The sequence below is a fragment of the Musa acuminata genome, chromosome BXJ2-5 (assembly GCF_036884655.1).
Source record: "Musa acuminata AAA Group cultivar baxijiao chromosome BXJ2-5, Cavendish_Baxijiao_AAA, whole genome shotgun sequence".
NCBI lineage: Eukaryota > Viridiplantae > Streptophyta > Magnoliopsida > Zingiberales > Musaceae > Musa > Musa acuminata.
Genome location: NC_088342.1, coordinates 29,415,960 through 29,488,048, shown reverse-complemented (window position 1 = coordinate 29,488,048; position 72,089 = coordinate 29,415,960). Strand labels below are relative to the sequence as shown.

The 72,089-nt window shown below is 41.1% G+C and overlaps 3 protein-coding genes across 3 annotated transcripts; 1 reads left to right on the top strand and 2 right to left on the bottom strand.

Moving 5' to 3' along the window:
* Positions 1–29,107: 29,107 nt before the first annotated feature.
* Positions 29,108–30,507, bottom strand: LOC135611744 (transcription repressor OFP13-like). The gene is made up of 2 exons (XM_065107389.1): positions 29,730–30,507; positions 29,108–29,567 (listed from the first exon to the last, which is right to left on the bottom strand). The coding sequence occupies exons 1-2, from the start codon at positions 30,385–30,387 to the stop codon at positions 29,563–29,565; spliced, it is 663 nt and encodes a 220-aa protein (XP_064963461.1). The 5' UTR covers positions 30,388–30,507; the 3' UTR covers positions 29,108–29,562.
* Positions 30,508–39,824: 9,317 nt separating this feature from the next.
* LOC135612613 (small ribosomal subunit protein uS5c-like) lies at positions 39,825–56,855 on the bottom strand. The gene is made up of 2 exons (XM_065109099.1): positions 56,156–56,855; positions 39,825–40,162 (listed from the first exon to the last, which is right to left on the bottom strand). The coding sequence occupies exons 1-2, from the start codon at positions 56,812–56,814 to the stop codon at positions 39,913–39,915; spliced, it is 909 nt and encodes a 302-aa protein (XP_064965171.1). The 5' UTR covers positions 56,815–56,855; the 3' UTR covers positions 39,825–39,912.
* An 8,667-nt stretch (positions 56,856–65,522) lies between these two features.
* LOC103985256 (uncharacterized) lies at positions 65,523–67,836 on the top strand. Its single transcript, XM_018826106.2, has 6 exons — positions 65,523–65,882; positions 66,488–66,622; positions 66,692–66,769; positions 66,830–66,895; positions 66,975–67,040; positions 67,116–67,836. The coding sequence occupies exons 1-6, from the start codon at positions 65,523–65,525 to the stop codon at positions 67,689–67,691; spliced, it is 1,281 nt and encodes a 426-aa protein (XP_018681651.2). The 3' UTR covers positions 67,692–67,836.
* The last annotated feature ends 4,253 nt before the right edge of the window (positions 67,837–72,089 follow it).

The window sequence follows — 72,089 nt, the reverse complement described above, 5'->3', positions numbered from 1 at the left end:
TAGATGTATAAGCAATCACAACAGATAATCATGGACCACAGCCTAATATGATTAGGCCCGAGCCAATGGGCCTAATCACTCACATCAAGATCTATGTGTGTAGCGGTGCATCTCCATGCCTTGTGATCGTCCATCTTGCCCTCGTCGGTTCCGTCAGCATCTCGACGCATCTCCATGCATCGCAATCGTCCGTCTCGTAGGTCCGCTATCGCTTCCACACTCCCGCTGTGCCTCCTCATGTGATTATAACTTAATCATAGGCACGTAGGCCCGACAATAAAGGAGAAATAAAAAATGGAGGCTTGCAGTCTCCAATAATAATAATCATAAGTACACACATCATACGGTCCATGATCATTCGTCCACATATCATACATTACATGTATAAATCATCATCATGTAGGATAACTAGATAATAATAAAAAATAATAATCAATTAAACCTTTTAATTAATTAATATTTTTTGAATTCAGGGACATATAGGGAATTTTTAACTTTTGAGGGGGTATTTTCGTAATTTAGATAAAAGGACAAAAATCAAATTTGTCATATTCATAGGGGCAAAATTATCTTTTTCCCCAAAAACCCTAACCCAATTTTTCCCTTTCCCCTGCTAATGTCGTTGCCGGCGCCACCCTACTGACGGCAGCTTGTGCGGCGGAGGGGCGTGGGGCACCGCCCTTGCCCACGAGCGGCGCCCCCACCTGCGGATGCCCCTGTGGGTGGCGTTGCCCCGCAGCACCCGTAGGCGGTTATGCTCACGGGCGCAACGCCCGTAGGCGTCGTTGCCATGGGTCCAACACTCGTAGGCGCCGCCCTTGCGCGTGGGGTAGTGGTCATCGTACCTGCGGCCCTGCTTGCAAGTGTTGCTATAGGGGGCCTGCTTGCACGTGGTCGGTCTTGCGGCTGCCGTTGCAGGCGGCCTGCTTACATGCAGATGGCAGCGCTGCCATCTGCGAAGATAGTAAGGGCCAGGTTGTTCGTGTGATAGATAATACCACTGTTGGGAAATCTTTGGGGGCGACATCACATGCACAACGGAAGAATAGAAAATAAAATCCCCTATTCCCAAAGAGATGTTCGTCGTTGTGCGAAGATTGGTGCACAAAAATCTACGAAATATAAAACTGCATATATAACAGATTGTGTTACCTAGGGAGATCATATATCCCTGAATCCTTGCAGATCTCTAGGAGAGGATGAAGGAGGTCAAGCGCCCTCCTCTCTAGTGGTGATCTACATAGCAGGGCTACGACGACACTTTTTAAAACTCTAGGCCTGCTCTGAGCTGGAGAGGGGTGTTAGGATCAAAAGCACTAAGAGGGGGGGGGGGGGGGCGGTGAATTAATGCAGTGGAAAACATTCGACGTTTAAAACTGCATTCGTACGATGAAATCATTTTCGACGTAAAACCGTTTTCGGAAACTTAACTTGAAAACGAGTTTGTAAATGAGTGCAGCAAAAGTAATGAGGAAGTAAAGCACATATGGAGGTTTGCAGTAAGGTAAGCAGCAAGAATAAATGTAAACAAGAGAAGACGAGAGTTTATAGTGGTTCGGTCAATCATGACCTACATCCACTCCTCCGATTCCTCTTCCGTCGAGGCTACCAGCATCCACTAACGATCTTCCTTTACTAGGCGAAGATCAACCTCCTTCTTATACCCCTCTTCTCCTTTTACCGGGTTTAGGAGACAACCCTTACAAGCACTCACTCTCCTCTCTTAAACAGAATTCTAACACTTAAGCTAGAGGAGGGAAATTCTAGAGATTATAGCAGCGTTTTCTCTCTTTTAATCTCTCTGTGCTTGTGTGTTTTACCCAGGGATGAGAGGGGTATTTATAGGCTCCAAACTGGTTTATATTTGGAGCTCAAAAATATCATCTCCCGGATTTTCGGGGTCCTAGCGGTACTACCTCCTGACTGGGGCGGTACAACCGCTTGCCAGCTCAAAGACTGAGCCTCTCCGCGGTGCCACTGCTTGATAGGGGCGGTTGCACCGCTTGGCAGAGCTCGGAGACCGAGCTCAGGCGGTTCCACCGCTTGTCAAGGGCGGTTGCACCGCCTAGTCTCGCTCGGAGACTGAGCCGAGGTGGTGCCACCGCCTGACTAGGGCGGTTGCATCGCCCAGTCTCGCTCGGAGACTGAGCCCAAGCGGTGCCACCGCCTGACCTGGGCGGTTGCACCGCCCATGTTTCCTGGGAGACCATCTCCTGGGCGGTGCCACCGTCTAGCAGGAATTCTGGTCCGAATGGGTTGATCCATTCGGCCCAATTTGGTTCTATCAAGGGCCCAATTGCCCCCATATTAAGTTAATGGGATTACCTCCCATTCCTAACTTAATCTATATGCTAACTACGACATTTCTTAAGACATTTACTACAGCTTGCTCTGGTGCATCAACCGCTTCTTCCGGCGAGCTTTCGGCGAACTTCCGGCGAACATCCGATGAACCTTTGGCGATGCTCCGACGGACTTCCGGCAAACTCCTGGACTTGTGATGATCCAATTGGCGAGTTATGATGAGCTTCTTTGGCAAGCTCCTGGACTTCTCGGATTTGTTCTCGCAGAACCTTTGACGAGCGTCCGGACTTCCGTCGAACTCTCGAACTCCCAACGTGATCATAGTCTTGACTCCGGAGCAACTCCTACTACATGTCTTACTTCCATCGTAGTTAATCCTGCATATGTAAAACAAAACTTCAATCGAGACAATTAATCCTAAGCAATTAACCAAGTTGTCCGGCATGTCATTGGTCCCTCAACGCTTCGTTCGATTCTTCGGCGCATCGTCCTCTCCTGTTGCCTATTGCCCAATCGGCCAGTTGACTCCGCAACTTCGATATCCTTGGCACAATACCCGCTCTTCTTAGCCCGGTGCCCGAGTCCACGGCCCAAAGCCTTTTGTCAATACGTCGACCGATCCACCGGCTCGACGTCCAATCTTCTGACATGTTCCTTTGGCACAACATGATTTTTCCTGCTTTAATTATCTCATCCTTATCCTGCGTCACTCAAAACGTAGATTAAATCATAAACATATATCAAGTGGTTTCATCATCAAAATACGAGATTCAACAATCTCCCCCTTTTTGATGATGACAACCACTTGATGACGTAGTTAACCTTAACTCCCGGAGTTTAAATAAACTCCCCCTATCAATATGTCATATTGATAGAAACTCTGAATAAAAAATCCAAGAAACATGTCATCATAAACTTATGTATAACATGTCATGTCATCAACATACTTCTCCCCCTTTGTCATCAATAAAAAGGAGAAGTACAACTATTCTTGTGTTTGTGATATAAGTTCAATTTATTACATGAAAAACATAATATCAAGTTTTATCATCATGCAGTTTTGAAGCTAGAAAATTTAGCAAGTGTTACATCATGCTTAGAACATTCAAGCTATCAAGTTTTAGATATGTAAGTTTTATAGCATACAAGATATCACTTTTGGTAATGTTCAAGATAGCAAGTTCTACATGAACATGCAAGCTAGCAATTTAGAGATGTTCAAGAAAGCAACTTTTGCTTCTTGAAATATGCAAGTTTTACAAGCTAGCAAATTCAAAGATATGCAAGTTGACATATTTGCTTTTCTTAAGAAAGGCACAATAGCATATTTTTGCTTTTTCTTGAGATTTCAAGCTAGCAATTCTCGGTTGATGTTCAAGATAGCAATTTCTTCTCTTTTGAGAAATGTAATTTTTGCTTTCTTCTTGAATTGTGCAATTTGCTTCTTTTGAGATAGCAACTTTTTGCTTCTCTTTAGATCACAAGCTAGCAATTCTAGCAAATTTTACATCATGCAAGGTAGCAAATTTTTGTGATGTTCAAGATAGCAATTTCTTCTCTTTTGAGAAGTGTAATTTTTGCTTTCTTCTTGAATTGTGCAATTTGCTTCTTTTGAGATAGCAACTTTTTGCTTCTCTTTAGATCACAAGCTAGCAATTCTAGCAAATTTTACATTATGCAAGGTAGCAAATTTTTGTGATGTTCAAGATGTCAAGTTCTTTTCCTTGCAATATGTAAGCTAGCAAATATTTGCTTCCTTTGCAAAGTGCATGTTTCTAAATTTTGCAAGATGAGCTAGCGATATTTCTCCCCCTTCGTCAATGTCAAAAAGAAGGGAAGACCCTTTGCGTCAATTTCTAAATCATGACAAAGGTAAGTATCAATCTTATCATTATATTTTCAAATTAAAACATGCATATTTTCAAAACCATGCATTTCATTTTTCGTGCATGATACAAATAAATCAATCATTATGAGCATATCATACATGATATTCAAGCATTAAAATTTTTAAGCATTTATCAACATGTTGATCATGATACCAAACATTCATCATTTAAAGCATTCATAATACACATCATGATATTCAAGTATTGCATGCATCATTTCAAATTCATGAATATTTCATCATTGCATGCATCATACCAAAATATAAAATCATCATTAATGCATGATTCCAAATCATCATTTATTTTACATCATGATGGTACTAAATTTATCAAATTACATCCTACCATGCATGATCGAAACTTCTTATTTGTATACATCAAAACAAATTAATGAATATTTCATGTATTCATATCATCACATAAGGAATATCAAGAAGAATTGTTAAGTGATGAGATGTATTTCATACATTCAAAGAATTTCACATAACAAAATTCAATTCATAAGCCTTAAAAGATGTCATGAAAGAATATATAAACAATCTTGATTTATAAATGAATACTCAAGTTATAATTTCAAAAAATCAAGAGAAACTGTGATTCATTTTTAACAAATCTCCTCTTAAATATATAACATAAAGAGTTCTTAGGAGATCATGAAAAAGATAGAATTAATTCAATCTTGTAAGAGAACAAGATATTAATTCATGCAAATAAAATCTTGATTTAAGCATAAGAAATCTCAATTTATAAATTTCGAAAAATCAAGATAAAGCTCATTTAAATCATCAAATCAAGATCATTTTCAAGAGATTCACAAAATTAATACAAATAGATTCATTAATTTCCCTTTTTAAAAAATCAATAAAGTCAAAAAAATAATTTTTTTAAGAAGAAACCTTTCCACTTTTTAGTTGTTTTAATTCAAGTGGTTTATTTCATACATGCATGTTCTTTTCTTTTATGCCAAATAAAAATATGCATCAACGTTTAGGATCGAAAAATAAATTTCGTCATAAAACCATCAAGATAAATAGATTCTCAAAAATGAATTGTTAGGATCAAGAAAATCCGAAAATAAAATTTAACACTTTCATATATTCGGACATGGTTTTACTATAGATTTTCAAATTCAATCATGAAGATAAAACATGCTTATGATCATGAAAATTTTTGTATCCAAAACACATAATTTTCAACATGTTATTAAGGCATGTAATAGTGTGAAATCATCATGGCAATTAAGTAATTTGATTATTGAATCAAGAAAGTCTGAAAAATAATCTTAACAATTTCATGCATTCGAGCACATTTTTATCATATGTTTTTCAAATACACTCATGAAAATAACACATGCTTATCATTATGTATAACTTAAAATCTCATGTATAAAATTGTCAATCATGGTATCAAAATATTTAATATTACATCATTATGCATTTCTTCAAATCAAATATGATTTTATTTAATCAAAATTGAGAAATAACAATGGAAATCAACGTGATACACATTATTACTTCTTAACCACATATAGCATGATTTCATTTTTCAATCAAAATCATTTTGTTTGTTTATCATAAAATATGTATTTTTCATGATTATTTTCAAAACTACTAGCATGATCATAGTTTTTGTATTTTCATTTTTTTTAAACATGTAATTTTCAAGAAAATTAATTCTATACTAAAAAAGAAAATACATTATGAAAAGCATCATATAATTTCGAAATAAATTAAGGGGGTTTTGATTACCTCATCGTTGAATGTCATTATGGCATAGTTTGTCATCTCGTCTTTCTTGATTTTCTCCTCATCTTCGAAAGAGCTCGATTCATCCCACTTTGTGTTCTTTTTCTTACGTTCAAAGCAAGTAGTTCCGTTCTTTTTGTTCTTCAATTCGCGTTTCATTAATTTTTTAAATTTCTTAGTGAGTAGTTCTTGTTCATCATCACTTGAGCTTATGCTCGAGTGGTCTTCAAATGTTCTATGTCCCAAATCCTTCCTGTTCTTTGGAAGGTGATTTTGTTCATCATGTTCATCATGTGCATTGTGCACCATTTCATATGTCATCAATGAACCAATTAGTTCTTCAAGTGAAAAAATATATAAATCTTTTGTTTCTTGTATTGCGGTTATTTTAGAATCCCACCTTTTTGGAAGGGATCTTTAGATCTTGCTTATGAGATCAAAATTCGAAAAAGATTTACTAAGAACTCTTAGATTATTAACGACATCCGTGAAACAGGTGTACATGTTGCCTATAGTCTCGCTTGGTTGCATTCGAAAAAGCTCAAAATCATGCAATAAAATGTTAACTTTCGAGTATTTAACTCTATTAGTTCCCTCGTGCGTGATTTCAAGTGTTCCTCAAATATCAAAAGTCGTTTCGCATGTAGAAATCCGATTGAACTCATTTTTGTCCAAAGCGCAAAATAAGGCCTTTATAGCATTTGCGTTTAAAGAAAAATACTTCTTCTCCAAATCCGACCATTTGTTCATCGGTTTAGAGGGAAGTTGAAAACCGTTTTCAAGTTTTCCATAAATCCAAATTCATAGAAATCAAGAAAACTCTTATTTGAGTTTTCCAATAAGTGTAGTCAAATCCGTTAAATGGTGGACGAACAACCGATAAGCCCTCTTGAAAGCCATGAAAAGCCAATTCTCTCGGGTGTAAATCCAAAATGAGAAATACCAATCTCTGATACCAATTGTTAGGATCAAGAGCACTAAGAGGGGTGGGGGGGTGAATTAGTGCAGTAGAAAACTTTCGACGTTTAAAACTGCGTTCGTACGATGAAATCATTTCTGACGTAAAACCATTTTCGAAAACTTTACTTGAAAGCAAGTTCGTAAATGAGTGCAGCAAAAGTAATGAGGAAGTAAAGCACATATGGAGGTTTGCAGTAAGGTAAGCAGCAAGAATAAATACAAACCAGAGAAGATGAGAGTTTATAGTGGTTCGGTCAATCGTGACCTACATCCACTCCTCCGATTCTTCTTCCGTCGAGGCCACCGGCATCCACTAACGATCTTCCTTTACTAGGCGAAGATCAACCTCCTTCTTACACCCCTCTTCTCCTTTTACCGGGTTTAGGAGACAACCCTTACAAGCACTCACTCTCCTCTCTTAAACAGAATTCTAACACTTAAGCTAGAGGAGGGAAATTCTAGAGATTGCAACAGCGGTTTCTCTCTTTTAATCTCTCTGTTCTTGTGTGTTTAACCTAGGGATGAGAGGGGTATTTATAGGCTCCAAACCAGTTTGAACTTGGAGCTCAAAAATGTCATCTCCCGGATTTCCGGGGTCCTGGCGGTACTACCTCATGACTGGGGCGGTACAACCACCTGGCAGCTCGGAGATTGAGCCTCTAGGCGGTGCCACCGCTTGACAAGGGCGGTTGCACCGCCTGGCAGAGCTTGGAGACCGAGCTCAGGCGGTTCCACCGCCTGTCAAGGGCGGTTGCACCGCCCAGTCTCGCTTAGAGACTGAGTCAAGGCGATGCCACCGCCTGACTGGGGCGGTTGCACCGCCTAGTCTCGCTCGGAGACTGAGCCCAAGCGGTGCCATCGCCTGACCTAGGTGGTTGCACCACCCAGCTTTCCTGGGAGACCATCTCCTAGGCGGTGCCACCACCAACCCTAGCGGTGCCACCGCCTAGTAGGAATTCTGGTCCGAATGGGTTAATCCATTCGGCCCAATTGTCCCCAGATTAAGTTAATGGGATCACCTCCCATTCCTAACTTAATCTACATGCTAACTACGATATTTCTTAAGACATTTACTACAACTTGCTCCGGTGCGTCAATCGCTTCTTCCGACGAGCTTCCGGTGAACTTCCGGTGAACATCCGACGAACCTTCGACGATGCTCCGGCGGACTTCCGACAAACTCCTGGACTTGCGATGATCCACTTGGCGAGTTCCGATGAGCTTCTTTGGCAAGCTCTTGGACTTCTCGGATTTGTTCCCGCAGAACCTCCGATGATCGTCCGGACTTCCGTCGAACTCTCGAACTCTCAACGTGATCATAGTTTTGACTCCGGAGCAACTCCTACTGCATGTCTTACTTCCATCGTAGTTAATCCTGCACATGTAAAACAAAACTTCGATCGAGACAATTAATCCTAAGCAATTAACCAAGTTGTCTGGTATGTCATTGGTCCCTCGACGCTTCGTCCGATTCTTCGGCACATCGTCCTCTCCTACGGCCTATTGCCCAATCGGTCATTTGACTCCTCAACTTTGATATCCCGAGTCCACGGCCCGAAGCCTTCTATCGATACGTCGACTGATCCACCGGCCCGATGTCCAATCTTCTGACATGTTCCTTCGACACAACATGATTTTTCTTGCTTTAATTATCTCATCCTTATCGAAGAATCCTACGTCACTCAAAACGCAGATTAAATCATAAACATATATCAAGTAGTTTCATCATCAAAATACGAGATTCAATAAGGGGGAGGAGAATTGGAGAGGCAAGCAAAGGGTTTAGCCCACGAACTATTGAATCCCTCCTATTTATAGAGGTCCTATGTCAATCTTAACCCTAATGCATTCTCCCCTATTGGGTATTGGATCTTCATCTTGCTAGTCATAGGTGCCTAGCAAGCCAATCACGTGAGTGATGGCACGTGTGACTTGATACATAATCTTTTTGCTTATTATATTTTGGCTTTGGCATATATCACTTTATAACTATTGCATATATATATATATATATATATATTGTGATGCCCTTGGATTTGTACAATGGGAATCGGATCGTGATGAGATCACGAAAATGAGATCGATTCATCTTTAAACACATATCCTAAATAATCTCGATCAGACTGGTGTGCTGTATACCCGTCCATATGATGGATGCAGCTGGTCTCATAGCTGCTCGTGTAGGGACACTAGGGATACAGTACATGTGCTCATTGGAGAATGAGTTCACTGATTGATCCGCTTATGGAATGTTGGATGGTTGATGATGCCTTATTGTCAGACAGCGATTCCGTAGTCCTAGTGGTATATCTGGTCCTTAGACTTGAGACACCAAGGATGTCCTGTATGAGTGCTCCACTTTTTCATATCATACTTATAGGTTTGGCTATCCCAGATCTAGTATAGTTAGTCATTAGGAGTGGTAGTTGACCTTACGAGGGCTATTGAGTGTCGATAGAGGATCATCCACTCTCGGCGTCATTACAGGAATATCCCAAGTGTTTTGCTCAAACAAATCCATAGCCATAGTCATTCGGGTTGAGAAAAAAAGAGTTCTCCGTAAGAATCCGATTAGAGTGAGACTCGAGTAAAAACTGTATGGGTCTGACAACACCATGCTCAATATACGGTCTCTGGGATATTAGATGGATGAGGGACTATAGGTACACGGTAACTGAGGACATACAGGTCGAATGGATTGGATTTCCCTGTATCATCTAGGGACTATGGCGTAGTGGCCTAGTGCGTCCGTAGTTGATGAGTCGAGTGAATTATTATAGAGATAATAATTCACTAAGTTAGAAGGAGTTCCGACAGGTTTGACTCACGGCCAACTCGATATTAGGCCTAGAGGGTCACACACATATGGTAGGCATTACGATGAGTATAGGTTCATATATGAGATATTCGACGGAGCCCTTGTCTTATTGGATATCCAATAAGCCCTTGAATTATTGGATCCTATGGACGAGATCCAATAAGAGCCCATAAGAGATTATTGGATAAAAATCCATTAATCTAAAAAGCTTGGGTTATTAGATGCAGATCCAATACCCACTAGGGGAGGATCCATTAGGGTTTGACAGGGGACCTCTATAAATAAGAGGGATTCATGCTGCTCCCGAGGGCAAAAACCTAGCAAGGGTGGTCGCCCGGCGAGGTAGCACCACCTGCGGGCGTTGCCTCGTGGGCAGAACCGCCCGCGGGGGCGCCCAGTTGCAGGGGCAGCACCGCTAGCGGACGTGCCGCCTGCATGCGAGGGCAGCGACCCCGCCCTTCACCACACAGCCCGCCGCCGGCAGGATGTTGGCGGTGGCGGCAGCGACATCAGTAGGGGAGGATGAGGGCATTAGGGTTTTCTGGGCAAAAGATAGTCTTGCCCCTCGGAATTTGAGAAATTCCAATTTTTTGCCTTTTGTCTAAATTATGAAAATACCCCTAGGAATTAAAAATTTTTCTATATGTCCTTGATTTCATAAAATACTAATTAATTAAAAAGTTTAATTGATTATTATTTTTATTATTATCTAGTAGTCCTAAATGATGATGATTAATTATACATATGATGTATGATGTATGGACGGATGATCATGGACCATGTGATATGTGTACTTGTGATTATTATTATTAGGGTCTATGAGCCTCCATTATATTTCTCGTTTATTGTCGGGCTTGCGTGTCTATGATTAAGTTGTAATCACATGAAGAGGCGCTGCGGGACCCACGAGACGGATGATCGCGATGCATGAAGATGCATCGAGATGTCGACGGAACCGACGAGGACGAGACGGACGATCACAGGGCATGGAGATGCATCGTTGCACACATAGATCTTGATGTGAGTGATCAGGCCTATTGGTTCGAACCTAATCACATTAGGTCGTGGTCCATGATCATTTGGTATGATTGCTTATACACATACTAGATATGTATATATATTTGCATGCGATATAGATATATATTAAATATGTATATGTGTGACATGTCATATTAGGAGACCAAATCATAGAAACATCTCTCTCGATAATATTAAGTCGGTAAACGTGAGGCAATTAGATTGACCCACGTGGCCTTCCATCGTTATAAGTAGGAACTGATTCCCGGTGTAGGTTGAGTTGGTTGAGTCCCTCGAGACTAACCTATATCGCGATTCGCTATCTTGCTTATGATATAGAGATGTCACCGGTGACCTGAGGACATGGTATGCTTGGTCGAGTCCCTCGAGGGTATATCATCAAATCAGACTCATCTTGTAACGAAGGTGTTGACTTAACCGAGCATCATGGTTGGTCGAGTCCCTCGAGACCATGATGATTCGGAGGCCGAACAGGATGAGAATCATAAGGAGTTGTAATCGGCAAGAGTTGCCTACCTTTTAGGCTTAGTGTGATTGGTTGAGTCCCTCGAGGTTACACTAAGACAATGATTGGATCCTGATCCCCACTAGAAGTCTGCTGGAGACTTCCGTTTCACATGCTGAGGGTGTCGCGTGACTCGTTAGTAAAATAGTGGGAGCATATTAAGATAGAAGTCCATATCTTGATAGTTTATTTCTTGCAAAATATGCATGTCATTCATTTATGCTGTATCTTTATTTTCAGAAAATATCGGTTTCAAATCCCTTACGTGGCATACTTGATGTCAACCGCCTCATTGGTCCAAATTATACAGATTGGCTCCGTAACTTTAGAATTGTTCTCACGGCGGAGAAAATTGTGTACGTCCTTGATACAGTGATGCTTGCGCCCGAAGAAGGGGCAAGCGAGGATGAGATCGCTCGCTACGTGAAGTACATTGATGACTCCACTTTTGCTCAGTGCTATATGTTGGGCTCTATGACTCCTGAGTTACAGAGACAACATGAAAAGATGGATGTCAGATCCATTCTCCTACATGTCTGCAAATTATTTGAGGAACAGGGAAGGACTCAGCGATATGAGATATCCAAGAGCCTCTTCCGCACTAGGATGACTGAGGGGACATCGGTTCAGAACTATGTCCTAAAGATGATTGAGTGAATAGAGAAACTCATAGGTCTAGGAATGGTCCTTGAGGATAACTTGTGTGTGGACATTGTGTTTCGGTCCCTACCAGATTCCTTTTCATAGTTCATAATGAATTTTAATATGAATAAGCTTGAGGTGACTCTCCCAGAGCTCCTCAATATGTTGAGGGAGGTAGAGAGTACTATTAAGAAAGAGAAGCCAGTTCTCTATACTAGTGAGACCAGAAAGAAAAGGAAAGCAAAAAGGTCCCTTAAGAAGGGAAAGGGCAAGGGCAGACCAAGTAAAGCAAATGTTGCTAAGAAAGACCTAGCAAAGGACAAAGGACAGTGCTTCCACTGTGGCAAAGATGGGCATTGGAAGAGGAACAGTACCTTGCAGAAAAAGCGAAACAAAAGCTTGATGAAGCTTCAGGTACATTCATGATCAGTCTCTATTTGTTAGACTCTTATGATAACATATGGGTATTGGATACCAGTAGTGCTTATCATATATATAATTCGTTGCAGGTTCTAGCAAGGCCTAGGAGACTAGAGAGAGGCAAGATGGACCTCAAGATGGGTAATGGAGCAAAAGTTACTATAGTAGCTGTTGGAGAGGTCGCCCTACATCTGCCTAGTGGAGCTTTTATTGCATTAGATGCATGTTATTTTGTTCCTTCTATTATCAAAAACATTATCTCCATTTCATGTTTGACAGTTAGTAGATATAAATTAGTTTTTGAGAACAATGGTTGTTCGATATTATTAGATGATAAGATCATCACGAAAGGAACATTGCATAATGGTTTATTTATGTTAGACACTACTCCACATATCATGAATGTAAATGTGTCCAAGAGGAAACGAGATGAGATGAACAGTGCATACCTGTGGCATTGTAGGCTAGGTCACATCCATGAAAGAAGGATTCAAAAGTTGCTAAATGATAGATATCTAGATCCATTCGACTATGTGTCATATGCAACTTGCAGACCTTGCCTTCGTAGAAACTTGACCAACTCTCCATTTAGTGGAATTGGAGAGAGAGCCACTGAGCTGTTGGAACTCATACATAGTAATGTATGTGGACCCATGTCAACTCATGCCATTGGTGATTACTCCTACTTCATTACCTTTACTGATGATTTCTCAAGATATGGATATGTGTATTTAATGAAGTACGAGGCCTTTGAGAAATTTAGAGAGTATAAGAATGAGGTGGAGAACCAGACTGGAAAGAGTATCAAAACTCTTCAATCAGATCGAGGAGGTGAGTGCTTAAGTACAGAGTTTACTCAGTTCCTCAAGGACCATGGGATATTATCCCAATGGACACCTCCTTATACACTTCAGCTCAATGGTGTCTCTGAAAGGAGAAATCATATGCTATTAGACATGGTACGGTCCATGATGAGTTTCGCTGACCTACCCATCTCATTCTAGGGAGATGCCCTAAAAACCGCAACTTACCTTCTGAACAGAGTTCCAACTAAGTTGGTAGTGTCTACACCATATGAGATATGGAAAGGGAAGAAGCCTGATCTTAAGGTTATTAAGATTTGGGGCTGCCCTGCCCACGTTAAAAGACACAACCCCGATAGGTTAGAATCGAGGACAAAGCGATGCAAATTTGTGGGATACCCCAAGGAAACTTGTGGGTATTATTTCTATCATCTAGAAGACCAAAAGGTCTTTGTAGCTAAGAGAGTAGTGTTCCTTGAGAAGGAACACATTCTTTGCGGAGATAGTGGGAGCATGATAAAGTTGAGCGAGGTTGGAGAACCAAGCTCAAGCACCACTCTACAACCCGAGTATGAACCTAATACACAAGTTTCAACTTTACATAGGTCTGATAGAGTATCACATCCTCTTGAGAGATATGTGGGACATATTAGAGGAGAGGATGTTGAGGATATTAATCCTCAGACCTACGAGGAGGCTATTATGAGTATAGACTCCGGGAAGTGGCAAGAAGCCATGAATTCTGAGATGGATTCTATGTACTCCAATAAGGTTTAGAATCTAGTTGATGTGCCCGAAGGTATTGTACCCATCGGTTGCAAGTGGATCTTTAAGAAAAAGATCAGAGTAAATAGAAAGGTAGAGACCTATAAAACAAGGCTAATGGCTAAGGGGTATCGTTAAAGACAAGGTGTTGACTACGACGAAACTTTCTCACCCGTAGCAATGCTGAAATCCATCAGAATTCTATTGGCTATTGCAGCACACTATGATTATGAGATCTGGCAGATGGATGTGAAAACTGCATTCCTCAATAGGAACCTCGAGGAGGAGGTGTATATGATGTAACCTGAGGGATTCGTGTCCAAGAACTGCCCAAATAAGGTGTGTAGGTTGCTTATATCCATTTATGGACTAAAGCAAGCTTCCCGAAGTTGAAACATAAGATTTGATGAAGCAATCAGATCTTATGACTTCGTTAAGAACGAAAATGAGTCTTGTGTGTACAGAAAGGTAAGTTGGAGAGTTATCACCTTTTTTGTGTTATATGTGGATGACATCCTGATCATTGGGATTGACGTAGGAATGTTATCCACAGTAAAGACTTGGTTATCTAGACACTTCTCCATGAAGGACTTAGGGGAAGCATCCTATATCTTGGGGATTCGAATCTATAGAGATAAATCCAAGAGGATGCTTGGCTTATCCCAATCCAGGTACATAGAAACCATTGTAAAAAGGTTTGGCATGGAAAATTCCAAGAGAGGTCTCATACCGATGAGACATGGGATATCGCTTTCTACGAGTATGTCCCCAAAGACTCTAGAAGAAAGGATGAACATGGATATAATACCTTATGCCTCAACAATAGGGTCTATCATGTGTGTCATGCTATGTACTAGGCCTGATATAGCGCATGCTCTGAGTGTCATGAGCAGGTATCAGGCGAATTCAAGCTTGGAGCATTGGAAAGCAGTAAAGTGTATCCTTAAGTACTTAAGAAAGACTAAGGATCTTTTACTAGTATATGGAGGTAATAGCCTTAAGGTTGAATGCTACACGGACTCAAGTTTTCAGTCTGATATCGATGATAGTAAGTCGAATTTAGGGTATGTGTACACCTTGAATGGAGGAGTAGTGTGCTGGAAGAGTTCCATACAAGATACTACTGCTGACTCAACCAAAGAGGCGAAGTACATTGCTGCATCAGATGCAGCAAATGAGGGAGTCTGGTTGAAGAAGTTCATCATAGATTTGGGAGTCGTGTCGAGTAGCAAGGAGCCGATCTCCTTATATTGCGACAACAACGGGGCGATTGCTCAAGCGAAGAAACCTAGGCCTCATCAGAAATCTAAGCATGTTCTGAGGAGGTTTAACCTTATGAGAGAGATCGTAACCCAAGGATATGTAGTAGTGGAAAGAGTTCCATCCGAAGATAATATTGCAGATCCACTAACAAAGTTGTTATCTTAGATTGTCTTTGAGCGTCACAGGGGTCTGATGAGGATCAGACACTTAGGTGATTGACTTTAGGTCAAGTGAGAGATTGTTAATCATATGTGCCCAGCAAGCCAATCACGTGAGTGATGGCATGTGTGACTTGATACAGAATCTTTTTGTTTATTATATTTTGGCATATATCACTTTATAACTATTGCATATATGCATATATATATTGTGATATCCTTGGATTTGTGCAATGGGAATCGGATCGTGATGCGATCACGAAAATGAGATCGATTCACATTTAAACACATATCCTAAATAATCCCGGTCATAGGTTACTCGAGAGGAACATCGTGATAACCGAACAGACTGGTGTGCTATATACCCGTCCATATGATGGATGCAGCTGGTCTCATAGCTGCTCGTGTAGGGACACTAGGGATACAGTACAGGTACTCATTGGAGAATGAGTTCACTTATTGATCCGTTTATGGAATGCTGGATGGTTGATGATGCCTTATTGTTAGACAACGATTCCGTAGTCCTAGTAGTATATCTGGTCCTTAGACTTGAGACACCAAGGATGTCCTGTATGTGTGCTCCACTTTATGATACCAAACTTATAGGTTTGGCTGTCTCAAATCTAGAACAACTGGTCATTGGGAGTGGTAGTCGACCTTACGAGAGCTATTGAATGTCGATAGAGGATCATCCACTCTTAGCGTCATAAGAGTAATATCCCATGTGTTCTTGCTCAGACAAATCCTTGGCCAGGATCATTCGGGTTAAGAAAAAAAAAGTCGTTCAAGAGAATCCGATTATGTTATATTATTTAATGTGAAATCTGTAACGTACTTTATTTGGTTTACGTACACATGGCATGCATACACCTCCATTCCTAGGTGTGCCCAATCCTTATATGCATAGGTGCACATATATGCATATATAAATTCTAACCATAGACCATTACAATAGTGCATCTATTCAAACCCTAGCCGACCCTAGATATGGTGTTCGTCTCCCATGCTATCCTGAGACCTCCCCCCTTCCCCCTCATGCAACTCCACTTCCTCTTTCTTCTATAGTCTTGTCATGGTCTCTTTTTTCCCATGTAGAGACTCTCGTTGACTCCATCAAGCCAGGGTGTCATCGATGCACGCTCCTCCTTCGTCGCTTGTTTCATCTTGGACATCGTAAAGTCCAGAGAGTTTCAAGTTTCCATTGCTTGCACCATCTAATTCTGTGAGTAGATCGATCAAGATGTGGTCTTCCTATAGGATGGTGCCGACTCGGCAACTTGGCTCCACATCTTCGATGCGGAATCCAGCAGATCTGAGGGTTGTGTCATGCTATTGTGCCTTGATATCACCACATTGCTCACGTACACATGATAGAACATTATTAAGCCTACCGTGCACTTCCCTTATTATTTCCATGATTGGAATAGAGAACTTGTGGTAGAGAGGTATGTACAGCTAACCGTGGCTTTAAGGAAATTTATGTTCTTGCGTTTCATGGTTATGTGATGTTGAGGAGGGAATATGATTGATCACAAGGTTTACATTGATGGTTGTGCAGATTTATTTGATCCCTCTCAACATGACCTATCTGCCATTATTTGAGACCATCATGTCCACACCAGTTTAAATATTTCAAGTAGCAAGTTTGTTAGCGAGGAATTTCGTTAATCTAATGTGAAGTTTTAGAAAGTTCCATTAACTCGTTTGGAGGAAAAATTATTTAATATAGAGGTGACAAATCGAATCCTTTAGGATTTAACGTATTCTCATAGATTTAGTTGGAATTGCCTAAGGCGTGAGGTACCATTACGGCAAAGACGCGAACTTAGCTTGCGTTGCCTAAGTCGCGATGTACCCTTACGGCAAAGATGTGAACTTAGCTTGCATTGTCTAAGTTGCTCTTCGCCCTTGCGATTTACATCCGCAAAGATCAGCCCACTTGTAACCTCTCGCAGGTCCCGAAGGACCTGTAAAAGAGAAAGTTGGTTAGTTCGAAGAACGAGCAACGGACAAGTCCCAACGTCTCGCGAAAATGGGAAGCTTTACAAACAATTCAGTAAGCACCTTATGTGCACAAGAGAAAAGAGGGAGAGGAGGAAAACAAGGACTTTAGAGGGTTGAACGAACAGCTGCAGGTCTACAAACAGCTGCTCACCGGGTGCCGGGCACGACAACAAGTTCCCATCAATGCAACGTGCGAACTTACGAAAGATTGTTCTACGCTCGACACTATACCGAAGCCCCATCCCCCATGGTGCCAATCGGGTGGTTCCAAGGTGCTAAGATGGTTGACGTTTTGTGTGTAGCAGCGGGCTATAGAAAACAGCCCTTGGCATGCGAAAAGGGAGTTGTTTTGGAGCTGTTTAGCTCGGTTCGATGAGCGGTCGCATTGTAGCGCTGTAACTTATTCGAACTTACATTTTTACAAGCAAAAGGACTTAAAATCATGTCAAAACATGCTGCCAAGCAGCTGTACATATAGATAAGAGCGACGAACGGTTCATTGAATGGAGTTGTTGCGGGTGCGTGATGACCACCCGTGACAGTATGGTGGTTAACCAACTACATGGAACTCAGGTTAGTGGCTCATCAACCTAAATAGGTGTTTTTAAAATAATAATTTTTATTTTTAATTAGTAAAAATCTGGGTAAGCATTTATTCCCATTGCTCGGATATAATAAAGTGTTATAGGCTTTGCTTTAAATTTGATTCTTGTTCTTTATATACTTGTATGATGATATGCTTCCATGATATGTTAGTATGATTGTTTTAATCATGAACATGCTTATTATAAATTAATGTGTGTGAAGATATACGTGGTTATAACAAGTAGTAAAGAAGAAAAGTGCAAATGTTACGTATATATTTATTTATTTTTAAGTTAGTTCTCAGTAATTCCTCTACAAGAGCTTATATCTCATTGCAGATTCCAAGGGTTGTAAACTTTCGGACCAGCGAAGGGATGGTGTTAAGGTCCACCGAGGCTGAATCAATGATGTATTGTAGTATGAGTGACACCCGATAGTGGTCTTGTAGGGGGAATTATAGGGAAAATATTCTATCAAATGATTTTCTAGGGTCACCTGTTATCAATCCTGTGAGAAATGTACTCTTGGATGGTAAACCCGTGGCCTAACGCATCGGATGACATTTAAGTCCACCAAGAATGTTGTCCATAAGGTGGGGTTTAATTCCCTCGGGTTTAGCACGTACCTGACTATCTTAAAAAGTATGTATGATATATATATAAAAAGGAAAAAGAGAAATGCAATAATACATGAATATTAGGACACAACGTATGTGATAAATTAGAGTTTTTCTATATTCTTTCGCTTATTGATTTGACTGTGGGAAATGCATATGCTATTATTATTATTATTTTGTTTATGATTTGAATAGTCATAATGAATTTAAACCCTTGCTCATCTGCTTTGTAAGGGAAGCTTGTTTACTTACTGAGTATTTTATTTAAATACTCACTTCACTCCTCCATCTCCACAGGTAATTCATCGGAGAACGTATGATTGATCTTGGATATGCATGTGATACTCCGCATGTGTCAAGAATGATTATATGATAAAGGTCTGAAAGTAATTATTTTTAAATAAAAATGTGACTTGGATATATGAAATAATTAGGTGATATTCATGTAATGTAATAATCTTTTGTTCTTTTATTAAGTTAGTCTTTGACATATAGTGTTTGTCATTTTTTATAGTTATACTGTATATTAGTTTTCCACTTGGATGACTGCATGTTAGACTGATTAAAAATAAAAATTATGGTCAAACTTGAACTAGTCTAACTCGTGGTCATCCTGTTACGGACTTAGTTGGTTTTGCCTAAGTCGTGCGGTACCCTTGCGTGTCCGTCCACAAAGGTCAGCCTCCCTGAAGCCTCTCATTGTCTCTTAGGACCAACAAAAGAGAGAACGGGTTAGAGAGAACGCCTCAATCGGGATCCACAAGCAAACATCTCTGAAAAACACTTTATAGACAATGCAAATTACAAACAGACTTTACAAGCTCTGAACAGTTGCACAACAAAGGGTAAAATGGTCCATTATAGATCGAAAATCTCTCGTACGTGTCCACATGACACAACCTTTATTTACAAGTCTAAAGATGCTACCAACCTAACTAAAAATGGGACTATTAAACCTTCGGCCGTCCCTCTACATGTTGTACAATACATGAAATACCAAAAGGCACGGACATACATAAACATTACATCAAATATCCTATTTAGAAGTTTGTCCGTGACAATCCGATGGATCATCACATCTCAGATTTCGGGGTGTGACATAATACGAGCTAACATTATCAATAGATGATGCTTTTCTAGTTTGTGCATATTGGGCATTCAATATTTTTTAACATTTGATCTGTCTGTGACTAATTTGTTATCTTTGTTATATTTTTTAACGATAATGAGTATAACTTCGCCTTCTTTGCATATTCTTGGCTTCAGTCGGGCTTTTCCATTCATGCACATTATTCCTTGCTGCTTTATTTTAGAATCTCAAAGGTGTGAAATTAGAGGAGCTCATTTGATGCTGCTTGATATTCTCCATTTCTTTCAAATTATGACAATCATCTGTAATTTAATTTCTCCCACTGTCAAAATGATATGATTGTGTGTTACTGCTACACTTTTTCTTTTTGTAGTGTTAGAACATGAAATTTTGATAAATGAACTGGGTGGAATCTTCTTCTTAAAGTTTTCCTTTTTATTTGCGGACTGATACTGATTGCTGGATTTTATCAGATTCTGGATTTAGTATTACAGACATGTGGAAGACAACAGGTATCCTTTTTTAAGTTATTGCTCATTTCATCCTTTCTGACCAGTTTCAAATGTCACTTGGAACTCAGCTCAAATTTTAGCAGGGGTAGAATGGGATGGAATCAGCGAGTTTAGTACAGATGACATTGTTACGGGTAGTGCTAGCACACCTTAGCTGCAGGTTCCATCTGGTGTTATGGGGACTGGCACACTGTAATCTAGAGATAGAAGATTCGTTTGTTGGTGGGGACAATCAGGTTCCATCAAGATCCCCAACATCACTGCCACAAAGATCAAGCTTGGTAACAATCTGATGATCGATGGTTTTGGCGGTGAGGATATTTGCAAGAGCAGTATCGATTGCCAGAAGGAACAGCTGCAGTTACTGTGTACAGTATAATAGTAAATCTTGGTGTATTATTGTTCATGCCTGATATTGAGTCCTCACTTATTAGTTCATAGGTTTCATATATGGTTGTTGGCTTCTGCCAAGTGACTGCATCATATATACACCACTGATCTTGAGTCCAATCTTGTTTGAAGAGTTTAGAGAACGAAATCTCTTGGGTTGTGTGCATTCTATGTATAGAGACTAGAAAGAGCTCTTGGACCTGTCCTTCAACGGTCCATCTTTCTGGAGGACACAAAGAAGTGTGTGCGTCAAACATGCATGCAACCGGTTGTAGCCTGTTAGGCTGCAACTATGAGTGCATTTGATCACTGTATTTAAACTATGTTATTGGTTTCCATACAATTTGCTCCTACATTTTACCAATATGATGCAAGACCCTTTGCAGTCCATTCATCTCGGTGATAAAATTTCAATGTCTGAGATTCATTGCCTCATTAAACTATATAGGTAGATGCTTTATCATGAAACTCTATCTGCATCATGGCTATTTCCAGGTAACCAAACTGGTCTTGGATACTTGTTCAGCAAGGCAGAGACTCCATCAAGCATATCTTCTACGTCATGGCTAGGTAACCAAACTTGTCTTCGACCTTGTTCAGCAAATTAATCATTGTTCAATTGTTAATCATTTGTGCAACTGAGGTATCTGAGAGGTCTAAATAATTACTAGTGCTAGAATTCATGAAGCTAATTCCATACAAAATGAATGATGTCAACGTTCTTTGACTAGTGTAGCTGAGTGGCCAAGAATACCAACTTAATATCCAAATGAAAATATCAACCAGCACAGCATAAACAATAGAGTAAAAATCAATCACACAATGATCTTTTTAACGTGAAAAATTCAATATGGAAAAAACCACGGGACCGTAGTCTATCTCAAATTTTCACTATCATATCATAGAAAAGTACCTTAGAGAGGGTAAACTGCAAATCAACACCGTTTTGGCTACCGATCGTCAAGCAGAAAACTCAGAAACCTAATCTTTCTCTCTTTATTTCTCTCTCCTCTACACGCCGCACCTAATCTTTCTCTCTCTATTTCTCTCTCCTCTTTCCTCAGCACGTCGCACGTTGCACGCTATAATCTGATCTCTTTTTTCTCACCTTCTCTCTCCTCTTTTTAATTTCTTTTATTTGTTGATTTGGGCTCAATAGGCCTAATTGTCCAAGCCCACATATGGGTTGGACCCAACAATTCTCTCCCTCCAGCTCATATGGTGGGTTATACCAAGCCCACTCTTTGCCTACATGCTTCAAGGCCTAATTGTCCAAGCCCACATATGGGTTGGACCCAACAATTCTCTCCCTCCAGCTCATAGGGTTGTACCAAGCCCACTCTTTGCCTACATGCTTCAAGCTTCTCCTTAGGCAAAGACTTCCAAGCCCACTCTTTGCCTACATGCTTCAAGGCCTAATTGTCCAAGCCCACATATGGGTTGGACCCAACAATTCTCTCCCTCCAACTCATAGGGTTGTACCAAGCCCACTCTTTGCCTACATGCTTCAAGCTTCTCCTTAGGCAAAGACTTTGTCAACATATCTGATCCATTCTCATTGGTATATACCTTTTCTAACTGTAATTCTTTCATCTCAAGCACATCACGAATCCAGTGATATCTCACATCAATATGCTTGGATCTAGAATGGTATGTTGAATTCTTGGAGAGGTAAATGACGCTCTGACTATCACAGTAAACAGTATATCCTTCCTGTTTCAAACCCAATTTCTGTAGAAAATTTTTCATCCATAAAACTTCCTTGTAGGCTTCAGTAATTGCTATGTATTCTACTTTTGTGGTTGATAGAGCAACACACTTCTATAACTTAGACTGCCAAGAGACTGCTCCTCCTACAAATATTATCAAGAATCCCGAAGTGGATTTCCTGGAATCAGTATCACTTGCCATGTCTGCATTTGTGTAGCCTTCTAACACAGGTTTATCACTGCTAAAACATAAACACAACCTAGAAGTACGTTTTAGATATTTTAATATCCATTTCACTACTGCCCAATGTTCCTTTCCAGGATTAGAGAGAAATCGGCTGACAACTCCAACTGCATGAGCTATATCTGGCATAGTACAAACCATAGCATACATCAAACTACCTACTGCAGATGAGTAAGGTACTTTGAACATTTTTTCTTTTTCTTTCTCACTTGTAGGACATTGTTTCGAACTAAGCTTAAAATGACCTGCAAGTGGGGAACAAACTGCTTTGGCTTTACTCATGTTGAATCTTTCAAGAACCTTTTCAATGTAAGTCTCCTGAGATAGCCAAATCTTCTTTTTCTTCCTATCACGAAGAATCTTCATGCCAAGTATTTGTTTCACCGATCCCAAGTCTTTCATGGCAAAAGACTTACTTAGCTCTTTTTTAAGCTTTCCAATTTTTTCAACATCATGGCCAACAATCAACATATCATCAACATATAGCAGTAAACTAATAAAATCATCATCTGAAAATTTCTTCATAAACACACAATGATCAGATGTGGTTCTATCATACCCTTGGCTCATCATAAAGGAATCAAACTTCTTGTACCACTGTCTAGCTTGTTTGAGTCCATATAAGCTTTTCTTAAGCTTACATACCAGATTTTCTTTTCCCTTGACTTTGAAACCTTCTGGTTGCTCCATGTAAATTTCTTCTTCTAAGTCACCATGAAGAAATGTTGTTTTTACATCAAGTTGCTCAACTTCTAAATTCAAGCGGGCAGCCAAACCAAGAACAACTCGGATAGAGGACATTTTCACAACCGGAGAAAATATTTCTTCAAAGTCAACACCTTTCTTCTGACTGAATCTTTTCACAACTAGTCGTGCCTTGTATCTCTGTTGTGAGCTATTATTTTCAGTCTTCAATTTATAAACACACTTATTCTTGAGAGCTTTCTTCTCTTTAGGCAACTTTACCAAGTCATAGGTGTGATTCTTAAGTAAGGATCTCATCTCTTCTTGCATGGCTTTAACCCACTCATTCTTATTCTCATGTAGAATAGCTTCTTGGTAAGTTTCTGGCTCTCCCCCGTCAGTAAGCATAACATACTCATGTGGAGGATATCTGGTAGAGGGTTGTCGCTCTCTAGTGGATCTTCTCAATGGAATCTCAACTAGTGGTGGAGGTGTTTGTTTAGTTGGTTCAGCATCATCAACTGTAGGTGTATCATCACTAGTATTCTCACCACAATCTTCTTGTTCATCTCCCCCATGATTATCATGAACTATAGGTGAAGGAACTGGACCCAAACTCCAAGGAATATAAACAGAGGTTTCTGGCTTCTCAATATTATTACCATCATCAAACAATTGGTCTTCAAGAAACACAACATCTCTGCTTCTAATAATCTTCTTGTTCACTGGATCCCATAATCTGTACCCAAACTCTTCATGACCATATCCCAAGAAGATACATGCTATTGCTTTACTATCAAGCTTGGACCTCTCATCTTTAGGAATATGAACAAATGCTTTACATCCAAATACTCTCAAATGATTATAAGATATATCTTTTCCTCTCCATACTCTCTTTGGAACATCACCTTGCAGAGGAACTGATGGAGAAAGATTTATCAGGTCAATTGTAGTTCTCATAGCCTCCCCCCAAAATGACTTCGGTAACTTGGCGTGAGAAAGCATACACATAATCCTTTCTTCAATGGTTCTGTTCATCCTTTCTGCCACACCGTTCTACTGAGGAGTTTTAGGAACTGTTTTCTCAAGCCTGATTCCATGAAACCTGCAATAATTCTCAAAAGGACCCTTGTACTCGCCACCATTATCTGATCGAATACATTTTAGTTTTCTGCAAGTTTCTCTTTCAACACTAACATGAAACTCCTTGAAAGCATCGAGTACCTGGTCTTTAGATTTCAAAGCAAAAGCCCAAACTTTTCTAGAATAGTCATCAATAAAAGTAACAAAATAAAGAGCACCTCCAAGAGTTCTAGTTTGCATAGTACAGACATCAGTATGAACTAAATCAATAACATCTGATCTTCTAGATGATGGATATGTCTGAAATACAACTCTATGTGTTTTTCCAACTAAGCAATGATCACAAGATTTAAGAGATGTACCTTGCAACTCTGGTAAGAACTGCTTTCTAGCAAGAGTTTGAAGTCCCTTCTCGTTGATATGTCCAAGTCTCTTATGCCAAAGATCTATACTTTCACCTTTTCGAATTGCATTAATCTCTCCTTTGTGTAGCTTAGCTTCCATGACATAAAAAGAATTAATCTTCTTTCCTTTTACCACAATTAGAGAACCTTTAGTGAGTTTCCATTTGCTTTCACCAAAATAACGTGCAAAACCCTCATCATCAAGTTTACCTGTAGATATCAAGTTAAGACGAATATCTGGAATATGCCTTACATCTTTGAGTATTAATTTGCTCCCAATACTGGTCTCCAAGCAAATATCTCCAATACCTACAATCTTAGATGTATCGTTGTTTCCCATTCTGACATTACCAAAATCACCAGTAGTGTAAGATCTAAAGAAATCTCCATGAGAAGTAACATGAAATGAAGCACCAGAGTCAATTACCCAATTATTGTCCTGAGCTACAAGGCTAACACAACCTTCATCACAGACAATAGTGATATTACCTTCAACAGTAATTGTATTGGTCTCTTTCTCATTTTTCTTCATTTCATTCTGTTCTTGCTTCCAAACATACACTCTTTCTTCATGTGACCTGGCCTATTACAGTGAAAACATTTGATATCTCTTCTAGACTTGGATCTTCCTCTATAACCATGTGGATTTCTGCTATGACTTCTTCCACGTCTTTCTTGTTTTTCAGTAACAAATGCCCCAAAAGAAGATTCACTCTATTCTTTCCTTCTGGCATCTTCATTTAGCAAATTGTCTTTAACCATATCTATAGTTAGAGTCCCCTCTGGCGTGGAGTTACAAATAGTCACCACATACGTTTCCTAACTTTCTGGTAAAGAGCTGAGAAGTAACAATCCCTGTATCTCATCATCTATATTTATTTTCATAGCAACCAACTTGTTTGCAAGACTCTGAAATAGGCTTATGTGCTCAACAATGTTACCACCATCTTTATACTTCAAATTTACAAGCCTTCTGAGGAGAGAAATTCTATTTCCCACTATCTTTTTCGCAAAGAGGTTTTCTAACATTTGCCAAACAACATCAGCTCTGGTTTCATCTGAAATATGCTCATGCAAGTTTATATCCATCCATCTTCTAATATAGGCAATAACTTTTCTATGTTGAACTTCTCATTCTTCATCGTCCATAATAGAAGGTTTATCTTTAACCTTGATAGGCTTATACAAATCTTTGCAATATAGCAAATCTTCCATCAGACGCCTACAAGTGGAATAATTTGATGAGTTCAATTTAATCATACCATCTGATTGCTCCATTTCAATCACACAAGAAAAACTAGCACCAAATAACCTGCTGCTCTGATACCACTTGTTGGGAAAAATCTATTAAAGCGGAATAATTATTTCCCTCTTTGTGTATCAAAATAGGTTCCTCATCAAAATACAAACTTGATATCCAAATGAAAATATCAACCAGCACAGCATAAACAATAGAGCAAAAATCAATCACACAGTGAGACCAAATCTTTTTAACGTGGAAAACCCAATGTGAAAAAAATCACGGGACCGTAGTCCACCTCAAACTTTCACTATCAATAATAATGATAACAGATTTATAGTAGGTCTTCTCTAAAATAACTAGAGGATCATAATAACATCAAGATCATAGATCTTGGCTCAAGAATAGCATATCTTCATCATATAGGATGGATCTGCTCAAAAGAGAATTCTAGGTCTCACAAAATGGATATCACAGGAAAGTACCTTAGAGAGGGTAAACTATAGATCAACACCGTTAGGATTGTAAAGTTTGCTGCAAGGATTCTCCACATAAAATTTGGGCTGAAATTGACAACGTTTGGTCACCGATCGTCAAATAGAAAACTCAGAAACTCAATCTTTCTCTCTCCTCTTTCCTCTGCACGCCATAAACAGGAATCTGATCTCTTTTTTCTAATCTTTTTTTTTCTCTTTTTAATTTCTTTCATTTGCTGATTTGGATTCAATAGGCCCAATTGTCTAAGCCCATATAGGCTGGACCCAACAAGTCCTTAGTGTTTGGCTCTGGCTAGCGTATTTAGTTTCAGTTGGATGGTGCCGAAAACATATAGAGCTGTGGTCCATAGAAGAACCACATTTGTAATTCTTATCACATAATTTTCTGGTGCATTCTAAGTTGGATGAAAGTTTCAGGGTGATGTATAGATAGCTGGTTTTTTAAGATGTCCCTGGGGTGCAGTTAGTATACCTGCAGAATCAGAGTGCACCCATGTTTTCGCCCTAATGTGATTGAAGACGGCGACAGCAACAAGAAGCTACTGTTCCCAACTGTTCATATCTGCTTCACAAATACTTTCTCATTAGCCAACTCTGTCAAGGACAAAAGTCACTAGTTTTCGGTTCCGTTTTTGGAGGCTTCAGGTATCTGAACTTTTTACACTCAGCTTACTGTGGTCTTTTGTTTCCTGTTCACAGTTTCTCTAAAAGAAACTGTGATTTCTTTGTGGCCTTCTGAACTCTGGTACATCAGTCCAATCAACTCGAATGTTAGAAACCTCGAGACCTAATTTGTCTAGCTTGGATACTCAATGCTAAATGGATAGGTGAGCAGTAAATATTCCCCATGAATAATGCAGGCGCCCTGTGCTGACATGGTCCTAAAGAAATCACGAGAGACAGCAGTGGGAAACCCGTGGTGGTCACAGACCTCATGACTGACGAGAAGCGAGAGGTTGAAACCCATGGCAGTGGCCATCAATGGACCACCTTTTGGCTTTACCAAGAACCCTGTGAGCTTGATGAAACATAGGTACTTTCACGCAAATGGCTGTTCCCTTTTATAAATGTCCATGCGTTATATCAATCTTTAAGATAAGTAGTTTCTGGACAAATGGCTTTGACTTCATATTCCTATCTTCTGAACTAATCTCATACGATTATAAGTGTACAAAACAAAAGTCCACATGCTAATCACTTGCAGCAATTGCAGAGGTGAAGATTGTAGAGCATGATGATGTTGGATGTTGTACTTATGGTTGTCAGCAAAAGGAAAGAGTTCCTGTTTTATGGTCAACTGTCCCAAGCTTGCTATTTTGTTGGTGTCTCATATTGACTTGTTCTGAAGTCACGACATATGTTCTTAATTAGTTTTGTTGTATTATGGTGCATGAAACATTCAGCAAGTCACGCACCATTGCAGCTGAACTTTCAGAGTCACTAAAGGACAGCAAAATTATTGATCACAATTTACTGGAATTAAAATTCATTTAATTGCTACAGCAAAAATGGCCAAGTTTGGAAGTTTTTGTTGATTGAGGAACCAGATCCTCTCATTGACTTAATGAAATTCTTCTGTTTTTATCCCCCATTTAGAAAGAAATGCCTGATTCTAATGCTTGGGTATCACCTTCAACTAAGTCTGAAACCTCTGAGAGAGAGAGAGAGAGAGAGAGAGAGAGATCCACCATTAGGCTAAGGCTCTTTTGGAACTAGTGTTGATGCCAATTAATCTAAAGATCAAAAGTATAGAGGGCTTAAAGCCGTTAAGCAGACACAGCAGCTACTGTGGACGTGTGGTGTGCAGCTGCATCAGACACAATGACTAAACAAGTTGCTCTGGTCTTCCCCCCCCAACCCCAATGAGCAAGTCCTCATTAAAAGTCATGCACTTCAATGCTTGTGATTAACATTAACACAATGTGTTGACACCCAAGGATGTCAGGCCTTGTTAACTTAACATCAATTTCCCTCGAAATAAAGTGTCTCTCGCTAACACATTTGGCAATTCCAACCTGCAGGAAAGGAGTGGGAGGAAAGTAACCACCAGTTGCTTGGGTTCAGAGCAGTCAGCAATGTGATGACTACATTGTTGCTCTATTTAAATAACATATCTGAGTATGGTTTTAGCCCTTCCATAACTGGCTTTCTCGAGCAGTGTAATATATATTATTAATGACGATGGTCGCCCCAACAAGTATTAATTAATTGCTCAGGAAACAAAGGGCTTTTGCATGGTTTTTGGCAGTTCACAACACGATGCAGGTTTTAGAAGCTTCTCAGTTGAAACTACAGACAAGAATCTAATTCTTATCCATCTCCTCGTCCTTCTCTAAAGTTAGACAGTGATGCATGCCATAATTAACCCATGTGCAGGCTTTGTTAGTGGATGAAGTTTAAGGCTGCTTAACCTTTTTGTCTTCTTGTGAAAGGAAAGGAGATGAGATAGATACGTCTTCCTCGTACAAGTAACAACTGTTACAAAGAGTTTTCACTAGGATTTCTTGGCTGGTTATCTTATTTGACGGCAATTATTCTGTACTAAGTTTCCTTGGGATAAAGCCTCGACGAATGAGTCTATTCAGCTTAAATCCGACTGACTATCATTTAATAAAATGATAGTCGATTATATTAGCTTAAGTACGTAGAGATAGTAGAGTTTAAATTAGAGATTGAAGATAGAGATAGTAGAGATACAAAAATTAGTGGTATCTGGGTGGGAGAAGCAGGCCAGGTGGAGTTGGGACATTCCATGTTCTTCAATTAACGAAGAAACTCAACATTAACACCTTGTAATTGAGTGATAAAAAGAATCAGACAGCTGCTCTCATTGACCTGAAAAGATGTGACCTTTCCTAGGTCCTGTTGGAGAAGGATGAGAGAGCAGCACTCCTCGTGGGTGTGGCCTGATGGAGAACACCAACCCTGCATCAGCAGTGCTTCATGGTTGTCATCATCTGCTGCAGAAGAAGTGGTGTTCCAAAGCATCCATAGGATCACTTGTCTTGCTCTACCAGAATTATTGGGTGTCATGCTAATGTCCATAATTGGTTACAACTGTGATGCCCTTCTCATCTACTATGCAAGAGGACATCCACCCGGCTGGCCTCTTCTTCTTCTTCTTCTTCTTCTTCGATGACAGAACAACTCTGAATCTGAGTCCATCGAGACAACAAGCTTCTTCTATCTTCCAATTAAACTAACAACATGAGCTTAATCAAGACATAGCAAGTGGAAGAAAAGAAGAAGAAGAAGAAGAACGAGAAGAGAGAGAGAGAGAGAGTTGATAGCTCTCTGCCTTGAAACTTCACTATCTGAAAAACTCGAACAATATACATGTCAATAAGTCAACTGGACTCACTTCTCTCCGCCTCTTTGATTGCCTCGATCTTAAAAGAATTGGAAGATGATGAGGAAGAAGACGGAGGAGGCCGAGGTGAAGCAAGGCCTAGGACCAAATCCGCAAAGGCTGCAGCTACGAAGCGATGGGTCTTCTTCCCGTTGACCTTTAGATACCAAACCAGCAGCTCCTCGAGCCGCTCCCAGTCATTCAGCCCATGAGCCGCCACCATCTCCTCCATCGACCGCCGGAAGTCGCGGTAGGGGTCCTCCGACTCCATGGCCAGCACGACGCTGCCCTCGAACGGCGACACGCCTGCCTTCGCCTCCTCCAGTATCGAGCTCGTGTCGCCGCCGGGCTCGAAGAAGAGCCGGTCCGACCGCAGCCCGCGCACCACGGTCTCCACCGAGCCACCGCCGGAGCGGTCCGACACCGTGGAGAAGCTCTCCTGCTCCGCCGACGAGCGGGTGAAGCACGACTCGGTGGACTCGACGTACACCGAGTTGACAGTCTTGTACGTGGCGTCGCCCTCCACCTCACGGAAGGAACTGGTCTTGGGGTGCTTGCAGGAAGGCCAAGGCCATGAAGAAGGAGGAGAAGGAGAAGAGGAGTGGCAAGAAGGCCTTGGCGTGTCCCTAAGCCTGAAGAAGAGAGAGCTCAAGCCTAGCTTCTTCCCCATCTGGTTTCTCAGACACAGGAGGAAGAGGAGGAGGAGGAGGCAGGTTTTGAATTCTCACATGGAGTCTGTATGGCCTGCGGCATGCATTAATTGAAGGTGAGAGGAGGTGAGGGAATCTTGAGCTCACTTCCTTATACAACCGCAGGGGTAGGGAGGAGGTGTGTGTGTGTGTGTGTGTGTGTGGTGGGGTGACTCATGCGGTCATCAACTGTAGGCTTTGGTGCTGCATTGCATCATAGAATAATACACTTGTTTAAGCTAAAGCTAACAGGCAATAATGATGATGCCACCTTAATCCATCCATCATGGTCACTTGATGATCTGCACAAAACTTGACGTATCAGACATGGCTTCTGTGTCACTGATCACATACTTCAAATCATAGGATCATAGTCCTGGACGAGAAGTGTCCCAAGGTTGATTTGCTTCGACAACTCCGAATTATGTATATGTATTATTACATATATCATGAAAGGACAGTCGTTTTTCCAGTTCCTGAAAAGCTGATCACTTTCATAAATGATTGGCAGAAAAAAAAAATAAAAGGACCATATTGAATGTGTTGGCGATCCTCTGAAATGATTTGCGTTCGGTGTCTCAAAGTACTTCCTTTGGGTGATCAAAGACTTCCAATCAATTGTTCTAATCAAACATTGAAGGCACATTAATTTTTTTGCTTGGCTTCGATTTGCATGCTAACATGAGAGAGTGAGAGAGAGAGAGAGAGAGAGAGAGAGAGAGAGAGAGAGAGAGAGCATTAATGGAAGGTCGATGGAGACATGAGATGGAATTTATTGCTTCACCTTCTCAGTAAACCACGAGCCTTTTAGCCACTACATTTCTTTCCTCTTCTCTTCTTCTGGAATACTATTCTGCGATCTGAAACACCGTGTCATGAACAGGCTCAACAAATCTCCTTCCTGCACACCATCATGAATCATTCTTGGATCAAAATATTTGGCACTTGTGTGAGAATAATAGTGAAAGTAACCATCTTCACTCCCCAAACAACTGGTGAGTGGTCATTGTAATTTCAAAATAAGAATTAAGTTCCGAGCCAATTAATTTAGTGTACGATGAAACCAAAAGTTTGGAGTTACCGTCTTCTATTTCCGATGAAGAAAGAAGCAAAAGCACCTCATCAATATGGGTTGGGTTGAGGGAGGATATCAAAGTAAGTAGTTAATCAGTGATATTTATGCATTCATCGATTTGATCAGGTTCTGTGTGTGGTATCAGTTACATGAAAGATTCATGGGTCTCAGAATCTTGTGGCATACTAAGCCACACAACGAGATAAAACTGTCTGATTCATGGTCATCATGCGACGAAGGAAACTGAATGAAATATCCATGCCATTGTTCTTTTCTTCTTTCCCTCTCTCTTTGTCTAACATATCTCGTGTTGGAAAATATCATCTTCTGGTGGGCTTCTCGGCTGAAATCCTCCTATCTGCACATGCAAAGTTGACCGCCGAGTTAAAATGTAGAAGCTTGGTATTCTGCTGCTCAACGGATTTACTTGATATACGAAGCAGACAGACTTCGTATGACTTTTCCTCATAGGATATTAGTATATGTCCTCAATTTTCCTTCGGTAAGCATACGAGTAATGCAGTGTGTCCCAGAAAACTTGTCGATTACTTGTTTCATTTCGACCTCATACTTAGAGCCAAAAAAGAATGATCGGAAATTGAAAGATGAGATGCTGACTTATCATATAGTGAATTCAGTTGATGAGGGCTAGCGATCCGATTCACCTTTCTCAAGACATTCATTATAAACTCGAGAGGTACTGAGATAGACCTATCCGAAATAGTAATGCATAAAATAATGGGTGGTCTGAGTTGGGGAAAATCTATGAAAATAGATGGATGAGAATGGACGTCAATGGGATTCTCCTTATTCGATGCTCGAGTTATCCTGATGACCCGAACCGATTCTCTTTGCTTCAGCATTGGGAGAGTTAATTATGGGTATGGCAAAATAGTACAAAATCTGTATGATTTGTGACCGTGTCTCGATGCATCTCAAGAGGATTAACATGAGAATGGTTGGTTCAAGGTGGAACGGAATAAAGGATACGCAAGGCATTGATGAGAGATGTAACATGAGAATGGCAGTGATTGTGTAGGACTCGTCGAGAATTTATGATGGGGAGTGGAAGGCATAAATTGGGCTCATTTTTCATGTACTTGTGAAGCAGCCAAGTTCTCTAACGTGATGGGACGGTAGTTCATGGCTCGCAAGAAGCAAGCTTTGGGAAGTGGCTTTGTCATGACTTTGTATATGAACAAATTTTAGTAGGTCATAATACACAGTGGAATTAAATAGAACTACAATCAAATATAACACCAAAATATACGTGGAAAACCTCTTCAATATGAAAGGTAAAAACTTGGGGCAAACTAGAGATAATCCACTATAGATCTGATTTAACCTGAGATGAAGGCATTGCTAGATGATTGAGAACAGTCTTTCTGTACTGTCCTTGTCTTCTTCCCTTTCTTTATTTTCCTTTTCTACCTTGTTCTCCTCCTTTTCTTTGGAATCCCATGGCTGCCAAAAACTACCTTCTTGTTGCCTTTTTCTGCCTTTTTTTATAGCTATCACACCCCCCCCCTAATATAAATTAGGGTTATGTTAAGATGGGGTAAGCTGTGGGCTGATAAAGCCCACCTTAGGCTGAATATGGGCTGTCAGCCCAACAACCTCCCCCTTCAGCCCATAAGAGAGGCTATCCTATGACTCCTAAATGTGAAGTCATACCGACCAACTATCAATATATCTCCTGTCTTTCTTTTGGTAAGGTCTTTGTCAACATGTCTGCTTCGTTGTCATCTGTGTGAATTTTCTAAAGCTGCAACTGGTTCTTTTTCTACTCACTTTCAACTCGTTCCTGGTAACTTTCTGGTTCACTTGTATCAGTAAGCATCACATACTCATCTGTAGAGTATCTTCTGGAAGGTTGACGTTGTCTAGAAGATCTTATCAACTGAGATTCTATGGGAAGTTGCTCTCCAACTTCTTCTTACTCAACATGTCCTGTAGGCAGATCAACATCAAGCTCTATACCATCTTTTTGCATATCTCTCTCATCACCCTGATATACTGGAGGAGTAATTGGGTCACAATCTGCTAATCCTTCTGTAGAAGTCTTGGTCGGTGTCTTTTTCTTCAAATCTTCAAAGGTTTGATCCTCAAAGAAAACTACATCTCTGCTTTTGAACACCTTCTGCTTTTCTGGATTCCAAAGCATGTAACCAAACTGATCATGTGAGTAATCAAGAAAAATATATTCTTTAGTCTTATTATCTAGTTTGGACCTCTTATTGTATCGAACATATTCAAATGCACGACAACCAAACACTCTCAAATGCCTGTAAGAAACATCTTTCCCTGACCATACATGCTCTGCAACATCACTATCTAGAGTTATACATGGCGACAAGTTGATCACATCAATTGCAGTCTTTAAAGCCTTATCCCAAAACCTTTTGGGTAGCTTGGCCTATGAAAGCATATATCTTATATTTTTCATGATGGTGCGATTTAACCTCTCTGTAATTGCATTATGTTGAGGTGTACCAAGAACTATCATCTCATGTTGGATCCCTTGTGACCTGCAATAATCATCAAATAATCCTGTGTACTCACCACCATTATCTGATCTTATGCATTTCAATTGCCTTTTTTTATCTTTCTTTCAACCCTGGCATGAAACTCTTTGAGTACATTAATCACTTGATCTTCAAAGCATAGGCCCAAACTTTCCTAGAAAAATCATTTATAAAAGTGACAAAATAAAGTGCACCACTTATACCGGAAATATCAACAAATCAACCATGAGTTTTTGTCCTCAAAGGATCATATACATTTGTATAAACACGATCTAAGTTATGCATTTTTCTAGACAAAGCAGGATTAGTAAATGAAACTCTATGTTGTTTACCAGCCAAACAATCAATACAAGGGTTTAAATGTATACCTCTGAGGTCTGGCAATATCTCTCTCTTGGAAAGAGTTTGCAGCCCCTTCTCGCTCATGTGTCCCAGTCGCCTATGCCATAACTCCATGTTGAAGTCTTTCTCTGTAACATTTAACTGCTCATCATAGCCATAACTCCATGTTGAAGTCTTTCTCTGTAACATTTAACTACTCATCATAAGCTTTAGCTTGCAACCTGTACAAAGTATGACATTTCTTTCTACTAATTATAACAAGAGAATCCTTACTAAACTTCCATTGCCCTTTGTAAAATATGCTATCATAGTCTTCATCATCTATTTTTTCAACTAAAATTAAATTCAGCCTCAAGTCAATCATATGCCTCATATCCTCAAGCACCAACTTGCAGCCAAGGTTGGTCTTTAAATAGATATTGCTAGTCATAGGTGCCCAACAAGCCAATCACGTGAGTGATGGCACGTGTGACTTGATATAGAATCTTTTTGCTTATTATATTTTGGCGTATATCACTTTATAACTATTGCATATGTGCATATATATATTGTGATGTCCTTGGATTTGTGCAATGGGAATCGGATCGTGATGAGATCACAATAATGAGATCGATTCACCTTTAAACACATATCCTAAATAATCCCGGTCATAGGTTACTCGAGAGGGACATCGTGATAACCGGATAGACTGGTGTGCTGTATACCCGTTCATATGATGGATGCAGTTGGTCTCATAGCTGCTCGTGTAGGGACACTAGGGATACAGGTGCTCATTGGAGAATGAGTTCACTAATTGATCCGCTTATGGAATGCTGGATGGTTGATGATGCCTTATTGTCAAACAGCGATTCCGTAGTCCTAGTGGTGTATCTGGTTCTTAGACTTGAGACACAAAGGATGTCCTATATGAGTGTTCCACTCTTTGATACCAGACTTATAGGTTTGGCTGTCCCAGATCTAGTACAACTGGTCATTGGGAGTGGTAGTCGACCTTACGAGGGCTATTGAGTGTCGATAGAGGATCATCCACTCTCGGCATCATGAGAGGAATATCTCATATGTTCTCGCTCAGACAAATCCCTGACTAGGGTCATTCGGGTTGAGAGAGAAAGAATTCTCCGGGAGAATCCGATTAGAGCGAGACTCGAGCAGAAACCGTATGGGTCTGACAACACCATGCTCGATATACGATCTCTGGGATATTAGATGGATGAGGGACTATAGGTACACGGTAACTGAGGACAAACAGGTCCAATGGATTGGATTCCCCTGTATCGTCTAGGGACTACGGCGTAGTGGCCTAGTACGTCCGTAGTCGATGAGTCAAGTGAATTATTACAGAGATAATAATTCACTGAGTTAGAAGGAGTTCTGACGGGTATGACTCACGGCCAGCTCGATATTGGGCCTAGAGGGTCACACACATATGGTAGGCATTGCGATGAGTAGAGGTTCAGATATGAGATATCCGATGGAGCCCTTATCTTATTCGATGCAGATCCAATACCCACTAAGGGCGGACCCATTAGGGTTTGACAAGGGATCTCTATAAATAGGAGGGATTTAGAGCCTCATAGGCTAGAGCCTTTACTTGCCTTTTCTATTCTCCTCTTCCTCTCCACCTCATAGTAGGCCTGGCGCGTTGTCGCAACCCTGCTGTGTGTGTGGATCACCGCTAGAGAGGAGGACGCTTGACCTCCTTCACCCTCTCCTAAGGATCTGCAAGGAAACAGGGATATACGATCTCCCTAGGTAACACAACCTACTCTATACGCAGTTTTAAGTTTCGTGGATTTTGCGCACCGATCTTCGCACGATGACGAACATCTTTTTGGGAATCGGAGATTTTATTTTTTTGTTCTTCCGCTGCGCATGTGATGTCATCCCCAAGATTTCCCAACAGTGGTATCAGAGCCAGGTTGTTCGTGTGAATGATTGGTTTTGAACTGCGTGTGTTGTGTTTAGGAAGAATTTTGATGTCAAAATCATTGACGCAAAAGCGAGGAAGGGCAGCAACAGTTGCTGCCCTCGATCTGCATGCCTGCAGCTACCTGCAGCGGCAGCCGCAGCCGCAGCCAGGCAGCACAGCGCCGGCGCATGCGCAAGCGCTGTGGCTGCAGCAGCCGGCCGGCGGGGCTGGCAGCCCGCGGGTAGAGGCGCCTGCGGCCGCTGAGCCCGCGGGCAGAGGCGCCGCGGGGCAGCAGCGCGGGCTGAGGCACCGCAGGGCAGCGGCGCCTGTGGCCGCTGCTCCCACGGGCAAAAACCCCGCAGGGGCGGCCGCCAGCGAGGCAGCACCGCCTGCGGGCGCTGCCTCGCGGGCAGAACCGCCCGCGGAGGCGGCGGCGCCCGCTGGGGCGCCAACCTGCAGGGGCAGCACCGCCTGCGGGCGTTGCCCCGCCGGCAGAACTGCCCGCGGAGGCGGCGACGCCCGCGGGGTCGCCCACCTGCAGCGGCAGCGCCCCGCCCCTCGCCGCACAGGCCGCCGCCAGCAGGGTGGCGGCGGCGGCAGCAGCAAAGGGTAGTAGGGCATTAGGGTTTTCTGGGCAAAAGACAGTTTTGTCCCTCGAAATTTGAGAAATTCCAGCTTCTGTCTTTTGTCTAAATTACGAAAATACCCCTATAAATTCAGAAATTTCCTACATGTCTCTGATTTCAGAAAATATTAATTAATTAAAAGGTTTAGTTGATTATTATTTTTATTATTATCTAGTAGTCCTACATGATGATGATTATTTATACATGTGATGTATGATGTGTGGACGGATGATCATGGACCGTGTGATATGTGTACTTGTGATTATTATTATTTAGGTCTGCGAGCCTCCATTATATTTCTCGTTTATTGTCGGGCCTGCGTGCCTATGATTAAGTTGTAATCACATGAGGAGGCGCAGCGGGAGTGTGGATGCGGTAGCAGGACCCATGAGACGGACGATCGTGATGCATGAAAATGCATCAAGATATCGACAGAACCGACGAGGACGAGATGGACGATCACAGGGCATGAAGATGCACCGTTGCACACATAGATCTTGATGTAAGTAATTAGACCTACTGGCTCGGGCCTAATCATATTAGGTTGTGGTTCATTATCATCTGGTATGATTGCTTATACACATACTAGATATGTATATATATTTGCATGCAATGTAGATATATATTAAATATGTATATGTGTGACATGTCATATTAGGAGACCAAATCATAGAACCATCTCTCGATAATATTAAGTCGGTAAACGTGAGGCAATTAGATTGACCCATGTGGTCTTCCATCGTTATAAGTAGGAACCGATTCCTAGTGTAGGTTGAGTTGGTCAAGTCCCTCGAGACTCACCTATATCGTGATTCGCTATCTTGCTTACGACATAGAGATGTTACCGGTGACCTGAGGGCATAGTATACGAGGAATATCCCATGTGTTCTTGCTCAGAAAAATCCCTAGTCAGGGTCATTCGGGTTGAGAGAGAAAGAGTTCTTCGAGAGAATCCATTAGAGCGAGACTCGAGTAGAAACCGTATGAGTCTGACAGCACAATGCTCGATATACGGTCTCAGGGATATTAGATGGATAAGGGACTATAGGTACATGGTAACTGAGGACAGATAGGTCCAATGGATTGGATTCCCCTGTATCGTCTGGGGACTAAGGCGTAGTGGCCTAGTACGTCCGTAGTCGATGAGTCAAGTGAATTATTATAGAGATAATAATTCACTGAGTTAAAAGGAGTTCTGACAGGTATGACTCACGGCCAGCTCGATATTGGGCCTAGAGGGTCACACACATATGGTAGGCATTGCGATGAGTAGAGGTTCGGATATGAGATATCCGACGGAGCCATTGTTTTATTGGATGCAGATCCAATACCCAAGAGGGGAGGACCCATTAGGGTTTGACAGGGGGTCTCTATAAATAGGAGGGATTCAGAGCCTCATAGGTCAAAGCTTTTGCTTGCCTCTCCTATTCTCCTCCCCCTCTCCATCTCAGAGTAGGCCTGAAGTTTTGAGGAGCGTCGTCGTAGTCTTGCTGTGTGTATCACCGCTAGAGAGGAGGACGCTTGACCTCCTTCACCCTCTCCTAAAGATCTGCGAGGAAACAGGGATATATGATCTTCCTAGGTAACACAATCTACCCTATACGCAGTTTTAAGTTTCGCGGATTTTGCGCACCAATCTTCGCACGATGACGAACATCTCTTTGGGAATCGGGGATTTTGTTTTCTTATTCTTCCGCTGCGCATGTGATGTCGCCCCCAAGACAACCCAACACTTGTTACTTGACTCATAGTACAACACCATTTGACGCAAAATTACTGAGGGAAACCATTAGTGTCTCCCAACTTTCTGGTAATGAACTAAAAAGTAACAATGCCTGCAACTCATCAAGAGATATTTTTATAGAAGATAACTAGTTAGTAATACTCTGCATTTCATTCAAATACTCAGCAATAGAAGCACCATATCTATATTTTAGGTTCACAAGTTTTCTAATCAAAAAAGCTTTGTTACATGCTGTTTTTCTTTCATAAAAATCTTCCAATTTTTTCCAAAGAGAATATGCAGATCTTTCAGTAGAAACATAGTGAAAGACACTATCATCAAGCCACTGTCGAATAAACCTAACTGTTTTTCGATCTAACCTCTTCTACCATCATTTGTCATAGTTGTGAGTTTTGCACTATCTCCTTGCAAAAATCCATATAAATCTTTGCAATATAAGAGATCTTTCATTCTTGATTTCCATATTATCCAATTATTTCCATTTAAACTAATTATGCGAGAAACATTACTGAACTCCATATTCAAATATAAAAATTAAATCACCACAACCCTACGATATCAGTTGATGGGATATAAAGAGAAATGAGCTTTTGTATATAAAAAATACTAGCAGACCATAACAGATAGCAGAATTAAATGGAACCATAATCAAATACAACACCATAATCAAATAAAACACCAAGATATATATATATATATATATATATATATATATATTAGAATTAAAAACAAGCTATAATGTCTCAACTACTTACTTACTTGGGTCGACATATAGCAATGCACCACTTACCAAAAAAGCTATTCATATTTATCATCTATTTTTTCAATTGTGCTGAATTTAAACAGTACATCATCGGCACAATCATCGAGGCTTATGCAGCTTAGTAATTTGCAGTATTAATTTCCTTTCCATGTGTCTACCACAAAGATCAACATTCATATAATGCTACCGACAAAATGCCCCAAACTGATCTAACCAGAAATGAAGGCTTTTGAGAATATTGGCTGATTTGCTTCTGCATACACCATAACCAACACAAGTATCCTGCGGTACATCGCAAGGTATTGGACTTATATCCTGTCTTTCTCATTTATCTTTCAAAAAAAAAAAAACACAAATATCCTGCAGTGAAAAATAAGGATCCTGTCGGAGATGATTGATATAAGTTGGGGGTGCAAACATATGGAAATCGTAGATAAGGGTAAATTTTGCAATTTTTTTCCAAATGAAAAGAGTCAACAGAACTGTCAAACAGATTTAGCAGAAACAGCCTTTGGGTTTGGTTCACTGCCACAATTCTTCCATTGGGATTCCACGCTCACGAGCGACATCTCGGAACTGCCTCATCCTCTGGACAGCGGCAACAGTTGCTCTTGCATTGTTAAGGGCATTTTTACTCCCTAGTTGCTTCCCCAGAGCATTCTCTACACCAGCCATCTCCAACACAATCCTGACAGCTCCACCAGCAATGACACCAGTACCAGGTGAAGCAGGTCTCAGCATGACTTTTGCTGCTCCATAATCTCCATCACATCTATAGAGGATTGGAAAGAGATAGTAATCAGATCTATGGCTACTGGATTATTGGCCAAAAGACAAGGCATATGAACCAAGATATCATAGTAAGCAGTAAAGTGTATGGTTACAGTTAATCCCATCTAACTTCTGGCAGAATATACTAGCTTGATGACTCTTCAGGTTACAATATTCTGCGCCTTTCAAAGAAATAACTCTCGAATCTCATGCTAGAAGCAAGACTGTCAGTTCACTAGTTTCATCGATGGGTTCAATGCAAGAGAAAATCAACTGTTTCGTGTACTCAAATGTTTACGTACCAGATAATCGGATACTGAAATTATTTAAAAAAGCAAGCAGGCATTCACTTACCACAAAAACAATATACTATAGAGTGGACAGCATTGATAACTCAAGCTGTGATCAAGTCGTAATATCTTATAAGCATATAACGGTCATCATTTATGGACTTTCTACCTCTCTCATGTTCCTAAGGGGTGTGGGACAAATAGTCGCTTATCCTCCTGGCTGACTTTTATTAGGCTTGGTTAGCTAGTCTTCCAAGGCAAGAGACATGAGTCCTCCCTCCTGTTTTGGGAGTAGGGGCAGGGTGGCCGTGCCATCTCTCTCCTGGTTTGGGTAGGAAGCCCTTGTAGGATGGTTGGCTAGACCTCCTCTCAAAGGACGAACGCTCCTTTGATCAGGATCTCTCTTTGAGAGTAGTCTGGCAACTTTGGCTTAAATCTGGTCTGATTAGGTCAACTTCAAGCTTAATCTAGATGCAACTTAATCACCCAACTAGAAAGGATGTTGTTGCAAAATCCTACTGCAATTGAAATTGGACCAATTGCTGCCTCAAATTCAGATCTGATCATTATAAGATAAGAATAATAATTAAGACGAGTATTATCATTATAAAGTGCTGATTAGATCAGTGTTTTCGAAAGGCACAGCGAGGCGAAGCTCGAGCGCCTCGTAACAGGGCCGGGCGAGGCATTTGAAGGAGGCACCACTCAGGCACGTGCCTGAGCCCAAGCGTTGGGTGACTCAGGTGTGTGTCTGATCAAATTGAGTTCAGGTTCAACCAATTTCACATAGTTGGCTCAACCAAACCAACAAATCACAGCACTCACCCCTAGCCCTCCCTCCCGACCAAATGTAAGGAATCAAAAAGCCTACCGTGAGATGCCTCTACCCTTCACCACCAGATTGCGAGCTTCCTTTGCCCTATGCCGCTAGAGCTTCCTCTACTCTACGCCACTAGGCCGCGAGCCTCCTCCGCCCTAGGTTGTTGAACCACAAGCATCCCCCACATTATGCCATCTTTGAATCTTTGTTTCTCCGACATGTGAGCTTACATCATTGACCAGCTTCGTTTTGCCTTACCACTATCCTCCACCCTAACCACCACCTTCCTCCGTCGATTGCCACTATCCTCCGCCCTAACCACCACCTTCCTCTGCCAGTTACTTCTCCATCTCTTCTTTCTCAGTTTGTAGGTAACAACAGCTTTGTTAAATGATCTCTTTCCTACACCTTTAATGATCTCCTATTTCCTATTTGTATTTCCTGCACTTTGTTAAATTTCCAACATCAGCTTGAGGTAAGTACACTGTTAGGGGTTAGAACATAATATACTGTTAGGTAAGAACATCACAACTTTGATATCTGCTTTTATTTCCTGCAATGTAACTTGGTACTTTATATGATTGCAGTTTGATGTGTTATTTTTATTTTTATGATCATATTTATCAATCATAATATTTTTTAAAATTTTAATATTTTGGAATATCTCGTTTCGCTCGGGTGAGCGCCTAGCGCCTCGAGTGTTTTGGCACCTTGGCACCTTGTGGTTTTGAAAACACTAGATTAGATGTTGAGACCTAGCACTGAGCCCTCCAAGTTCATTGATGAGAAGGATTAAACTGTGGTATATTAGCTATTAGGTCTTGACTTTGTAAAGTCTTCTGCATTAAGTCTTGGCTTAGCTAATGTTCTTTTTCTTTCTTGATTGGAAAAGCAGTCTAGGGATTTTCTGGATTTTGTATTGCAACATACAACATACAACTGAATTATCGTGTAATTTGCTAGACCTCTAGAGGTTGGTGCTTAAAGGGAAAGGTCTTTTATGGTCTGAGATCTATGTTGGTGAATGAAAATCCTAGTTTGGAGAAAACAAAAATTCTTTAGCAGTTTCCATTTCTTTATAACTTGCTAGTGTTTTCAATGTCAGTTCCAAGCCCCAAAGAGTATGAGGGTCATGTTAAGCTATTAATAGCCAACATAAAACTTTATTGGATCTCATTAGCATTAGTCTTAACTAATTTCATTATAGGATTACATCATCATCCAACAGTGACACTAGGCATCTTACAATTCAAGTGCCCCAAAGTACAAAGGTGAATTAGAATGGGACCACAGAATTAGATTAGTAGCTTAGAATATCCAACAAAGAAGACAAAGATCATTCATGTCCATGATGGCAACACAGTTAATGATAAGATCTCATGCCACCTACTGAAGGTCTTCTTTCTTTCATAAGGACAGAGAAAAGAAACAAGGGAATAGAAGAGAGGGTAGTATTGATAAGGACTTATAGAGTGGACAGCATTGATAAGTCAAGCTGTGATCAAGTCATAGTATCTTATAAGCTTATAATAGTCTTCATTTATGGACTTTCTGCCTCTCTCATGTTCCAAGGGGTGTGGGACTAATAGTCGGTTATCCTCCGACCAACGCCTTGTCACGGACAAAACTGTAAACGGGGTATTTGATGTAATGCTCATGTATGTCCATGTCTTTCGGTTTTGTTCATGCTGTACACAACACGTAAAGGGCTAATAGTAGGCTTAGTAACCCCATTTTCTTTGGTTTTGGTGGTCGTCCTAGGCTTGCAAACAAAGATTGTGTCATGTGGGTACTTGTGGGGATTTCGGTCTGTAGTGGACCATCATTTTGAACCCTTTGTTGTGCGACCGTTCAGAGCTTATGAAGTATGTTTGTAATTTGCATTGGCTATAAAGTGTTTACTGAAATGATTACTTGTGGATCCCGAGTGAGACGCTTTCTCCAACCCGTTTTCTCTTTTGTAGGTCCTAAGAGACCATAGGAGGTTTCGGGGAGGCTGACATTTGCGGACGGACACGCAAGGGTGCCGCACGACTTAGGCAAAAACAACAAAGTGCGTGATATACGGTATCAAAGCGGGACAAGCACTCATAGAAACACTTGGCATGCAAACGTGGGGGACCTAGTAGGGCTGCGTTGAGGGCAGCCAGCATGCGTGACCGTTTGGGGGAAAACGGGCATAGAGATGTAGGGAAAAGGAGTCGCTCAAAGGAGCAGGCATTTGAGATTGACATTCAAAGGAATGGCCAACCCTTCGTGCAAAAGGCACCACGAGGACAAGCAAGCTTGGAAGAATGCGTAGCGCACAAAGGTTGGGATAGCTGAGTTCGAGCTACGGCTGAATGTTGAAAACCATACTTGATGGTGCTTAAGGCAAGCGAGGCGCTTGGTAAAGGATGAGACCATGCAAGATGGAATAGATTGTTTAGCGACCAAAAGAATTGTGCAAAGCTCACAGAGGTGAGGGGAATTGGTAACTCGAAAAATTCGATACTCATGGAAGGGCTTTATGCGGACGATGATATGTTCGTCGCCATCCCAAGGTGACCGAAACTCGGTGCCATAAAGCATTAAAACTTTTTCTTCGACATGAGAAGGATATGTCCGTAGAAGGCTGAAGTGTGTAGCGAGTTCAGCATGTTGCTAGGCCTTGAGGGGTGCAGCGGGGGTTATATTGACGTGGAGTCACAATCTAGCAAGTGCGTTTGCGAGGGCAGAACAATGCATAGTTTGTTCAGGAAGGTGGAGTAGTCCAAGGGGATGGTGGTCTCCGAAACTTTCAAAGGGAAGGATGCGAAGAGAAAAGTTGCTCTAACGTGATAGATACCTTGGAGGGATTAGTCATGGTTCTCCAGATGGAGAATCATCTGTAACAGACCGCATATATTGAGAAGTACCTCAAAACAACAACTCAACAAAGCTCAACGAACCGAGCGAGCTGTCACGGACAAAATTCTAAACAAGATGTTTGATGTAATGCTTATGTATGTCCGTGTCTTTTCGTTTGTTCATGCTTTGCACAACATATAGAGGGACGATCGAAGGCTTAACATCCCCATTTTAGTTGGGTGGCCTTCTTGGCTTGTAAATAAAGGTTGTGTAATATGGACACTTGTGAGAGATATTCGGTCTGTAGTGGACCATTTTGACCCTTTGTTGTGCAACCATTCAGAGCTTGTAAAGTGTGTTTGTAATTTGCATTGATTATGAAGTGTTTTCGAAAATGTTTGCTTGTGGATCCCGAGTAACGCGCTTTCTCTAACTCGTTTTCTCTTTTGTAGGTCCTAAGGGACCATAGGAGGTTTCGAGGAGGTTGACCTTTGCAGACGGACACGCAAGGGTACCGCACGACTTAGGCAAAATCAACTAAGTCCGTGACAGATGGTATTAGAGCGGGAAAAACACTCATAAAAACACTTGGCATGCAAACGTGGGGGACCTAGTGAGGCTGCGTTGAGTGCAGCCAGCACACGCGACCGTTTGGGGGAAAACGAGCATGGAGATGTAGGGAAAATGAGTCGCTCAAATGAGCGGACATCTGAGATTGGCACTCAGAGGAATGACCAACCCTTCGCGCAAGAGGCACCACGAGAACAAGTAAGCTTGGAAGAATGCGTAGCGCACAAAGGTTGGGATGGCTGAGTTCGAGCTACGGCTCGACTTGACAAAAATACTTGATGGTGCTCAAGGCAAGCGAGGCGCTTGGTAAAGGATGAGACCATACAATATGGAATGGGTTGCTCAGCGACCGAAAGAGTTATGCAAAGCTCACAAAGGTGAGGGGAATTGCTAACTCGAAAAATTTGGTACTCATACAAGGGCTTATATGCAGACGATGGAATGTTCGTGGCCATCCCAAGGTGACCGAAACTCGATCCCATAGAGCATTGAAACTTTCTCTTCGACATGCGAACGATATATCCGTAGGAGGCTAAAGTGTGCAACGAGTTTAGCACATTGCTAGGCCTTGAGTGGTGTAACGGGGACTGTATTGACGTGGAGTCACAATCTAGCAAGTGCGTTTGTAGGAGGCAAAACAATGTACAGTTTGTTCAGCAAATCGGAGTAGTCCAAGGGGATGGTGGTCTCCGAAACTTTTAGAGAGAAGGAAACGAAGAGAGATATTGCTCCAATGGGATAGATATCCAGGAGGGATAAGTCTCGGCTTTCTAGAAGGAGAATCATGTGCAACAGACCGTACATGTTGAGGAGGAGTACCTCAAAAACAACAACTCCACGAAGCTCAATGGACCGAGTGAGCGGCGAGGAGTCATCGCATGATCTCGCTTGAGATAATACATTGGTGGATACATGCGAGATCAAGTGGGGGAGCGACCCAAAACAACACAAATGAAGGCACACTTGGAGTCGATATAGAGATCGAACTCAATGGAGGGCTGACCCGTAGAATGGTGGGTGCGAGGGCCACCATCAACTTAATGCAAAACGAGGAGCGGAGCACCTTGGGTGTAACTTGGCGAAGTACCCAAGCAGCATGAAGGGAGCCAGCATAAAAGATGGAACATGGAGCGAAGGCACAGAGCTTTCCTTGGACAGAGGTCAAGGACATGAACTCTTGCAAAGGTAAGAGCGGGATCATGTCGTTTAATGGGTCTTTCACTCTGATGGAGCATACTTATCTTGCATGGTGCCAAAGACTGAGGGAGCTTCTGGGCACATGCACCTTATCTCGGAGAAGCATTTGATGGAGGAACTAAGACGACTCAACTTACGGAGGCAAAGTTGAGTTCAGAAGGCCTTGGCATGGGGCAAGAGGACGCGATGGCAAGTACTCTTGAAGAATATGCCATAGTGTTGCCATTCAAGTTGCCATAAAGGAAGCGGTGCGCAGCGGAGATTGTGTTGGTAGGTGCAGAGGCCCAAGATCCAAACAATGGTGCACCATTTTCAACGAAGTCGGTGGACTTCGGGAGCTACTAAGCGACGGACTGTCCTAAAGCGGTGCTTCATCTAAGTGTGACCTAAGAGCGGGTGGATGAAGGTCGATTACCAAAGGAGCGAACACAATCAAAAGTGGAAGAGGCCCTACGATATGTTGGCAGAGGTCACATATGAAGAGATCGCAATCCGAGTTCATCCCACAATGATCAGAATGCAATAGAGATGTCACCAGGAGGCGACATGGTGCAGCGGATCGTGGTGGAATAGTTCGTGGCAATTCGATACACACAAATTGTAGCCCCGTGAGGGACTATGTCATACGGAGGTATGATCGAGAGCTACTAGGAGCTCCACTTCGGTGAAACAACACGACGGCAAGAAGGGCTATGGATTCAAGGAGTGAAGGTCATGGTATCGCAGAGGCGGGTTTTCCGTGCGTGCATCGAATTTTGCATCGGATAGAAGCCTTGCACATCAGAATATGGGGGCTGTGTACCATCGAGGGAATATTCGAATGCAAGTACCAGTGAGTCCCATGGGAGGGACTTGATCATGCAGAGGCATATCGAAGCAGCTGGAGAGTTGGACTGCTCCAGAGCTCATATTCGCTTAAGGGAGCACGGCAAGTCGGAGGACAAGGTCGAGTAAGCGAACGTTGCTACCAAGGAAGCTAAGGAGAACATAATCGGTGCAAACCCTACAACATGATGGTAAAGGCCCTACATAGGAGTCGCAGTCTGCCTTTCCATCGACCAAAGGGAGCTACTTGGAGAACATAGAGGTGTTAAAACAGGAGGTCAAAAGGGGCGAGGAAGCGACAACGAGTCCAGAGGGACTTAGCTATCCAAAATCAAGCATCAGTTAGAATGGAGGTGAACTTGGAGGAGTGCCATAACGACATCTACTGATTGTGAAGAAAAGGGATGCAGATGCGAGGCGACGAATAATAGAGCCATGGGCATGGCAGCACCATGGTACCGCAGAGGTGGGACTTCTGTGAAAGTCATTGATCCCTTACTCTCATGGAGGGAGAGTGCTTGGTCGTGAAAGAGACCGAGGAGGTGGAGCATGCAAAGGCAAACTCCAAGTACCGAGACAAGGTTGAAGGGCAAAGACCAAGGAACTTCGTGAGACCGGTGTTAACGAGCTTCTCATCAAGATAGCCGAAAGTGTAGGACTTCGGGTCGTGCAAGAGTGCACGACCAAGGAACGAAGCAGGCAGTACGCGGTGCTATACCTTTGCTACTTAGTGGAGTAGGCGACAGGGTTAATGGAGAAGACGGTACAATCTCAGAGGCGACCAAAACTATTAGAGACTTACTCCAAGTTGGGGTGAAAACTTCCTGCATTCCAGAAGTTCGATGGCATTGAGAAGGTGAATCACAATAGCTAACTCAATGCAAGGAGTGCAAACACTTTGAGTGCTTCAGAAATGTAAGCAAAGAGCAGGCGAAGGTCAGTAACCAGCTCGATGCATGGAGTACAACCCTTGAGGAGGTGGGCGAAGTCAAGTAACCATTGTCTTCTCAACTCTTAAGAGAATGGGCGAAACTGAGTACCCCAATTCTCTTATCTATCCAGCAGAGAAGCTCTGCACAAGTTCAAAGACCCTTCGAAGATAATGGAAGACAATAGTTGTCAAATCCTGACCAATGGTGATCAGTGCTACTGAGAGTAGATTATCCGCTTCATTTCCTAATAAAATGTCAATCGAAAGCGGAAGTGATGCGAATCTACTTGAAAGTGACAACTAAATGAAAGAAGAGTCGATGGGAAAATTTTGTGGAGCAAGGACCCAAAACTTCAGAAGTTTGCGAGGCGATGCTCGTTAAAGCTCCAACAAGCATCCACCCAGTTCAAGCAGCATGAGACATTTGAGAGACTGACGCATAGTAAGGATTGTCTTTTCCTTCATCTGATGGACCCGTAGAAACTAACAGGGATCAAAAGTTCGACTACTTAACAACAGCAGTAGAGAGCAGCTAGGAGCCAAGAGGTGCATTCCAGTTGAAGCAGAAGATTGAAGAAGAAGATTGAAGACTCAACAAAGGCGAGGAGTTGCAGTGTCGGCAAAGGCTTCGACGAGGACGTCGAAGGAATAAGTGGGGGAGAATGTCAAAGACAAAATTCTAAACATGATGTTTGATGTAATGCTTATGTATGTCCATGTCTTTTGGTTTGTTCATGCTTTGCACAGCATGTAGAGGGACGGTCGAAGGCTTAACAGCCCCATTTTAGTTGGATTTGGTGGCCTTCTTAGGCTTGTAAATAAAAGTTGTGTCATGTGAACACTTGTGAGAGATATTCGGTCTGTAGTGGACCATTTTGACCCTTTGTTGTGCAACCATTCAGAGCTTGTAAAGTGTGTTTGTAATTTGCATTGATTATGAAGTGTTTTCGAAAATGTTTGCTTGTGGATCCCGAGTGAGGCGCTTTCTCTAACCCGTTTTCTCTTTTGTAGGTCCTAAGGGACCATGGGAGGTTTCAGGGAGGCTGACCTTTACAGACGGACACGCAAGGGTGCCACACGACTTAGGCAAAAACAGCTAAGTCCGTGACATTACGGCGAGGAGTCGTCGCATGATCTCGCTTGAGATAATGCATTGGGGGAGGCATTACGAGATCAAGTGGGGAAGCGACCCAAAACGACATAAATGAAGGCACTCTTGGAGCCGATATATAAATCGGACTCAACAAAGGGTTGACCCGTGGAATGGTGGGCACGAGGGCCACTATCAACTTAATGCAAATCGAGGAGCGGAGCAACTTGGGTGTAACTTGGTAAAGGACCCAAGCCACATAAAGGGAGTTGGCACAGAAGATGAAACATAGAGCGGAGGCATGAAGTTTTACTTAGACAGAGATCCAGGACATGAACTCTTGTAGAGGCAAGAGCAGGATCATATTGTTCTATGGATCCCTCATTTTGATGGAGCGAACTCATCCTGCATGGTGCCAAAGACGAAGGAAGCTTCAAAGCACATGCACCTTATCTTGGAGAAGCATTTAACGGAGGAACTAAGACGACTCAACTTACGGAGGTGAAGTTGGGTTCAAAAGGCCTTGGCACGGGGTAAGAGGACACGGAGGTATGTACTCTTGAAGAATATGTCATAGTGCTGCTATTCAAGTTTTCATGAAGGAAGCGGTGTGTAGTGGAGATTATGCTGGTGGGGCTAAAGGCCTAGGATCCAAATAATGGTGCACCAATTTCAGCGAAGTCGGTGGACTTCAGGAGCTACCATGCAATGGACTATCCTAGAGCTGTGCTTCGTTTGGGTGTGACCCGAGAGCGAGTGGATGAAGGTCGATTGCCAGTGGAGCAAACACAATCGAAGATGGAAGAGGCCCTATGATGTGTTGGCAAAGGTCATACATGGAGGGATCGCTATCCGAATTCATTTCACAATGATCAGAATGCAATGAAAATGTCAACAGTTGTCGACATGGTGCAGCGATCATAATGGAATAGCTCATGGCATTGCGATACACAAGAAACTAGTTCCGCGAGGGACTATATCATACGGAGGTATGATCTGGAGCTATTGGGAGCTCGACTTCGGTGAACAACACGACGGCAAGAAAGGCTATGGATTCAAAGAGTGAATGTCATGGTATCGAAGAGGCGGATCTTCTGTGCGTGCATCGAATTTTGCATCGGATAAAAGCCTTAGTCATCAGCATATAGGGGTTATGTACCACCGAGGGAGAATTTCGAATGCAAGAACCAGTGAGTCCCATAGGGGGACTTAATCATACAAAAGTATGATCAGAGCGGTTGGAGAGTTGGACTATTCCAGAGCTCATATTCGCTTAAGGGAGCCCGACAAGTCAGAGGACAAGGCCGAGTAAGCGAACGTTGCTACCAAGAAAGCTAAGGAGAACAGAATCGGTTCAAACCCAACAAACACGATGGTAGAGGCCATGTATGGGAGTTGTAGTCTATCTTTCCATCGACCAAGGGGAACTGCACGGAGAACACAAAGGTGTTGAAGTAAGGGGTCGAAAGGGGCGAGAAAACAACGACGAGTCCAGAGGGACTTAGCTACCCAAAAACCAGTGAGTCCCATGGGGGGACTTGATCATGCAGAGGTATGATCGGAGCGGCTAGAGAGTTGGACTACTCCAGAGCTTATATTCACTTAAGGGAGCCCGGTAAGTTAGAGGACAATGTTGAGTAAGCGAATATTGCTACCAAGGAAGCTAAGGAGAATAGAATCGGTGCAAACCCTACAATATGATAGCGGAGGCCATGCATAGGAGTTGCAGTCTATCTTTTCATCGATCAAGGGTAACTGCTCGAAGAACACAGAAGTGTTGAAGCAGGAGGTCGAAAGGGGCGAGGAAGTAACGACAAGTTCAAAGGGACTTAGATACCCAAAAACCAGTGAGTCCTATGGGGGGGCTTGATCATACAGAGGTATGATCAAAGCGGTTGGAGAGTTGAACTGCTCTAGAGCTCATATTCGCTTAAGGGAGCCTGGCAAGTCAAAGGACAAGACCAAGTAGCCGAACGTTGCTACTAAGGAAGCTAAGGAGAACAGAATCGGTACAAACCCTGCAACATGATGGTGAAGGCCATGTATGGGAGTTGCAGTCTGTCTTTCCATCGACTAAGAGGAACTGCTCGAAGAACACAAAAGTGTTGAAGCAAGGGGTCAAAAGGGGCGAGAAAACAACGTCGAGTCCAGAGGGACTTAGCTACCCAAAAACTAGTGAGTCCTATGGGAGGGACTTGATCATGCAGAGGTATGATCGGAGCGGTTGGAGAGTTGGATTGCTCCAGAGCTCGCATTCGCTTAAGAGAGCCCGACAAGTAAGAGGACAAGGTCGAGTAAGTGAACGTTGCTACCAAGAAAGCTAAGGATAACATAATCGGTGCAGACCCTACAACATGATAGTGAAGGCCATGCATGGGAGTTGCGGTCTATCTTTCCATCGATCGAGGGTAACTGCTCGAAGAACATAGAGGTGTTGAAGTAGGAGGTCGAAAGGGACGAGGAAGCGACGACAAGTTCAGAGGGACTTAGATACCCAAAAACCAGTGAGTCCTATGGGGGGGCTTGATCATACAGAGGTATGATCAGAGCGACTGGAGAGTTGAACTACTCTAGAGCTCATATTCGCTTAAGGGAGTCCGATAAGTCAGAGGACAAGGCCAAGTAACCGAACGTTGCTACCAAGGAAGCTAAGGAGAACAGAATCGGTACAAACCCTGCAACATGATGGCGAAGGCCATGCATGGGAGTTGCAGTATGTCTTTCCATCGACCAAGAGGAACTGCTCGGAGAACACAAAAGTGTTGAAGCAGAGGGCCGAAAGGCGCGAGGAAACAACGACGAGTCCAGAGGGACTTAGCTATCCAAAAACTAGTGAGTCTCATGGGAGGGACTTGATCATGTAGAGGTATGATCGGAGCGGTTGGAGAGTTGGACTGTTCCAGAGCTCGTATTTGCTTAAGGGAGCCCTGCAAGTCAGAGGACAAGGTCGAGTAAGTGAACGTTGCTACCAAGAAAGCTAAGGAGAACAGAATCGGTGCAAACCCTACAATATAATGACGGAGGCAATGCATGGGAGTTGCAGTATGTCTTTCCAACGATCAAGGGGAACTGCTCGGAGAACACAGAGGTTTTGAAGTAGGAGGTCTAAAAGGGCGAGGAAGCGACGACGAGTCCAGAGGGACTTAGCTATCTAAACACTAGTGAGACCCATGGGGGAACTTGATAATCGAACAAACCTTGCAACATGATGGCGAAGTCAGAAGAAAACCAGCCATGCAACCGAACGTTGCTACCAAGGAAGCTAAGGAGAACAGAATCGGTACAAACCCTGCAACATGATGGCGAAGTCCATGCATGGGAGTTGCAGTCTGTCTTTCCATTGACCAAGAGGAACTGCTCGGAGAACATAAAAGTGTTGAAACAGAGGGTCGAAAGGGGCGAGGAAACAACAACGAGTCCAGAGGGACTTAGCTACCCAAAAACTAGCGAGTCCCATGGGAGGGACTTGATCATGCAGAGGTATGATCGGAGCTGCTGGAGAGTTGGAGTGCTCCAGAGCTCATATTCGCTTAAGGGAGCTCGGCAAGTCAGAGGACAAGGTCGAGTAAGCGAACGTTGCTACCAAGGAAGCTAAGGAGAACAGAATCGGTGCAAACCCTACAACATGATAGTAAATGCCCTACATAGGAGTCGCAGTCTGCCTTTCCATCAACCATGGGGAATTGTTCTGAGAATACAAAGGTGTTGAAGCAGGGGGTCGAAAGGGGCGAGGAAGCGACGATGAGTCCAGAGAGACTTAGCTACCCAAAAAAACTAAGTATCGGTTAGAATGGAGGTGGACTTGGAGGAATGTCATAGTGCCACAGAGGTAGATCTACCGACCACGAAGAAAGAGACGCAGATGCGAGGCGATAGATAATAGGGCCATGGGCATGGCAACGCCATGGTACCACAAAGACAGGACTTCAATGAAGTCATCGATCCCTTGTTCTCATGAAGGGAGAGCGCTTGGTCGTGAAAGGGGCCGATGAGGTGGAAAATGCAGAGGCAAACTCTAAGTACTGAGACAAGACTGAATGACAGAGGCCAAGGAACTTCGTAAGAGTGGTGTCAATGAGTTTCTCATCAAGATAGCCGAAAATGAAGGACTTCGGGTCGATACAAGAGTGCTCAACCAAGGAACGAAGTAGGCAGTACACGGTGCTGTACCTTTGCGACTCAGAGGAGTGGGCTGCAAAGATGATGGAGAAGACGGTACAATCTCAGAGGCGACCAAAACTATTAGAGACTTACTCCAAGTTGGGGCAAAAACTTTCTTTATTCCAGAAGTTCGATGGCATTGAGAAGGTGAATCACAGTAGCTAACTCAACGCAATGAGTGCAAACACTTCGAGTGCTTCAGAAGTGTGAGCAAAGAGCGGGCGAAGGCTAGTAACCAGCTCGATGCATGAAGTACAACCCTCAAGGAGGCAGGCGAAGTCAAGTAACATTTGCCTTCTTAACTCTTAAGAGAATGGGCGAAACCGAATACCCTAATTCTTTTATCTATCCAGCAGAGGAGCTCTACACATATTCAAATACCGTTCGACGAAACCTAGTGGAAGACGATAGTTGTCAAATCCTCACCAATGGTGATCAGTGCCACTGAAAGTATATTATCCGCTTCATTTCCCAACAAAATGCTAATAAAAAACGGAAGTGATGTGAACCTACTTGGAAGTGACGACTAAGTGGAAGAAGAATCGATAGACAAATTTTACAAAGGACCAAAAATTTTAAAGTCTGCGAGGCGATGCTCGTTAAAGCTTTAACAAGCATCCACCTAGTTCAAGCGACATGTGACATTTAAGAGACTAACGCATATTAAGGATGATCTTTTCCTTCATCTGAGAGATCCGCAGGAAACAACAAGGATCAACACAACTCAACCGACCCCACACCAGATTCAGAGTCAGAGTCATGGGCGAGTTGAAGCAACATGGCATATCAAAGTTCGACTACTCAACAACAGCGGCGAAATGTCGTTGAAGCCAAGAGGCGCATCGCAACTGGAGAAAAAGATTGAAGATTCAACAAAGGCGAGGAGATGCAGCGTCTGCAAAGGCTTCAACGATGACGTCGAAGGAATAAGTGGGGGATAATGTCACGGACAAAAATGTAAACGGGGTGTTTGATGTAATGCTCATGTATGTCCATGTCTTTCAGTTTTGTTCATACTTTACATAGTATGTAAAAGGCTACCAGTAGGCTTAACAGCCCCATTTTCTTTGATTTTAGTGATCGTCCTAGGTTTGCAAACAAAGGTTATGTCATGTGGGCACTTGTGGGGATTTCGGTCTATAGTGGATCATTTTGGACCCTTTGTTGTGCGATCGTTCAGGACTTGTGAAGTATGTTTGTAATTTGCATTGGCTATGAAGTGTTTACTGAAATGATTGCTTGTGGATCTCGAGTAAGACTCTTTCTCTAACCCGTTTTCTCTTTTGTAGGTCCTAAGGGACCGTAGGAGGTTTAGGAGAGGCTGACTTTTGTGGACTGACACGCAAGGGTGCCGCACGACTTAGGCAAAAACATCTAAGTACATGATAGCCTCCTCGCTGACTTTTTTAGGCTTAGTCAGCTACAGTCTTCGAATGTTAGAGACATGTGTCCTCCCTCATGTGTTGGGAGTAGGAGTTGGGTGGCTGCCTCATCTCTCTCCTGGCTTGGGTAGGAAGCCCTCATACGATGGATGGCTAGACCTCCTCTTAAAGGACGAACTCTCCTTTAATCAAGATCTCTCTCTAAGAGTAGTCTGACAACTTTGGCTTAAATCTGGTCAGATTAGGTCCACTTCGAGCTTTATCTAGATGCAACTTAATCACCCGACATTGTTGCAAAATCCTATTGCAATTGAAATTAGACCCATTGCTACCTCAAATTGAGATCTAATCACTATAAGATAAGAATGATAATTATGACGAGTATTATCATTATAAAGTGCTGATTAGATCAGTGTTTTCAAAAGGCCCTCGGCGAGGCGAAGCCCGAGCACTTCGTAACAGGGCCGAGCGAGGCATTTGAAGGAGGCACCACTCAGGTGCATGCCCGAGCCCACGCATTGGGTGACTCGGGCATGTGTCCAATCAAATTGAGTTCAAGTTCAACCAATTTCACATAGTTAGCTCAACCAAACTAACTAATAACAACACTCACCCCCAGCCATATTTATTTTATAATCATATTTATCAATCATAATATATATATTTTTAATTTTAATATTTGGGAACGTCTCGTTTCGCTTGGGAAAGCACCTATTGCCTCGAGCGTTTTGGCATCTTGTGCTTTGGAAAACACTAGATTAGATGTTGAGACCTAGCACTGAGCCCTCCAAGTTCATTGATGAGAAGGATTAAACTGCGGTATATTAGCTATTAGGTCTTGACTTTGTAAAGTCTTCTGCATTAAGTCTTGGCTTAGTGAATGTTATTTTTCTTTCTTGATTGGAAAAGCAGTCTAGGGATTTTCTGGATTTTGTATTGCAACATAAAACATACAACTGAATTATGGTGTAATTTGCTAGACCTCTAGAGGTTGGTGCTTAAAGGGAAAGGTCTCTTATGGTCTGAGATCTATGTTGGTGAATCAAAATCCTAGTTTGGAGCAAACAAAAATTCTTTAGCAGTTTCCATTTCTTTATAACTTGCTCTTGTGTTTTCAATGTCAGTTCCAAGCCCAAAAGAGTATGAGGGTCATGTTAAGCTATTAATAGCCAACATAAAACTTTATCGGATCTCATTAACATTAGTCTTAACTAATTTCATTATAGGATTAGATCATCATCCAACAGTGACATTAGGCATCTTACAATTCAAGTGCCCTAAAGTACAAAGGTGAATTAGAATGGGACCATAGAATTAGATTAGTAGCTTAGAATATAGGAACACACTAAGGGAAAATGTTATAATTGGTAAATAAAACAATTACGAGGAAATAAAAAAGAAAATAGACGGCGGATACAGAAAAATCAATACTCCAATATCATATTATCTGTTTCACATAAACCACTATACATAATTGAAGCATACAAAACTCATTTTAATGGAGTGATCAGAAGTATGCAACAGAAAGCAGCTTATCATCTGCCTCTACCACATTGAGCTGGGCCTCTAGGTTTTGAAAAATGTGTCAGATTGAGTATTGTAACACTTCTTCATCACAGGAATAGTGTGATTCCTGAGCATCAGCATCCATGAAACTTGCACTCTAAATTATCAAGCACATTTCGGCATTGGCAAAAAATATGATTTCATCACGGTAAACTAAAGATTTAGCTTATTTATAACTTCTCCGATTCCTCTCAATAAATCAACCATAAAGACAAACATCTTATAGGGAAAGCAGAACAACAAGAGATTTGAAGCAAGCATTAACAAAAACTTATGAATCAAGAGCCCAACTTTGCATTTGAAGGAAAAATGACAGAGAAACGGATGGATTACCTGTGAGGGAAGGTCAAGTATTTGGTCATGGGCACCGACACGATGTTCCTACGGGCGTTCCCTGCGGACTTGGCGATAGCGTCGACCACCTCCTTGGCCTTCCCGACCCCGACGCCAACCTGCCCCTTCTTGTCCCCCACCACCACGATGGCACGAAAAGAAAGCTTCTTGCCGCCCTTGACGACCTTGGTGACCCTCCTCACCTGGACGACCCGCTCCTCGAACCCATCGTTGGGCCTGTCCCGCTTCTTCCGGCCGAGGAGGCCGCTGGATTTCTTGACCTTTCCGTCCATGACGTAGATGTCGTTCCCGAGCACGGACTCGCCGCTGTAGGCGGCGCCGTAGATCTCCTCGTAGGCGGCGGCGACCTCCTCCTCGGACTCGGGGGGAAGCTCGTCGAAGGAGGGTGGGGCAACGTAGCCTTCCGGCGGGGCCGGGGGGTCGAAGGGGATGTCGTCGTTGGGGTCGACGTTGTCGAAGAAGGAGGTGTCGATGTCGGCCGTGGCGGCCAATTTGGGGAGGGTTCGGGCGCGGAAGGAGGAGGAGGAAGGGAGCAGGGTGGCACAGAGGGGCTTGAGGCAGAGGCCGCCGCGGTGAAGAGGAGGGCGGAGGGAGAGGGAGGAGAGAGCGGCGGTGATGGCCGCTGTCGCTAAAGCCATCCTCTCGCTGCTGTTTTGGCTTCGAAGGTGTGAGAGTGAGGGAGGGATTCAAAGGCTTATCTCTATTGCTGAGTAGGAACCAAATTGGGGCCCACACTGAGAATCATTTTGATGTTGGGACCCACATTATATTTTTTGGATTTTAAGTAATTATGGAAGAAATTTTTTTTTAGGTTTTTATTATGACTTGATAAAGTCTCGGCAGAATTACTTATTATATGTACAGTTAAATGATCGAAGGTTAGATATATAGGCTATGATTAGTCTCAAATACGACATTTATATGCGTTTACATGCAATTAAAAATGTAATTGAAGTACTAACTTGATGCAACATATATCGTCCGAAGATAAAATCTGCAATTAGACATAATATCTACCTGTCATATAATTATATCAATTTTATATTATGTTCCTTTACGGCTTAATATTTGTAATGTGCATCAATTTTTGTTGATCACGTATATATGTTCAACATAATTATGCCAATTTTAATTTTAACCTAGTTTGATTTTATAATTTTCTCTATAAATATAGGTAGAAAGTGTTAAACAACATTAATTAAAAAAAAGTTTATATACAAATAAATATAAGTCGATCGTAACACATAACGAAATTAAATGAAAATCACAATTAAATAGGATACCAAGATTTCGTGTAAAACCCGTCCAACGTGAAAGATAAAAACCATGAGGCAAGTAAGGGAAAATCTACTATAAAAATAATGAATGTACAAATCTCAAAATCTCTTGCCCAAAACCCAAGCAACAATCACAAAAAAATAATTAGGATACAAGGATTATGCTACTGTGCACAATATCTAAAATCTCCTGAAGTGATCGCAGTAAAAATTTACTATAAATCTGATCTAACCTGAGATGAGAACACTACATGGATGATTAAAAACAACCTTTGCGTTATCCTTATCTTTTTCCCTTTCTTTTTTCTCTTATTTTTTTGCCCTCAACTATCATTGCTGCTTCTCTCTTTTTCATAACCACTAATACCCCCTTGTTCTTCCCTAACTGAGTTAGGGTTTAGATTAAATGAGAACAGAGAAGTCTAAAGTGGGATGTGGATAATTAAAACTCACGATGGGTTGAATAATTGGCCATCTACCCAACAACCTTCCCCTTCAGCCCACAAGGGAGGTTGTCTCATGATTCCTCAATGTGAAGCCATGTCGATCAGCTATCAGCATATCTCATGTCTTTCTTTTAGTAAGATCTTTGTTAATATGTTTGCTTTGTTGTCATTTGTGTGAATTTTCTAAAATTGCAACTGTTTTTCTTCAAGTATATTTCGAATCTAGTGATATCTAACATTTATTTGCTTTGACTTGGAATAAAAAGTTGGATTTTTACAAAAATGGATGGCGCTATGGCTGTCACAATACACCACATAGTTTTCTTGTTTCAGCCTCAATTCTTATAAGAATTCTTTCATGTATAATATTTCTTTGCAAACCTTTATAGCAGTGATATATTCTTCCTCTGTAGTGGAGAGAGCAATGCACATTTGTAATCTAGATTATCGTGACAAAACTCCCCTTGCAAAAGTGAGTACAAAACCCGTCAACATATGTGCATTTGTGTAACCCGTCAACATATGTGGTCCACCTCCAAAGCTTAAACAAATATTAGAACCTTTCTAGTATCTTCTCGATGTATTTCTCTTGTGACAATCAAATCTTTTTTTTTTCTATAACAAAAAATATGCATGCCTAATATTTGCTTTGCTAGCCTCATGTCCTTCATTGTAAAGGACTAACTTAGTTCCTTCTTTAACTTGTCAATTATAGATATATCTTTCTCAAAGATAAATATGTCATCAACATAAAATAAGAGAATAATAAAATCTTCACCAAACCGTTTGATGTATACATAATGATTTGAAGTCATTCTTTTGTATTCATTTTCAATTATAAATGAATCAAACTTTCTGTATCATTGTCTTGAAACTTGCTTCAACCCATACAAACTCTTTCTTAACTTGTAAACAAAATTTTTTTACCTTTGACTTTGAAGCCTTTTAGTTACTCCATATAAATTTCTTCCTCTAAATTACCATAAAGGAAAGTCGTCTTCATATCCAACTACTCAACCTCCAAGTCCAAGCTAACAGTAATACCAAGAGCTACATGAATAGAAGATATTTTAGCAAAAGGAGAAAAAATCTCTTCAAAGTCAGTACATTTCCTTTGACCAAAGCCTTCAAGAATAATATTCTTGAGTCTTCAACCTGAAAACTCACTTGTTCTTCAAGACCTTTATTCTCTTTTGTAGTTGTACCAAATCATATGTGTGGTCCTTCTACAGAGCATCCATATCTTCCTGTATAGCAACTAACCATTTCTTTTTCTGCTCACTTTCAACTGCTTCCTAGTAACTCTTTGGTTCACCTGTATTAGTAAGCATCACATACTCATCTGTAGAGTATCTTCTGGAAGATTGATGTTGTTTAGAAGATCTTTTTCAATTGAGGTTCTATGGAAATTGCTCCCTAACTTCTTCTTACTCAACATGTCCTATATGTAGATCAACATCGGGCTCGACACCATCTTCCTACACATCTCCCTCATCACCCTGATATACTAGAGGAGTAATTGGGTCATAATATACTAATCCTTCTGCAGAAGTCTCGGTTGGTGTCTCCTTTTTTAAATCCTCAAAGGTTTAATCCTTAAAAAAGATCATGTCTCTACTTTTAAATACCTTTTGTTTTTCTAGATCCCAAAGCCTATAACCAAAATGATCATATAAGTAGCCAAGAAAAATACATTATTTTGTCTTACTATTCAGCTTGGACCTCTTATTATTTGAAATATGTATAAATGTATGACAACTAAATACTCTCAAATGCCTATAGAAACATCTTTACCTAACCATACATGCTCTACAACATCACTATCTAGGGTTATATAGAGTGACAAGTTGATCACATCAACTACAGTTCTCAAAGCCTTATCTTAAAACTTTCTGAGTAACTTGACCTATGAAAGCATATATCTTATCTTTTCTATGATGGTGTACAGTTCATCCTCTTTGCAATTGCATTATACTGAGGTATACCAAGAACTATCATCTCATGTTGGATGTCATATGACCTACAATAACCATTAAACAATCTTATGTACTCACCACCATTATATGATCTTATGCATTTCAAGTACCTTTCTGTCTCCTTTTCAACTCTAGCATAAAACTCTTTGAAGACATTAATAACCTGATCTTTGGTCTTTATAGCATAGACCCAAACTTTCCTAGAAAAGTCATATATAAAAGTGACAAAATAAAGTGCACTACTAATACCGGGTGTTGAATATCATATTTTGATGATAAAATCAATTGATGAGTTTATGATCTAATCTGTGTTTTGAATGACACAAGACTAACTTCGATCAGAAAAGACAAATCGATTAAAGTAGGAGGAATCGAACATTGGGTCATAGTGAAACATGTTAGGAGATTGGATGTCAAGTCGAAGGATCGGTCGACATACCGACATAAGGACTTCGTGCCATGAGTTCGGGCATCGAGCCGAAGGATCGAACATTATGTTAAGGAGATCGAATGTTAGAGAGGTCAACATGCCAATTGGGCAATACACTAAAGTAGAGAATGATGTGCCAAAAGATCGGATGAAGCGTTATATAAACCAATGACATATCGGACAACATATGATTCATGCTTATAATAATTTGTCTAGACCGAAATAGTTTAGGTCTAATTGAGTTAGTTTCGAGTGTAATCAGGTTAACTCAATTAGGGGCCCATTAGGCCAGAGTTGGGGCTATTTTGGGCTAAGATAAAAGCTCATTCAGTGACCCTTAGCTGGCCCAAGCGATGCCATCGCTTGAGGCTCGACCTCCCAAGCTGTCTAGGCGGTGGTACCACCCAGATATAGTTTTCCAAACTATGTCAACCAATGATACTACCAGACTATGTGGTGGTACTACCTAGTGTCAGTGTGACTTGGCGGTGGTACCACCTAGTGTCAGACTGATAGGTGGTGGTATCGCCAATTGTTAGTCTAACAGGCGATGGTACCATCAGTACCCCGAAATCTCGAAGATTTGAACTTTGACTCCAATTTTTGAAGTCATTTAGGGTCTATAAATATTCCACAAATTCCTGCTTGATAAACATATGAAAGTAGAATAAAAACTCTATGATTCTAAGGTTGTAATATCTTAAAGTGTAGAGTCCCTTCTCTTAGAGCTTAGTGATAGTCCTAAGGGAGGTGTGTGAGGAAACACTTGTAAAAGAGGGGTATAAAAGTTCTCTCCTGAGCCTATAAAAAGGAGAAAGAGTTATAATTGTAGTTGATCTTCGTCCATTGGAAAAAAGATCGATAGTGGAAGTTGGTGGCCTCAAGTGAAGAGGAATCGGGAGTGGATGTAGGTCACGATGATCGAACCACTATAAATTCGATGTACTATTTTCCTTTGCTAGTTACTTTTATTACTTACTTAGCTACTCACTTCACTTTACATTTACTCTAAGTCAAGCTCAAACACTTTCTAATATGGGCTTTATCGAAATGGTTTTTCTACATTGAATGAGTTTTCAAATCGACATAATTTTTATGTAAGTACTAATTCAACCCCCCCCCCCTCCCTCCCTCCCTCCCTCTTAGTGTCGATTTTAGTCCTAATAGTTGGTATCATAGTCACGTTTCTCTCCGTTGGTTTAACACCCAAGAGAGATAACTTTTTTCGATAATTTAGAGGGTAATTTTATCATTCATCCTCTTTTGTTCAAATAATTTAGTTGCTACACTTATTGAAAAACTTGAATCATAGTTTTTTTACTTTATATGTATTTGAATTTATGGAATATTATCAAAAGTATTTTCAAAAATCTTCTAATATATTGAACGAATGAAATGATTTGGAGAAGAAAACTTTTTTTTTTATTGCTAAAGCGATGAACACTTTATTTTGTGCTCTAGATAAAAATAAATTCAATCAGGTTTCTATATGGGAAACTGCGTATGATATTTGGTATACACTCAAAATCACATATGAAGGTACAAGTAGAGTTAAAGAGTCTAAAGTCAATCTTTTGATGCATACTTTTAAATTAGTTCGAATAAAGCCAAGTGAAACTATTATTGACATATACACTTGTTTTACATATGTCGTCAATAGTTTAAAAGCTCTTGATAAATATTTTTCTAATCTTAAACTTATAAATAAGATTCTAAGATTCTTTCTAAAAAGTTGAGATTCAAAAATAATGGCAATACAAGAAGCAAAGGATCTAAATAATTTTCCACTTGAAAAACTTATCGGGTTTTAATGACCTATAGAATAACTTGTATTGAACATGATTAACATAAGAACTACATTCCAAAGAACAGAAAGGATTTAGTACTTCGAACAATAGAAGACCACTCGAGCGAAAGCTAGTGATGATGATATATAACTTTTGACAAAAAATTTAAAAAGTTCATGAAAAAGACTAATTATAAAAATAAAATTAAAAATAACATAACAATTTATTATAAATCAAAGAAGCTACCAAAGAAAAAGAAAATATTCAATGTGATATGGGACAAATCGAGTACATCCGAAGATGAGGAGCAAACCAACAAATGTGAGGTGGCGAACTATGCCTTAAAAGTTCACTATAAATTTTATCTAAGACGAGAACAGTGCTTGGATGATTAGAATAACCTCTACGTTGTCTTTGTCTTCTTCCTCGTTTTTTTTTCTCTTATTTTTCTGCCCTTAACTATCATTGTGCTTCTCTCTTTTTCACAGCCACTTTGCCCACTTTTTCTTCCCCAATCGTCGTACCACTTGTTAAAAGAGTTAGGGTTTAGATTAAATGAGAAGAGAGAAAGCTAAATTGGGCTATGGGTAATTAAAGTCCATTATAGGCTGAATAATGGGCCATCCGTGAACAACATTAATCTTGCATCTATATTATTAAATTATTGATATTTGACTTCTTTTTATATTTTGAACTCTTTTTTTCCTCTAGGAAGATTAGAATCTTGCTGGTCGAAGCACTGTGTACTCTTAAAAAAATAAATAAAATAATCATTAAGAGAGATATTATTGTGAATGGTAAGAATTTTGAGTCTCAATAAGATTTTAACTAGTATTCATTAGATTTAAATTCTCTTATAGGTTAGGATTAGAATTTAGACTAAGGATCTAAATAGGAAGAAAAAATTATTAATAAATTAGGATTTATTTGTATAAAGACATCATGAGTCTTAAAATTTTAGAAAAGTGAAAAGACTTACAATGAATTTCTCTCTAGCGGATCTTGAAAAGGTTGAAAGGAGGTTTTTGGGATTTATGTGAAAATATCTATAAGAAATCTGGGGCTTTGATTTGGGTGAACTCAAGAAAAAATGATTTGTTACATTAATTTTTCTTATCTAGTGAAGAATTTGGTTTTGAAGTTCACATAGATTTTTTGATATTTTCTTTAATTGTTGATCTCTAGAGTTTATTTATTTTTAAAGTATTTTCTCAATGTTCATAATGTAAATTAATAAATATGCATGATCTATGCATTAAGCTTTAGAAGGAACGATACTAATAAATAATCTAACTAGTGATTTTATAATATGCAGACAAAGAAACAGCTTTATACTATGATCATAAATTGCAAATTGATGAGGTCAGATTTTGATCATCCATCATCCATGTAAAGTAAGATGGATGATATCGATCGGGACTTTTTCATCAAGTTTGTTGACAAGAGCAATATTATTTCTTTAGCATCTTAGAACCAGAATTTAGACTCTACTAGCTAGTTGATGATATTTAGACTCTATTTAACTAAATCTACAAGTGCTAGTTATATGGATCTGGTATTTAATAATCATATATTTAGTTAAGTTAAAAGTATTATAATTTTTATTTATATTTTTTAATAAAATTCTTTAAGTCTTCCTTTATCTCTCCTAATCATTTCATCTTTTCTAACTAATATATATGTTAGTCTCGTGAGTATATTATCACGAGCTTAGATGGATTTGTCCAAGTCATGTAACACTTTTGTATATCCATCCGCAAGGAATCAACCTCCTTGTAAAAGAGAAAAGTGGTTAAAAAAAGCTTTATACTCGGGACCCAACAAACAAATATTTCAACCAACACTATATAGGTAATACAAAATACGAAGATAGATTTCACAAGCTTTAAATAGTAGTACAACAAAGGAACCAAAACGATCTAACTAGAAATACCCAAAAGTGCCCATATAATATTATTACGGAATGAGATAATGAACCAACCCTATATACCCAAATGCCCATATAGCATTGTGTCACCTGGGTAGCTATAGGGTGTTGAGATGATTGATATTTTGTATTGTTCTACACACTCAAAAGATATTTAAAATGACTATTTGAATGGTCTTCTTTTGAATAGTTTTACTTGTACAAGACGATCACAAATAGCTATGTGTACAAGCCTAAAATAATAAAAAATATCAACTAAAATGGAATTGTTAAATCGATTACGAGCCCGTCAATATAATTTTAAATGATTCTTTCTCATTTTATTATTTATTGAGGTGATACCTAATTGTTCACGAATAAAAATATTTTTAATTTTATCTTTCCTAATGACTCAATAGATCCACACCAATATTTTTATCTCAATAATATAAATCTTTTGTATATATTATTTCTTAATAGTCCAACATTTAAATTCATAAAATATTGATAGTCTAATAATTATATTATAATTTTTCTTAAAATTTTAAATATATTGACAATCATACAAATGCCCCTTACTAATTTACGACTCTAGTTTATACTATAAATAATATCTTCATCAATTTATTTATTTTATTATATGACTAAGTCTACAAAACAAAAAGGGAGATGAAAATTTCCTGATGATCCTCCACATGTATGAAATCTAAAGGTATTTCTCAATAACTAATGGATAGAGATGGAGAAGTGTCAATGTTTCTCTTACGATCATGGAGTTGTCATGTCCTATGGAGACGAGCCTTTACACTGAAAAAGGAACACTAAGATTATGATCTTTGTGTAATATACAACAATACTAGAGGATATTTTGTTGGCACAAATAATATTGATCTTATCATTTTGATTTACTAGAGTTATGACGATGGAGTAAATCTATAATTTAAAAAAGCACATAGTTGCCTCTTTTGATGTCACCTCACAACGTTGGTTGTGAGATAAAGTTGCCAATGTCTAAGATGAGAGTATACACGATCTTATCGAGATGTCATAGTAGTCATAGTACTTCACATTCTACCCAAGGAAGATATCAGAGTTGAGTTACGATGAAGATATTGATGTGCTTTTGGATTGGCTTACCCACACATGTACATGGCTGGTGATAGATTGTATAATTGATAATTAGTATAAATTATTTTTGTTTTATAATTTTATTTGCCCATGTCCTTGAGGGGCCCTCACATCAGTAGATTTATTATGGGAAAATATTTCTTCCGGCATCAATTTGAAGCATTGATTCATTCACGAGGAAATGATAATTAGATGAGAAAATATACTTCCTTCCGAGGAGACCACATATATATAGAGTGTTAAAAATGTATATTCTTGGCTACGACACGCATATGTGGAGGTCCGGCATTGACCCACGTCAGCCCGGAAATTACGAGCCGTCACCGCTCACCACGTGTGCCCAGTGCCGCAAGCGGCGCTTCCGTCGCGCTCGACCTCCCCACCTGTCCTGCAAACATGGACACGGAGGCCACCATCCGACGGCTGGGAAGCCCCCAGCGTGGCCGCGCCTCGAGCGTAGACCTGCCGGTCTCCTTCCGAGGTGGCTCGTCGAGCAACAGAGCTCGAGAGCGCGCTTCGAAGACGGTTGCCATGGCTTCGTCTTCGCCTCCTGCGTCGCCGCAGGAGCGACACGCAACTGGCTGCCGGATGGTGGAGATGGAGCTCGGCGCGGCGCGGGCCCTGGCGCACCTCGCAGGACTAGCGGGGGGCGGCGACGGCGACGGGAGTAGGTCCAGAGAGAGGAGCACAAGCGAGTCGCCTGTTAGAGCTCAGCAAAAGAGCTTCCATGGCGGTCGGGAGAGTTCAGCTTTAGGAGTAAGAAAGCGAACTCTGCTCGTCTCTTTGGCCCATATCAGGTGTTTGTCGTAGTGTGAGAGCCTAACTTAGTCAATTCTAATGCAACATACTTGTCCCTTAATCTCAATGGTGGAATTGAGGCACCTGGGAGAGTTCATCTATTGGCTACTTCTTTCGATTTGAAACCAGAAAGAAAAAAATTGAGAAGCAATCTGAGATATGATGGCATTTAAGAGATGGAGAGGAGTGAAAGGAACAACACAAAGCTCTTGCTGTTGCTGTGCTATGCTGTAGGAGGCTAAAAAAGCTCCTCTTTTTTTCTCTTATTCATAGTCTTTTCATCATCAAATGTGTAAAGCGTTAGTTTTGCTGCTGAGATTGGCTTTAACTCGTAGGAGGAAGCTATCCATTCATGCAACTTGTAGATTCATCTACCCTACAGAAGCATGTTGAGTGTCAAAGTATGGTTGCTGTTGATGAACCCAAAAACAAAATATTGGATTATTACCTTGATTCGTTTGTTTCGAATTTGCACTTCATAAATATAAACAAGTGAGATCACATCTCTGTCAAAACAACATCATGTCAGTTTCTCCTCAGTCCCATCCATGCCTGTGCTACAGGATCCATGTTCGACCGCTGGTTGCGATGGTGGCCACACTGCTTCAGGCAATGGAGCGGAATACAGAGCACACACCGAGTTCCCCAGCAGTCAGCCTTCACTTCCTGGTAGGAGATGTAAACAGAATTTGACAGAGGTAACGATTTCGAACCTCATTTGCCGTGATCCTTCTTCGAGTGGAGGCTGAAATCTCTGTTTGCTGCAGGCTGAGAAGGAAGAAAGGAGATTGCGCAGGGTGTTAGCTAACAGGGAGTCTGCGAGGCAGACCATCCGTCGGCGTCAGGTGACGAGCATTAATTACTCCATCTCTCCTCACTGTATCATTCTTCTTTGTTGACTTTAGGCTCTCCGGGAGGAGTTGACCAGAAAAGTTGCTTACTTGTCCCTGGAGAATGACAATATGAGGATGGTAAGCAACATTCCACCTCGTGAAGTTGTTTCCTCCCAAACTTTCAATAGCTCCCATTGATCCTTGGATTTGACTGTAGCAAAAGGATGTGGCCATGAAAGAGTACCTTTCACTCAAGGACACAAATGAACAACTGAAGGAGCAGGTTTGACCTCTGCGATCTCCTGGAACCAAGATGTGGTTGATGATACAGCTTGAGAAAAGTTTTCTGCTTGTGCAGATTGCCATGACAGTGAGGTCTGGGACGGAGAGCAGTGGGACTGCTGCAGGCAAAGAGATGGAGTCATCAACATGTTCTCCCGGGTTCTCCATGCACAAGCCTTTGACTTGTGCCGACACCATAGGTTTCTTCGAGCACAGTGGATCAGTGCGGCCTCTTTACGTGCCACCCTGTGTGTGGTACTATCCATCGCACCATGAAGTTTCTCATCCATTTGGAGACCAAGATGTTGCTGCATCCAGGGACAATGAAGCGAGAGTCTCTGTTCATGGCAGGGACGAGAAGGATCAATGCTTGATAGCAAGAGTTGGGAACGAAAAGGAAGATGCACTCGTCACCAAAAGAACCCACAAAGATGAGATGACGGTCAAGATGCCACGATCCACGTCAAAAGAGAAATCTGAGCTGCAGCGTGATGAAGGTTTGCCAGAGAAGCTGCAGGCTCGCTCTCCTGGCGAATCGTCGAGCACATCATCGGCTGCAGCTGCGGCGGCGGCGACGGAGGCAAGGAAGAGGAGGAAGCAACTCACGAAGTTGAAGCACAGCCATGGAAGCTGGGCTGGGAAGCACGGTTGAACAAGTTGCTTCTAATCTCAGCTACTGATGCCAGTTTTCCGTCTTCTTCCTCTGTAGGCATGAAGTTGATGCGTGTCCAACTCGTGCTGCTCGTTGCAGTGATGATTGGAGTTCTTTTGCTGTCGCCTTCAAACAAAGCATTAGAATCGAGAACTACGAGTTCAAAGCAAATCAAACTGGATAAAGCTTTGAAGTATTTACTCTTTAAGTAATTGGACAAAAAGATGAGAGAAAAGAAACTGAGATAGAATATGGGGTTGGAAGTCTAAGCTTCGAATAAAATCAAACCGTGTCCTCCTGTACTAAATCGATCAGAGTTTGGTCATTCTTCTTATACAGGATGTGGCTACAGTTGACTTTTTCGTGGAGTCCATCGTAAAGATATCATGCCAAGTCCGAATTTGTGGACTTTGTTGCGGTCTAAATATTACATTTTATAATTTTAAAATTAAAATAAATTATATATATTTATATATATCGCTATAGGAGGAACGAGGAAATGTGGCCAATGACAGAGTTGGCATAAAATTGACACATTGATATCACGTTGCTATTGAGTCGACATAGTAATATCGATATCGTATTGTTAATAACGTCTCGTAAATACGTCAAGACCACACGATCAATGCGTGACGCCCGATTTGTCAACACCACATGGTTGGTTGATGATTTAATTCCACAAGGTAAACGTGCTTCATTCACATGATAACGTATATCCGATTTCCATCCTGAAAAGTTGCTAATTTGCAGTGCACTAATACCAAACCGTTGTTTTATTCCCTTGTTCATGCTGCCTTGGCCAATCACTTAACATGGAACCAACATTCTGAGAGCTATAAAAGTACTATTTCTTCGTTTATGTCAAATGCAGGCTTGCTGGACTTGCTTTTCATGTTTTCATCTAGCATTTTTACTGCAGATTCTGGGTGCTTAAGAAATTTTAATTTTAACATCTTATAGCCCGGCTGAAGGTGCTGATGTTTCGAGCATTTGTGACTGAAATTTCTACTCTCTGATTTCTGGTTCATCAACTTCCTTCCACTTTCCTTGAAGCACAGAAAATTTCAAATTGCAATATTGTTCTGTGCTTCATACTTTCTTTTGTTTTTCTGCAAAGGCTCTAAAACTTCAGTATGCATCTTTTTGGATATCTAGATAGACTGCAATATTCAAGAATGACTACTATTTGCTAAATGTTGCTTATATAAGCTAATTTCTGGCTAATTAACTATTGTCTGTTCTAGGCTAAGTTGAGCATTTAACGACTACTATCTATGCAATTACTGCATAGATAGTTAAATGCTATGAAGTTCTTTTCTTCTGCAGCTGATCAATGCTGTGAAGTTCTTGATCAAGGCATCACCTGTCGGGAGCATTTCAATTCCAGCAATCTTGAGACATTCCAACCTAGAAACAGGAGCCGAGCTAATCGAATTAATTTTTTTTTTTAAATAATTTCAGGTGTTTTATGGCTTAGGAATATTTTTCTAAGGCATTTATAATTTTCTTTTTTATAGTAGAGTTTTGCTCCTTTTCCATCCTGGACGTAGGTCAATTGATCGAATTATGTAAATCTGGTGTCCGTGTCTCTTTTATTTTTCTGTTTTATTATCTTTATTGGGTTGCCAAATTACCCTTTGGTAAATTTTCTAGGACCAACTCTAACAAATTGGTATCAGTTCATGGTTTCGAGATCTTTTAGCAACGATGATAATAACAAAGATCGTTGAGATCGTTGTCGAGAATTTCGGCATGTGGCAGTTCAAGATAGAGGCCATTCTGATTCAAGACGGAGTTGATTTGGCACTATAGGGAACTGAGAACATTCTAGATGATACATCAAAGGAAGATCTTGCGGGTATGGATAAGAAGGCCCGATCAAGCATTATTCGAAATCTCTCTAACGAGGTTTTACGGGAGGTAGCTATGGAAACTACGGCTAAGAACATGTGAGACAAGCTTAAAACCTTGTATATGAAGAGGATAGTGGATAATCGTCTCTACTTAAAGTAGAGTTTGTATATACTTCGGATGACTGAAGGTACATCTATACTCTCACATCTTGATAAATTTGATTCCTTAGTTATGGATTTGGAGAATATAGATACGAAAATTGATGACGATGACAAGGCCCTGCTACTTTTGTGTTCTCTTCCCTAATCCACTATGATTTATGGAAAAGAAATAATTTCGTATTAGGAAATTAAATCTGCACTAAAATCTAAGGAGTAGATAGACAGGGATATCATTGGGGAAAGTAGAGGGAATCAGGCTGAGGGTCTGGTTGTCGGGGGTAGAACGGATAAAAGGGAATTTGACAATAGTAGATCTAAGTCTAGACATAGAAATTTGGAGTGCAAATATTGTCAAAAAATGGGGCACATTAAAGTTGATTGCTTTAAATTAAAAAATAAATTAAATAAAAAGGAAAAAATTATTGAGAAATCTACTCAGTCCACTGAAGCTAGTGTAGCAGTTGATGAGAATGTTGAAAATATTTTCTTTCCTATTGATGATAGGATGATGTCTAAAAATGAATTGATTTTAGATTCAAGTTGTTTTTATCACATGTATCCCAATAGAGATTTGTTTTCCACGTATGAATCTTGTAATGATGGAATTATTTTGATGGGCAATAATATCGCGTGTGATGTTGTTGGTAGAGGCACTCACTAATGTTAGATATGTTCCTGATTTAAAAAATAATCTCATCTCTTTAGGCACCTTAGAGACTCTTGAGTGTAAATACACAGCTGAAGGTGGAGTTATGAAAGTTTCTAGAAGCGCCTTTGTTGTTATGAAAGCTTATAGGTCTGGTAGATTGTATATTTTGCAGGGAACTATTGTCACATGCTCGGTTGCAGTCTCATCATCATCATTATCTGATTCTGACATCACCAAATTATAGCATATGCGTTTGGGTTATATGAGCGAAAAAGGTTTGAGCATATTGAGCAAAAAGGGTCTTCTTTGCGGATAAAGTACTGGGCCACTGGATTTCTGTGAACACTGCATTTTTGGAAAGCAAAAAAGAGTCAGCTTCAATTCTACGGCAGTTCACAAAATGAAAGGTACTCTTGACTATATTCTTTCATACCTTTGGCTCCAACTCGTGTTCAGACTAAGGGTAGTGCTAGGTATATGTTGACTTTCATTGATGATTATTCTAAGAAAGTTTGAGTTTATTTTTTGAAGCATAAAAATGATGTTTTTCTAACCTTTAAGCAATAGAAGGCTTTGATTGAGAAGCAAATAGGTAAACATATTAAGCGGCTTCGAACAGATAATGGCATGAAATTTTGTGAAGGTGACTTTGATGAATTCTGCAAAAATGAAGGAATTATTCGGCATTGCACTGTTAGGATGATGCCTCAGCAAAATGGTATGACTGAATATATGAACAGAACACTCTTAGAGAGAGTAAGGTGTATGATCTCAAATGTAGGATTGACAAAGGACTTTTGGGCAGAGGCGATCAATATGGCCTATTACATTGTCAACCGCGTTCCTTCTGTAGCACTTAATTTTAAAACTCCGGAGGAAGTTTGGTTAGGTACTCCTGCTGATTACTTTGATTAAAAAATTTTTGGGTGTCCAACATACATGCATGTAAATGAAGGAAAATTAGAGCCTCGAGCTAAAAAGTATATTTTCCTTGGGTATGCTTCTGGGGTGAAAGGATATAGATTATGGTATTCTGATCCCAAATCCATAAAATTTGTAATCAGTAGTGATAGGGGTAAAAATAGATTTGACGTAACACACAGGATTTGACGTAATATATCACGACGTCAGCCCCCCTTGGACGGCACACTGCTCTAGGGGGCGAGCATTAAACATCAACATAATGTGCACCCTCACTCACCGTACCCAGACGACCTCATCGTCTGACCCCGCACGACCGGCCGAGGCAAGGGAAGGCGTCGACTGAGGCTCGCCATACCCTGCGGTAGCTCGGCCTTCCACGCAACGCCCACGACGACGACAGGCGCCATCGGAGGTACGGCCCTGCCCCGATAGGGTGGCACATCAGGTAACATCAAACTCACCTATAAATACTCCAAGGCCCCAAACGAACGAGGCAAGCACACAGAAGCACAACTTCACCCAAAAACTCCTCTCCCAATCACTGACTTGATCGTCGGAGGGGTCGGGACGAGCACCTCGGCCCGACCTTTGTGCAGGTACTCGACCGGAGCCGACCCAACCCGGCGTCGCGGAGCCTTCCAGTTGGACCCCCTGCAATCGGCCGCCACAAGACCCCGAGAGGAGTCACGCCTGATCTCAACCGTTTGGACCCCTGAACCAGCCACGTTGTCTATTGTGGGAAACAACTTTAAGCCGTGGCCTCGGGGCCGACGTGGCTCGGTTCGGGTCCGAACGACAGGGATCTCCCTG

What these genes read in the sequence shown, in the direction of transcription:
- LOC135611744 (XM_065107389.1), bottom strand. Translation starts at nt 30,387, where the DNA reads ATGGGGAAGAAGCTAGGCTTGAGCTCTCTCTTCTTCAGGCTTAGGGAC.
- LOC135612613 (XM_065109099.1), bottom strand. Translation starts at nt 56,814, where the DNA reads ATGGCTTTAGCGACAGCGGCCATCACCGCCGCTCTCTCCTCCCTCTCC. An exon ending in TACTTGACCTTCCCTCACAG is followed by an intron (nt 40,163 to 56,155) that starts GTAATCCATCCG and finishes AATCCTCTATAG; the next exon opens with ATGTGATGGAGATTATGGAG.
- LOC103985256 (XM_018826106.2), top strand. Translation starts at nt 65,523, where the DNA reads ATGGACACGGAGGCCACCATCCGACGGCTGGGAAGCCCCCAGCGTGGC. An exon ending in AGACCATCCGTCGGCGTCAG is followed by an intron (nt 66,770 to 66,829) that starts GTGACGAGCATT and finishes TGTTGACTTTAG; the next exon opens with GCTCTCCGGGAGGAGTTGAC. An exon ending in ATGAACAACTGAAGGAGCAG is followed by an intron (nt 67,041 to 67,115) that starts GTTTGACCTCTG and finishes CTGCTTGTGCAG; the next exon opens with ATTGCCATGACAGTGAGGTC.